The sequence below is a fragment of the Rhinolophus hipposideros genome (genome assembly GCF_964194185.1).
Source record: "Rhinolophus hipposideros genome assembly, chromosome: 3".
Classification (NCBI taxonomy): domain Eukaryota; kingdom Metazoa; phylum Chordata; class Mammalia; order Chiroptera; family Rhinolophidae; genus Rhinolophus; species Rhinolophus hipposideros.
Window position 1 is genome coordinate 12,851,088 of NC_138049.1, and position 66,002 is coordinate 12,917,089.

Genomic DNA, 66,002 nt, shown 5'->3' on the forward strand with positions numbered 1-66,002 from the left:
AAATTTAAGAACAAATATCATCGACTTTACAATGTCATCTGTCATTAATGCACCTTGACACACACACATACTATACACACATTCAATGTAAACAGGTTTTAACTGGATGATGTCCACCACTTCCGGATTAGAATACAGCACTTCAACAAGGAGAGGGAGAGGTTGTCTTTGGAGAAAATGGAAATAAGGATATCCAGTTAATGGATTTTTACCTTGCAGAACGCTGAAGTCTAGATGTGAGAGTGAAAGAGTTAGCAGGAATGTTTACTGAATGAGTTCTCATGTCTGCTGCCCCACTGAGTCCATTCTCCCTGGACCAGGGAAGAGCCTCTGAGACGGGGAAGAGAAGTTATTAGATGGGGAGAAAACCATCTGCCCCTAAGTCAGTGGGAGTTTATGGTAGGGCTGAAGGGATGATGCCAGAGCCCTACCCTATTAATCTTGGGGACTAAACAGTAAAGCCTACCTTGTCATATTTCTCATCTGATTTCCAACAGACAACAATAAACAGTCTTAGCCCTGGTAAAGGAGGAAGTAAATAAAACTGAAGGACAACATATCCCCCATGCCTTCCTTGGTAAGACCCTAAGTGCCCTCTAGGGAGTAAAGAATAGAAAGAACGTTCCTGTCTTTAACCAAGGGCCAGACCTTTCCCTGGGCCAGAGGAAACTGCACATCTCAGTGGATGACAGCATGGCCCAGAGCATCTCCTGAGGACCCACAGGCAGCCTCCCAGGTATCATGTTGTTATACACACTTTTAGAAGCTTAGATGCTGCTCTGAGGAAAAGAGGGGGACAGCAAATCCTGAACTGACAGAAACTAAACGTTATTGTGTTTACCCAGGAATGACTAAGAATATATTTTCTTTGGAATGGAGAATCCAAATAGAAATTGAGTTAAAGTTTTAAAACTAAAATTATTGTACATCATGCTATGTGGCTTATGAAAATTCGTTCTTGCTATTGCTCTACAAATGACCTTGAGTTACCTGTGATCATACTTTGCCTAGGAGGAGCCTTCGCAGGACGCTGTATTCTACTTAGTACCAGATTCAGTATATAAGTGACTATGAGATAGAGGCCTGGTAACTTGGAGACCATTTGAGAATGACATGCCCTATGTCTTCCTCCAATTACTCTGTCCTTCATCGTTCTAGCTGGTCCCCATTTGGCATCTGGTTTCCTCCTTAGGCTTTCTCAGCCCATTGCTTGGCCTTCAGGCTCTCAGCCTTTTTGTTTTGTTTGGACTCAGTCCTCTATGACCTGCCAGTACAAGTGAGTTTGACTTGCTCTCAGGACAGATCTGAACCCACAGATTGGAAACCCAGGAGACCTCCTCTAGTTGAATATCCCCCAGGTGCCTCTTTGGAGCTTCTCTCTTCTCTTCTTTACTCTGCTTGTTTCCCCCTAGATGCTGACCTCCAGATCCATCATGCCCTGTGGTCCCCTGGCTTCTGTTTGGATTTAGGCAATGGGAATAGTGTCAGGAAATTAAAGGGACCAGAGATTAAAGGAAAGACAGTTCTCATATTTATTCCCATGGACTATGGTTTGGAAGAGACTACATTCCTCCTCCAAGACCGAGATTCTGTAGTTGGCTTGTCAACTGCACCCTTAGAGGTGCCAACAGCTTTCTGCTGAGGCTAGTCCCTTGGTCTTTTACCACCTCATTTATTCTTTTTTTTCTTTTTTCTTGTTCCTCCTTCTTCCACCTTCCACCTCCCTCCCCCCCATTCTGGTTCAAGTCATTGTTTCTCAGTCTAATTGTGGAGAACACAGCTCCCTGGCCCATGCTGGTATTATGAGCCTTACACTCTCCCCGGCTGAGGCAGTCGGTCACCGGTCATCAGTCAGCAGCTCACAGAAGCTCTTGCCAGCTGCCAACCCCTCACGATGGCTGCCGGCCACTCATGGCAGCACACGGCAGTCCGCAGCAGCACAAAGCAGCCCATGGCAGCTCACGCCAAACTCCAGCTGTTCATGGCAGCCCAGCTCCAGGGAGAGCTGTTGTTCACAATGTTAGCTGTAGAGGGGGCAGTGCACTGGCCCATGTGGGAATCAAACTAGTGACCTCGGCATTAGGAGCACAAGGCTCAAATCACCTGAGCCACCGGGGCAGACCTGGTTCTTAACATTTTTATTAAACTCTTCTCCATTAACTTTTGGGGGAGATATTTGTGACCTGCTGAGTCCCTACCTGGAACACTCCCACTACTGCATGTGAACTCACATTTTTAAGAATATCTGGAGACATTTAATTTTAAGATTCAATAGCTTTAGAAGGGTTGCTCCTTTCTAAAGCTTTAATACTTTTATTTCAAGTTGGGAGATTCCTTAGAATAATCAATGTGGAAACTTGGAGGAAGGTCACTCTAACCTTGAGCAGGTCTGTCAGAGGGTGAGCAATTGGTATTTGAAGAATTTGGCTGAAACACAAATATACTGGAAGCCCATTCAGACCCTTGATGCCACTGAAGTCCCTCCAGGAAAAGAGGCTGGATTCACTGCTAACACCTGGCAGGCAGAAAGGTCAATGTGCGGCCAGAAGCCAAACATCAAATTCTGACAGAGGTCTTTGCAGGGAGTAGCAGAACAGACCTGGGGAAGGAGATATGAGGCAACCATGGCCTCCACCTCTCCTGGTCTCCCGGTGCCTCATTCTCAGAAAAGAAAACGTCACTGTCTAGGAAGCAGAAGCTGTGGCTATTTGATGAGCTCTGTTTTTTTCTTAATCATCTTTCTAATATCCTGTATCTGTACTTATTTTACTTCCTAGTCTCTTCCTAGACTGAGAGACTGATATCTTCTCTGACTCACAAAAGCCACATTTTTTTTAGCTGGAAATAATGTAAGGTAATTTAGTCCTACTTCTTCATTTTGAGGCATTATAATAACTAATTGTCCAACAAGACAAGTGACTTCCAATGAGTAGCAGAGCTGGGATTGGGACACTTTTTTCTCTCTTCAAGTTCACTGACATGTTGCTAGATTGTGAAGCCAGCAAATCTGCAACCCACAGAATGGAGAATATGATTTAAACCAAAGTGAAAATAAACAGAGAGGATGAGGTGTATACCTCACAACAGTGAATACCTGACTGTTGTGATCTTGTGGGATTCCCACAGACACTTGAGTATGTGTATTGATGGTATTAACAGACAGTGACATCCAATGATTTCCATTTGTTTGGACATAGTTCTTGCGCCAAATAATAACCAAATGAAACTGTATTGAGTCATATGAGAATTGCTTCCCAGGTCTACACTGGTCACTTTATGGCTCCAGGGCCTCTGGAAACAGCAGGTAGAGAGATAGAGAAAGCCAATCCCTGCCAGTTCTTTTATCATAACAGTTCTGAGCTTAAATATTAGATAGAAAGAAACTCTTTCATTTCACTTTTTATTTTATTTAGAAACACAGAGTTGAAAAGCTAAACAGTGTCTCTGCTCTCAGGTAGAGTAAAAAACAAATAAAAATATAGGCATTGAAAAAATGATTATAAGATGGGTTGACCCAAGAGGTACCACAGTGTATTATGAAAGCTGGAAGAGGTTTTTCTGAGGAAGGTATATCAAAGCTGAGATTTGTTGAATGAGTGAAACTTGGCTTAAAATATATATATACACATATATGTGTATATATATATATATACACACACATACATATAACATATATACATATATATTTTAGATAGATAGAGATATATAGATATATTTTTTCTCTACTGTTTATATATATATATATATATATATATATATATATATATATATATATATATATAAATATGTATGTGGAATTATATATATATGTATATGGAAGAATATCCCAGTTATAGCAAAAGAAGAAAGAAAGAAAGAAAGAAAGAAAGAAAGAAAGAAAGAAAGAAAGAAAGAAAGAAAGAAAGAAAGAAAGAAAGAAAGAAAGAAAGAAAGAAAGAGTTTGAGAAGACCTGGAGGTATGGCATAAGAGAGAAATTGATACAGGGCCTCATCCTAAGGGAAGGAAAGCCAGTAAGTAGGGGCATGAGGTGAGCTGGTATGTGTTTTTAAAGGATCACTGTGTCCTCCATATCCCATAACTATATATATGTATATACATATATATAGTTGACATAATTATAGTTGACATATGGGATCTGGAGTACAGCATAGGTAATAGAGACAATGGAATTGTAATAGATATATATGATGTCAGAGGGGCAATAGATTGTGAGGGGTGAAATATGTAACTATTACATTGTTTTGTACACCTGAAACTAATAAAAAAAGATCACTCTGGCTGCTATACAGAGTACAGGGTAAGTATCGCATGCAGAAGGACAATATATTAGTGTTAAAGACTAGCATTCCAGTTCCAGAGGATGTGAGAGCAGATTTTCTCCCTCAGGATGAGATCTTTGACATATACTTGATCCCCAGAATGCGAGGAAAATACAAGCAAACTTGATGCTGCCTCCCTCTGCACAGTAGGAGGAAAAGGGGAGACGATTCAGTCAGAAAGGGGATTCAGTTCAGGCCGAGTTCAGTGTGGGCTAAGGGGATAGTCACTGGGCTGAGTGAGTGGTGGGCGTGCTCCTGCACCCTCTGACCCCAGAAAGCTGGGTCCTTTGTCTCGTACAGAACTTTCCTTACCAGGTGCACAGACTGTGCCTAGGCCTGTGTGTGCTGGAGGGTTAGCCATTATCTGCTCCTTTTCTCAAAACCAGCTCAGTGGACCTCTTACTTTTTTCCAGGTGGCTAGGCATGAAGGGGGGAGGGGCAGCTCATTGACCTGAGGGTGACGGACACTCAGTGGTTGCAGTGGCCAGATTGACCTGAGGGTGACAGACACTCAGTGGTCGGACTGGCCGGCTGGTCAATGTCAGAGCCCTCTGGGCAAGAACAGCTCCCCAGTCCTCAAAGGCTCACATCTAAAAGGGCGTCACACATGTACGTGTGCTTCACAGCCATGGCACAGGTGCTTATGTTCAAACTGCTCTATTTCAGTCAAACTGCATTAGCAGCTTTGATAACTGATGCTTGTAGGATTTGAATATTATATTGAACAGTTTTCTAAAACACAGAGAGAAAATTTGAAGACAACAGTGTTTGGTGGTAGTGAGTCTGTGTGAATGGGAGTTGCCTAAAAGGGCCTAGGCCACTGGGTAGTTTTCCCAGTAATCCCTCTCAGAGCAACCAGTTAGCCGGTGGTGCAGGTGAAAATGTCATGGAGGCTTTTGTAAGGTGGTAGCACTGGGTAACGTAATGGGTAGCACCCAGTAACGTAATGGGTAGCACCCAGTAACGTAATTACTGGGTAGTAATGGGTAACGTAATGACTGGACATAGAGGAGGTGGAAGAGAAGTCCAGGAGTTTTCTCAGATTTCTAGCTTGTACTGGCTGGGTGCTGGTGGCCACCAGTAAAATATGGAACAAGGAGAAGGAACTGATTGGTTCTTGGTGAGTTTAGGTGGGGAGAATGTAGATTACAAATTTAGTCTTGGACATGCTGAGTTTAAGGAACTGTAAGTCACGTCGTGCAAATGGAGGGTAAATGCAAGGATATATGGAATGGGAGTTCAAAAGAAAAATATGAGCAGGAGATACATCAGATTCAGCAACTTGAGTGAGGTAAGGGAAACCATGGGGGTAGATTAGATTACTAAGAAGAAAGTGCAGAGAGAAGCAAGAGGAGAGATCTGAATAGAACCCTGAGGCACTCTGTGAATTATCACTAGGTGTAGGACAAGTGAAAATAAGACTGTTCATGATGTAGGATAAAAAACAAAGACTATGGGATTTAATGGAAGCTACTTTTTTCAAGGTGATCAATAATATTGAATATTTCCAAAAGTTCAAATTAGAAACTTTAGATAAAATTTTTGACACAGGGTTCTCAGCAAAAGCCATATAGGTGCAATACAGATAGAACAACCCAGATTCAAATGTATTGAGGTGTCAGAGGAAAGTAGGTAAAAGAATCCAGAATCTCTATTGAAAATTCTGGCTTCAATGAAGAGGGAGGAAGGAGAGAGTAAAGTAATTGGAACAGTAAGACTTTTCATGATGAAAGGGTCTTACATATATTTTAGAGATGATCAGGGAAAATAGCAGTGAAAAGAAAAATGCTGAAGATGTAAGAGGAGTAAATTAATCAATAGTTAAGTTTTCTGTACATCATTAAGGCCTATTTTCTACATGGCACCTGGAGAAAGGTAGGAAGTTGAGCAAATTACATCTTATGGTTTCTGTGGAAACTAGAAGGAAAAATGTTGCGCTGAAGAAAGGCAGAAGTATGGTATTTTTATTACCAACAAAACAATTTTGCAAGACAGAGGATTGAAAATACTTATTATCAAAAAATTATAAGGTCAGTAGAGCTACACAGTGGAATATATAAGAAATGTTGAGAACCTCAATGGATTCGTTTTTTCAGTCATTTGTCCTTTGATGAGTTAGTTTCCATTAATAAGAATGGAACTGAGAGTGTCAGATTATGAAATAAATATATTTTGAGTTGATTAATGCCTTTTGTCAAAATGAGAAATCCAGGAATTGGAACAGAATTCAAAGTGATGATGCTTTGTTATCTTTCGGAGAGGTTGAGTTTGAGTTATATATGTGGCCTCCCAATGCAGATATTTAAAGGGCAGTTAGTTGTGTAGGCCTAAGTCCAGGATAGTAATCTGGTCCAGAGAAACTGATTTGAGAATCATAAACATAGATGTTATAGTTGAAGTCAGGTAAGAAGATGGGCTTGCCCCGGAAGGGAGAGAGTTGCATGGGAAAAGGCCTAGAAGAAAAGTATCTCAGTGGGACTGGAAAACAATACATTAGCCCAGAAGTAGGAGAAGAGTAGAGCGGTAATGAGAAAGCAAAGGGGAGAAGTTAAAAGAGGGGAAGATTTCCAATCAGTGTTCTGGGGCATTAGAAACATCATGAGTGAACCATTCACTCTGGTTTTGACGAACGGGTTGTGTCTTTGACAAGAGCCATTTCAGTGGGGTAGTAGGAGCAGAAGTCAGATTGCAGTAGCTTATGGGAGTGAGGAAGTGGAGTAATTGAAAACAAAAGCTTTTCAAGGAGCTTGAATTTATCATGAAGGAATGACTTGTGACAATGGCTCACGGGAAAGAAAAGTAGAGTTTTTAATATGGGACAGTGTGAGCATTTTATTTTATTTTATTTTATTTATTTTTTTATAGTTTTATTTTATTTTATTTTATTTTTACATCCCTCACACCGTGAACCCCCCTCCCCCCATCCACCACCACCCCGACCTCACACCGAGCCATCACATTATACACATAAAATTATAGTTGGCATTCATTAATGTCCAGCCTCTGGTGTACAATGCCATGACCAGGCATCCACAGCATCCCTGAGGTGGTCTCCCAAACAGGACACATGTCCATCGGACACCCAACAAAATCCCCAAACACTATTGAATAAGTTCCCCAAAGTAATTCTCAAAAAACCCTGAGGCCATCCTGTGGTCACCAGCCGTCCCCCAATCCCTTCACCCTTCCCCCCATCCCTAACCCCCTCCCCTCCGTCCATCTAACAACTCTCGGTTTTTTGTGTCCCCAAAACTGTTTCTGATTAGTTCATACACATATTCTTTTCTTTAGATTTCGCATATAAGTGAGATCATATGGTACTTGTCTTTCTCTTTCTGACTTATTTCACTTAACATAATGTTCTCTAGATCCATCCATGTTGTTGCAAATGATAAGATTTCTTTTTTCTTTATGGCTGCGTAATACTCCATTGTATAAATGTACCACAGCTTCTTAATCCAGTCATCTACCGATGGGCATTTCAGTTGTTTCCATATCTTGGCTATTGTGTAAAGTGCTGCAATAAACATAGGAGTGCATACAGATTTTTGAATTGGAGTTTTGGATTTCTTCGGGTAGATGCCTAGGAGTGGAATTACTGGATCATAGGGTAGTTCTATCTTCAGATTCCTGAGATACCTCCATACTGTTTTCCATAGTGGCTGCACTAATCTGCAATCCCACCAACAGTGCATTAGCGTTCCCTTTTCTCCACATCCCAGCCAGCATGTGAGCATTTTAAAACAGCTATTGGAAATGTATAGCCCTAAACTCTGTGAGAGGAAATATAACGTTATTTCTATAAAATTTCAGTTAGCTCTAGGAGCCCTGTTTCTGCTGACAACGGATAGTCCAAACTTATCGATTCTAGTTAACAAACGTTTTTAGGTTTTTTCAAAAAAATCATTGGATCAATATTTACTTTGGGGGTTTGGGCCCTTCCGTTGCCTCTTTTCTCTGGAGGTGGTCTAAGATTCTGAGGGTCACGGGGGAAGTAGGGAGGTGGAGACTCATATGTGAGCTGTCCCCTGCCCTCACTGGCTCCACTGAAGGCAGCTGACCCTACTCTGCTCAGCAAGCCTGGAGACTTTCCAGATTAAGTAGGAATGCTGGCCTAATACAGTTAATGCAAAGGGCCAGGGCCCCAGAAGAAATAGTATTTACTCATTATGACCTCTAGTATGGTCAGTGAGCGACAGAACTCCCTGTAACTTCAGGAACAGAGTTTTGAGGAGCTAAATGAAAGAAATAAAATTGAAGAGAACCTATGAGAAATTTGCCATAACGATGATTAGTTAATGAAAGCAAAATTATAAGTTGATCGTACATGACAGTAACTTTGCCAAAATATGTTATGAAATAAATTAGATTTTCTACGTGTTTACTCTCAAGACATATAAATGAAAAAATAACCAATGAACAGTCTTTTCGTCTTTTTAGTCTACATTTTGGATAAGATATAAGTGGCTCATTATCTTTATTTTTTTTAAATGTTCTAGACCACTGAGAAGTACTATTTCAGGAATTTTTATGTCTAGTGTGTTAACTTCTTAATAATTTTTTTAAAACGTTAATTAAACTGTCAAGGATTGGGAAAGAATAGGAGAAAACTTAAACACAAAGATAGAAAACTAAAACAAGAACAGAAGAAAACTATAAAACAGAAAATCAAATGAAAATAATATAAAATAAGATGGCGGAAAGGGTAAAAGTATCTCAATTGAAATTGGTACATATTCCAGACATGGCTTTGCCTTTACTGACAATTAAGTTTCAGCCAGCTATACTACCCAGGGATGTACCGAGTGCTTTATCTATGAAAGGAATCAGGGAGCAGGGAATCCTTACCGCAATGTAGGTGTACAATAAAGCTTTATGGACAAAAATGTTTGGTACAGCTTTACTTGTAATAGTGAAAAACAAGGTACACTACTGTAGAATACTTTAATAAATCATACTATCTTAATCAATATAATATTATGTTGCCATTACTATTCTGTTTTAGAAAACTAGCTAGCAACAAAGAAAACCATTACTAATATAAAAGAGAAATACAAAATTGGAAATATAATTTTATTACTTTTGGGAAAGTATCCTATGTGCAGGAAACAAAAAGGCTGAAAGCAAACCCCAAAAAATGTTAGTAGGAGCTATATTTTTGGAGGAAGCCATTAATAATGTTTTATCTTTTTCTTCTTTTTCTCAATTTTTCAAATTTTTATTAATGAGTTTAACTTGATTTTAATTGAAATAACTTTTTTTCTCTAAGAGGTCAGGAAAAAAATGAAGTCTATTGATATTTGGTATTCTGTGATGCATTATTTAATCTCTATCAAGATAGAGTAAAAAATAAATCATAATTTTTTCTCTCACCATTAAAATGTTAATATGCACACATTAACCTGAAATTCTGAACACTCAACAAAATGGTAGCTGAGTTTGCTTATCCATTTGGGTTCGTTCTGTTTAGTTTTTTTTTAAAGTACATACTATGCAATAGGAAACACTGCCTTAAGGATTAATTTTCATAAACTCATTTGACCTAAGCAACCGTACGAGGTGTTATTTCCTCCATCTTCAACAAGAAAAAATAAATGCAGTATTGAGAAGTTAATTAATTGGTACGATATTATCTCATTAATGAGTGGAAGATCAAGTATTAGAAGTCCATTAATTACTAATGAAATCCTAAAAACTTCTAATGAAAATCCAGGAACTTGTCAAGGAATTTCAAATATTCATAGGAAAGATAACAAACTGTTTATAATTCCATGACAGTATGACTACTTCTATTTTTTGCATTTCCTATTGCAAGTGTATATTTTAATTTTTGAAATTATAACAGATTTTAAATGTGTTTATAAATTAGTATGTTGCTATCCCCTCTTGACACTTAGCCAGACATTTAACATGATTTTACAGAAATTTTATAATCATTTACAATATTTTTATAAAATTCCATTGTGTTGACATAGCTGTCTTTATCCTCCTTAATATAAGGCTCCTGGATATTTTTCTCCCCAATGTTTTCTTACATTCCATTACAATATAGATATATTAAATATCTTCATGAAGATAGATTTTTTGTTTTCCCTAAGTAATATCATTCAGATAAGTCCTAGAGTAAAATTGCTGTGTCAATTCTGGTGTAAATAGTACTAAAGCTAGCTACAGAAATTTGAATGAGTGAAGACGAATAAACCATTTAAGTGGACTCTCTTAATTATGCACAAATGAAACAATACTTCTACACTTAGACAGTAGCTGACTAAAAGGAGATGCCCAGTTATTATATTAGCTTCACTAGACTTCTCTCAGTTGTGAAACCTTAAATAAAACGTTCAATATACAAATGCTCTTAAATAAAATGTTCAATATACAAATGCTCTTGATAGAGCAGCAATTGTTTCCAGGAGAAAGTAATAAGGATAGACAGTCTTTCTTTCACATTAACTTGCTCTTTAATGATCAAACAGTATTTTGAGTGAAATAGATGCATTTCTCCTCTACCATATACAGACAGTGGAAAGGCAACATTCTTTTATAAGCAAACGGTGTGATTACATTATTGTACATAGAAAAAGCTTAGCTTAATGGCCAAAGTGTATGCTCTACAGCGACACTGCCTTGGTTTGAATCCCAGCTCCCCCATTTATGTACAGTGTAAGACCTTACATAAGTTATCCAATCTCTCTGGGCGAGATATATATATATATATATATATATATATATATATATATATATATATATATATATGTATGTATATATATGTATATATATATATACATATGTATGTATGTATATATATGTGTGTGTGTGTGTGTGTGTGTATATATATATATATATACACACACTTTAAGAAAGGAAAAAACTGTATTAAAATTATGCTTATGGTAACCACTTTGAGTACCTCTTGTAATTGCAGAAATCAGACCTGCTTGTATTCGTTTTTTGTCATCAGTATCCGTGTATATTGACTATTAACAATTTTAATAGTTTTTTCCTTTCTTGAAATCTGTATACATTTTTTGGCTCCCTCTGCATATAATACATTAAGAAAATATAAAGAATACACTTTATTAAAGCACATATATGCATTCTTAATTTGTACATTTACACGGTGGAAAGTTCGCAAACTTAGTTGTCCGACCTCATATACACACAAATACATACAAGATGCATAATAAAGTTGTATGCTTATGATCTAGCCAAGACCTTAAGAAACTTCTGGCCTAAACTCTCTATTGCCAGAAAGAATACTTTTATTTATAGCTAACAACCCCATTCAATAATATATTCTCATTCAGTTACAGAGACATACATTTTGCAAGCAATTTATCTTAATATATTGTTCCAGGAAATTGCATTGCTCAAAGCTAGGCAGTCTGTGAGTCATTTATTCAACTTTTCTTTTGTAATGTTCATGATAAGTTGTTTTTTTTTTATTATTATTACACCTGCTTTAAAAATATTCACATTTAACTTATTAACACACTACATAAAGTTTTGGGTTTTTAAAAATTAATTCATTTGGATTATACCCAACATTATTTTCCAAAAAAAAAAAAAATCTTTACCTTTCCCAGGAATTCTCCCTGGGCTTACCTCCCAGTATATATGAAGTAGGTTTCTTTACCAATTAGTTTTATTTTTTTTAATTAATTAATTTATTTATTAGTTTCAGGTGTACAAAATAAGGTAATACTTAGACGTTCATCATTTATATCCCTCATACTGTGAACCCCCCTCCCCCCATCCACTATCCCTCCGACCTCACACTGAACCATCACATTATATATATAAAATTATAGTTGGCATTCATTAATGTTTAGCTTCTGGTGTACTATGCCATGATCAGGTATCCACAGTATCCCTGAGGTGGTCTCCCAAATAGAACGCATGTCCATCGGATACCCAACAAAATCTTTACAACATTATAGAATACCTTCCCCAAATTAATTTTCAAAAAAACCCTGAGGCCATCTTGTGGTTACCAGCTGCTTCCAAATCCCTTCACCTTTCCCCTTATCCCGAACCCCCTCCCACACACCCATCTAACCACTCTCGGTTTTTTCTCTGCGTCCCTAAAACTGTCTCTGATTAGTTCATTCACATAGTCTTTTCTTTAGATTCCATATATAAGTGAGATCATATGGTACTTGTCTTTCTCTTTCTGACTTATTTCACTTAACATAATGTTCTCTAGATCCATCCATGTTGCTGCAAATGATAAGATTTCTTTCTTCTTTATGGCTGCGTAATACTCCATTGTATAAATGTACCACAGCTTCTTAATCCAGTCATCTACCGATGGGCATTTCGGTTGTTTCCATATCTTGGCTATTGTGTAAAGTGCTGCAATAAACATAGGAGTGCATACAGATTTTTGAATTGGAGTTTTGGATTTCTCCGGGTAGATGCCTAGGAGTGGAATTACTGGATCATAGGGTAGTTCCATTTTCAGATTCCTGAGATACCTCCATACTGTTTTCCATAGTGGCTGCACTAATCTGCAGTCCCACCAACAGTGCACTAGCGTTCCCTTTTCTCCACATCTGCGCCAGCATTTGTTGTTTGTTGATTTATTGATAATAGCCATTTTGACTTTTACCAATTAGTTTTAAACCAGTGCCTCAACTTTCATAAGAGGAGGTCAAGACTTCCCTGGTGAGCTATTCATACAGCATGTATTTTGTTTCTTTAGTGGACATAATTATTTCATTGTGAGAAGTAAGTCAAGGGAACAACCTCAAAACTGACCAGATATACTTTAGAAAAGCTCATTAAGAAAAAGCTATTCATAATGGACACACAGCCTCTTTGTTTCTATAAATTTGTGGTTCTCAATCTTTTCTGAAGCAAAGGTCCTTCTGATACGACTTACTAACCCTGTCCTCTGAAAAACCAATCCATACCCATGAAAGTCAAATTGTGTACACAGTGTGAAGGATTCCTAGAACTCTTCTTTCAAAGTTTATCTATCAAATCCATTTGGGTTCTTGAAACTAATTGGTAAGATTTGTTCAAGATATTCCACTACTAGCAGAACTAAAGGGAGAAATTGACACAATTATACTAGGGGACTTAAATACATCATTAACAGCTATGGATAGATCATCCAAACAGAAAATAAATAACGAAATAGCAGTCCTAAATGACACATTAGATGAAATGGACATAATTGACATATATAGAGCACTTCATCCTAAAACATCAGACTATACATTCTTTTCGAGTGTACATAGAACATTCTCAAGGATAGACCATATATTGAGACATAAACTCAGCATCAGCAAATTTAAGATTGAAATCATACCAAGCATATTCTCTGATCACAAGGCTTTGAAATTGGATAACAACTGCGAAAAGAAAGCAGGAAAAAACACAAATACATGGAGATTAAACAAAATACTATTAAAGAACGACTGGGTCAAAGAAGAAATTAGAGGAGAGATCAAAAGTTACACAGAAACAAATGACAATGAAAATACATCCTACCTAAATTTGGGGGATGCAGCAAAAGCAGTTTTAAGAGGGAAATTTGTATCATTACAGGCCTATGTCAAGAAACAAGAAAAATCCCAAATAAATAACCTCATGTTATACCTTAAAGAACTAGAAAAAGAAAACAAGTGAAACCCAAGGTCAGCAGAAGAAAGGAAATAACAAAAATCAGAGCAGAACTAAATGAAATAGAGAACAAAAAGACAATAGAAAAAATTAATGTGACAAAGAGCTGGTTCTTTGAAAAGATTAACAAAATCGACAAACACTTGGCTAGACTCACTAAGATAAAAAGAGCGAAGACACTAATTAACAAAATCAGAAATGAAAAAGGGGAAGTTATCACGGACACCACAGAAATACAAAGGATCATGCAAGAATACTATGAAGGACTACATGCCACCAAATTCAATAACCTAGAAGAAATGGACAAGTTCTTAGAAACATATAGCCTTCCAAGGCTGAACCATGAAGAACTGGAAAATCTAAACAGGCCGATCACCAGTAAAGAAATGGAATCAGTCATCCAAAACCTTCCCAAAAGCAAAAGTCCGGGACCAGATGGCTTCACTAGTGAACCCTACCAAACTTTCAAACAGGATCTAATACCAATCCTGCTCAAACTCTTCCAAAAAATTGAAGAAGACACAGTACTCATTTTATGAGGCCAACATTACCCTGATACCAAAACCTGGTAAGGACAACACAAAAAAAGAAAACTACAGACCAATATCTCTGATGAATACTGATGCAAAAATGCTAAACAAAATTCTAGCAAATCGAATACAACAAGGCATTAAAAAGATTATTCATCACGACCAAGTGGGGTTCATCCCTGGAGCACAAGGATGGTTCAACATCCGCAAATCCATCACATGAACAAAATAAAGGACAAAAATCATATAATTATATCAATTGATGCAGAAAAAGCATTTGACAAGATACAACATCCATTTATGATTAAAATACTTAAAATAGGTATACCTTAACATAATAAAGGCCATATATGACAGGTCCTCAACTAATCTCATAATTAATGGTGAAAAATTGAAGCCCTTTGCTCTACATTTCAGGAACACGACAGGGCTGTCCCCTATCACCTCTGCTTTTCAATATAGTGTTGGAAGTCCTTGCCAGAGCAATCAGGCAAGAGAAAGAAATAAAAGGCATCCAAATTGGGAATGAAGAAGTTAAATTATCTCTCTTTGCAGATGACATGATGCTATATATAGAAAATCCTAAAGACTCCACCAAAAAGCTATTAGAAACAATCAACGAATACAGTAAAGTTTCTGGCTACAAAATCAACATACAAAAGTCCATTGCATTCCTATATACTAACAATGAAATCTCAGAAAAAGAAATACAAAAAAAATTCCTTTTGCAGTTGCAGCAAAAAGAATAAAGTACCTAGGAATAAACTTAACCAAGGATGTGAAAGACCTATATGCTGAAAACTATAACACATTTTTAAAAGAAATTGAAGAAGACACAAAGAAATGGAATGACACTCCGTGCTCATGGATTGGAAGAATCAACGTAGTTAAAATGTTGCCCAAAGCAATATAAAACCATATTACCCAAAGCAATATACAGATTTAATGCAATCCCCATCAAAATCCCAATGGAATTTTTTAAAGAAATAGAACAAAAAATCATCAGATTTGTTTGGAACCACAAAAGACCCCGAATAGCCAAAGCAATATTAAAAAAAAAGAACAATACTGGAGGTATCACACTCCCTGACTTTAGCTTGTACTACAGGGCTACAATAATCAAAATAGCATGGTATTGGCAAAAAAACAGACACATAGACCAATGGAATAGAATTGAGAACCCAGAAATGAACCCATTTAAATATGGGCAGATAATTTTTGACAAAGAAGCTAAAACCATACAATGGAGAAAAGACAGCCTCTTCAATAAATGGTGCTGGGACAATTGGATAGCCACATGCAAAAGAATGAAACTGGACTGCTATCTGTCACTATGTACCAAAATTAATTCAAAATGGATCAAAGACTTAAGCATAAGACCTGAAACAATAAACTGCATAGAAGAAAACATAGGTACTAAACTTATGGACCTTGGGTTCAAAGAGCATTTTATGAATTTGACTCCAAACGCAATGGAAGTAAAAGCTAAAATAAACGAATGGGATTATATGAAACTTAAAAGTTTCTGCACAGCAAAAGAAACCACCAACAAAATAAAGAGGCAACCAACTGAATGGGAGAAGATTTTTTCAAACAATGCCTCCGATAAGCGGCTAATATCCAAAATATACAAGGAACTCATGAAACACAACAACAAAAATCAAACAACCCAATTGAAAAATGGACAGAGGACCTGAAGAGACATTTCTCCAAAGAGGACATACAAATGGCAAATAGACATATGAAAAAATGCTCAACATCACTAATCATCAGAGAAATGCAAATAAAAACCTCAATGAGATGTCACCTCACCCCAGTCAGAATGGCTGTCATCAACAAGACAAATAGTAACAAGTGTTGGAGAGGCTGTGGAGAAAAAGGAACCCTCATATACTGTTGGTGAAAATGCAGACTGGTGCAACCATTATGGAAGGCAGTGTGGAGGTTCCTCAAAAAATTACGAATAGAATTACCATATGACCCAGCAATCCCTCTCCTGGGTATCTACCCAAAAAATCTGAAAACATTTATCCATAAAGACACGTGTGCTCCAATGTTCATTGCAGCTTTGTTTACGGAGGCCAAGACGTGGAAACAACCAAAATGTCCTTCAATAGATGAATGGATAAAGAAGTTGTGGTATATATACACAATGGAATACTATTCGGCGGTAAGTAAAGATGATATAGGAACATTTGTGACAGCATGGATGGATCTTGAGAGTATAATGCTAAGCAAAATAAGTCAGACAGAAAAAGCAGAGAACCCTATGATTTCACTGACATGTGGTATATAAACCAAAAACAACAAAAGAACAAGACAAACAAATGAGAAACAAGAACTCATAGACAGAGACAATAGTTTAGTGGTTACCAGAGGGTAAGGGGGGAGGGGGGTGGGAGATGAGGGTAAGGGGGATCAAATATATGGTGATGGAATGAGAACTGACTCTGGGTGGTGAACACACAATGGGATTTATGGATGATGTAATACAGAATTGTGCACCTGAAATCTATGTAATTTCACGAACAATTGTCACCCCAATAAATTTTAAAAAAAGGTACTCCAAACATCTCCCAAGGTCACTGTGTTGCTGCTTATCTCGGTGATACTGTGGCATTTGCCCCAAAAGATTTATTTTCGTTGATTATTTTTTGATGATGACAACTGCCTAAGTTAAGACACATCCTCGTACAAACTCCTTGCTTAATTATCCTTAGTGTATTGTCGAGGGCTTTGTTCATTACATCATACAGGATCCTGTTTAGGATAAACTTCAAATCAGAAATTACTGTGCATCTCCTGGAAAAATGATTTGCCTTTATTTTATGAGCGCTCTGCATCATCTGTCTGTTCATATTCCTTTCTTCAAATTTACAGTTAGAAAGCTAAGAGACATGTGGCCCTTTGCTGATAAGTGTTTAGGATGTAAGACTGTCTGTGAGCGCTAACTTTATTACTGGTTCCGCTTTACTTCTTCTTGGCTGTAACTTTGACGTCTTATTGGTGTTATCTCTTTAGAAGCCCTTTCATAAATGCTGTATAACAATTCAAAGAAGGCAGAATGAAAAGATGGAATACAGGAATGCAAGGAAAAAAAGTTTTTTATTTTTTATTTTTTAAGGAGGGCACCACTCACAGTGGCCCATGTGGGGATCAAACCGGCAACCGTGGTGTCATTAGCACCACGATGTAACCAACTGAGCTAACCGGCCACCCTAAAACAATCTTTTTTAAATGTTATATTCCCTTGCATTCAATTTCTTTCACAGAAAGCAATATGTTAAATATTTAACTCTAACATATATTTTTAAGTTTAATAAATCTTTAAAAAATTTAAAGTAAAACTGAAAAAAGTAATAAAAATCATTTTGTTAATCCATGTGTTCCATTGGTGGCTACAAAATCTCAATTACCAAAGCTTTTTATTTTTTTTATTTTTGACTATAAAGCATTTAATTTGTTTTTTATTATTGAAACTTTCAAATATATGAAAGAGTTAGTAAAAATAGTATCTGAACACTCGTAAAGCCTTCACCTGGATTTTAAAATGGTCAATATTTTGCCATATTTGCTGCTCTCATTTTTCTTCTGTTAAAGTATATTAGAGTAAATAGTAGGTATAAAAGATGCAATGAATCCTTACCCTATGCGAAGTCAATATGAAAGGACATACAGACAAAATTCTTTGTAAACCAGAAAACAGAGAAATCCACATAACTAAATGATATATTCACAGTGACTATCACACATGACTTAGGGGATAAGCATGTATTTGTAGGAAGCAAAACAAAGCTTTCATGGGATAATTAGATGGACTTAGGTTGTTTCTGCAACTGTCATTTGGCAAATGAAAATACATCGTGTTCCGTATCACCCATTTTAGACACATATGATGATGCTATTACAAGCGTAGTCCCATCATTACTGAAGGCAACTGACACGACGCTGGTGGGTACCAATGGAACCGGCACAGTCGCTTTTTGTTAAATGATTCCCAAATATTTACAAATCCATCAGAACCACCTGTAGCAAATGTATTGTAGATGATATGAAGGGAAATGGCATTGGCTGGGTGAATATGCTCAAAATTATTTTCTTTGAGTCTATGACACTTGAAGGCATGCTTCGTCTTTTGTACCTGTGGGGTTGGGTCCAAGTATCCAACTGCCTCTCAACCTTCTGTAGAGCTTAATACATAACCCTGCTTGTTTGTAAATGCTCGTAGGCAGCCAGGCTGGGACTTCAGGCTGGACTCCTAGAGCTGCTGCTTGTAGCCCATGTTCCCTGAGTTCCACATGAAAGTTTCGGCCTGCCAGATGCTGAAAGCATCTACTATACCTTTTCAGGCTGAGAGAAGGTCCCAGCATCACAAGAAGTTCTGTGACCCCACAATTAACTATCTAATCCCAACTCCCAGTAACCATCATATTCAGTTCTGGACAACATTCACCACATCTGATGGCACATTATGAGTTCCCACAAGATTCTTGATCAGTGTTCAAATCATGCATTTCCGATTGATGATCTAATCCCCCACTCAAGGCACACATTGGGTTGTAGAACGCACTGTCCAAAACAGGGTCCTTTTGTTGGTTCTTGGGCCACATGGAGTTGGCTGGCACATTGTGGAGATGCCTGGATGTGTTCCAGAGGAGTCCTAAAGGAACTGGTGTTGTGGCTGAGCTTCACTGAGGAGATGCCATCCTCAGGTGGCTGGTTCAGCTGGAACATATTAGAACCAGTCATTTTGGCCGCCTCTCAAAAGCAGCTTTCTCACACTGGCTGCCTTCTTGCTTCCATCAGCAATTAAAATGTCACCTCTGTGTAGTTTAGTATGCATCTCTGAAAAGTAAACTTGTTTCTACAATTGGGGTGACAATTGTTAGTGAAATTACATAGATTTCAGGTGCACAATTCTGTATTACGTAATCTATAAATCCCATGGTGTCTTTACCACCCAGAGTCAGTTCTCCTTCCATCACCATATATTTGATCCCCCTTACCCTCATCTCCCACCCCCCACCCCCTTACCCTCTGGTAACCACTAAACTATTGTCTCTGTCTATGAGTTTTGTTTCTCATTTGTTTGTCTTGTTCTTTTGTTGTTTTTGGTTTATATACCACATGTCAGTGAAATCATAGGGTTCTCTGTTTTTGCTGTCTGACTTATTTTGCTTAGCATTATACTCTCAAGATCCATCCATGCTGTCACAAATGTTCTTATATCATCTTTCCTTACCGCCAAATAGTATTCCATTGTGTATATATACCACAACTTCTTTATCCATTCATCTATTGAAGGATGTTTTGGTTGTTTCCATGTCTTGGCCGCCGTAAACAAAGCTGCAATGAACATTGGAGCACACGTGTCTTTATGTATAAATGTTTTCAAATTTTTTGTTTAGATACTCTCCTAATATCACCGATTACCTAGTTTATCTTCAAATTTCCCAGTTTTCCTACCCGCAAAAAATGCCTTTTATAACTGTCAAAACTTCTTAACCTTAGAATGTGTGAGCTAAGCGTACTCAGAGTTCCTCTTCACCTCGAATTAGCCATTTTGTTTCCCTCTAGATGCCAACATGCATGGGTATAGCTAAATGGTTAGTAGAAATGAAATGATAGAATTGATCATACTGTGATCCCATTCAGTAGCAAGAGTTGACTGTACACTGTTTAAATCATTAATAAAAATTATCCTCTAGGATAATTTCAGCTTTCAATGTTACTATAAAATAAAGTGTCATTTATTATGAAATATCCAAAGGTTCCGTTAATTTAAAATAATATGCAGTAATTTTTTAAATATAAGCTGACTGTACCAAAAACTTAGTAATTTACAGTGTTTATAACTTTGAAATAAAGTAAAGCTTCTCTTCCCGTTTTTTCAACAATGCTAAACAGTGTTACTCTTTTAATATTTGATTATGTTCTCTGCTTTCCTTTTAAAAAACTGGATTCTGTGTTAATAATTTACACCAGGCTTTGTATAATTTTCTGTTCCTATTGAGCATAGTCTTAGTCTACCATGTGCTTTAGAAATATTAGAGATAAATTTCCTTTTAAAAATTTTCTTTCAGCAGCATTACCTCATAAGCATTGCCTAATTTTATAAAGCATCTGTATATCAGGGATCTGGCAAATGTTTTATTTTTAAAAACAAATTTCCAGTAAATTCAGTTTTCAGTTTACACTTATGAAGTCAAAATGTCAACATGACTCAAAAACAATACATTAAATTGCAAGTGAACTTTACAGATTTGATTTGGTAAAGATAGCACAAGATTCAATGAGACCGTGTGTCTACAGTGTGCCTGAGTGAGCAGTCAGAGGACGTTCAGAAAGATAACGTCAAAGGCCAGACCCACATCACTTATGCAAAGATCTTGCAGTGGAAATAACCTAATAGAATGAAACTTATTTTTTTCAAAAAAAAATGTCAAAGCATGTGGGGAATCTCACTGCAGTATCTTCTGCAATGAGAATTTCAGTGAGGAATAAACTGTGGAAAAACATGCACTTAGGAATAAGGCAGAGGAAAAATAAGTCACTACACACAGGTTCCGTCTTCTATTTCTACCCAGAATGAATACCACTTATGACTTTTCCCCTCTTGTCAGTTTCTGGTCAATGGAAGTTTCTGGACAAAGGTTAAAATTATGTCAAGCAACACATTTAATCTGGATGTTTCTTACACGTGAGCATCTCTCCACTCCAAGACCTTTTTGGAAGGGGTTTGAACAATAAATTCTACACTATCCAGAAGCAATAGATTTAATGAAGTAGAAGATTTATTCTGGGGAGTTGGACAGCTGAAAGCCTTGGAATATATGATCCAGATTTTGAAACTGAGATACAACGTGGCAGTCTTTTACCAACAGTTGGCATTCCACATTCAGTTCTCACAAGAGATGCCTGGTTGAGGAAGAGGAAGCCATTAAGATCAGTTCACTCCTTCCAAAAGATGATGCTGACTCCCACCTGCCATTTCAGGTCACAAGAAAAGCAGAACCAGGACAAATCACTGTGGTATTCTGGTGAAAGACTGATGGGTTTTGTTTCTAATTTTTAGGAACTATGCACTTTATGCCAGTAGATTTTTACAGCAAAATTATCTAAATACCAAGATGTCAATACACAGAGGCATTTCTGGAGTGATGGAACAAGGAACTCTGAAAATGATGTCCTTTATGAAAATAATGAAAACACTGGGATAAAAAAATGTAATATTTTCAGTACTCTGGAAATAAACCAAAGACTTGCAACAACCCAAGGAGCATTTATTTAAGAAAAACAACTGAATAAACAGTGGGCCATGTGGCATTTATCTTACCTATTCTCAGATCCTTCTTGGCAGTTCCACGGTAGCCTTGAAAATCATCAGCTTTGCAACCACAGTATCTGTGAAAACTAGCAGCCTGATAGTCACTGGAGAAGTCAAAGTGGGTTTTATTGGGCAAAAATACAGCGGGATAGTAATTAGAGTGACAAAAGCATATTTTATTCGGGGAGGGGAGTATTGAAATAGAGGAAAAGATACCTAGTATAAAAATGGGCTCAACTCTCAACAATAAGGAAAAGTAGGAATTTATAGCCAAGGAACAGAGTGGGCGTCAGTGGATGGAAAATTACTAACAGTAAACATCAGGGGTAAAGGAGGAATTCTGAGTAACCTGGCCTCGCATGATTCTTACCAAGGCAGGCCGGAGAGATCAGACATCACTTGAGGAGATGGTAGAGGACAAGAAATTTGGTTAGATATTAAGAGTGACTATGCCTGACCACTGCACAATACATCTGAAGCTGAACAATATTGTATGTCAACTATAATTTAACATATATATATATATATATATATATATATATATATATATATATATAGTCATGGGATATGGAGTACAGCCTAGGGAATAGAGTCAATGGAATTGTAATCGATGTATATGTCAGAAGGGCAATAGATTGGGGGAGGGTTATCATTTTGTGAGTGGTGTAAATGTCTAACTATTACATTGTTTCATACACCTAAAACTAATTTTTAAAAAAAGAGTGATCACACAGCAAGGGTGGAGGATTGTGGGTAAACTGACTTAGCAGGACTGTTGCTAAACTGGACAATACAAAGACGAACATGAAGGCTTAAAAGTCATGGCCTAGTTGGTAGGAGAGTTTAAGGGAGCAGAGCAGAGTTTGGTCAAGGAAAGAATCTTTGACACTTAAGAGCTTTTCAAAACACCCCATGCCCAGAGAATAGTAACAATTTGACCGGACTGGTAGCTTCCCGAAAGCTCCATTCACAGGGTGTGCCTTTATACTGCCTCATTCAGAGCTCACTCAACCCGAACCCCAGCTCTAACCCTGAGCCTAACCCTAACCCGCTAACCCTAACTCTAACCCTAACCTTAATCCTAATCCTATCCCTAACCACTGTCTGGCTCTTTGCATCAATTAGGGACAACTCTGAAGGGCCATCCTAGCTCTCTCCACAAGATTAGTTGAGGCCTGTATTGGAAATACCACTCATTTTAACCTCTTCTCAGCAATCCTGTTCCCTCACTCATTCACAGCTATTCACTCCTGAATCTCCCCAAATCTGTCAAAATTTCTGCCCACAAATCACTAGTTCAGAGTCTGTGTCCAAGGGACCCCAATTTAAAATAGAAGTATTGATAATGCCAGAGAGAGAAAGGGTATTTGAAGCTGTAAGATCATTAAAAAGGCAAAGGGAATGGAATTAAATGCACAAGTGGAATCTTGATGGAAAAAAGAGAATTTTTTTTTTCCATTTTGATAAGCAGGTTGGAGGGGATAGGGACAGGTGAGGGAACTTTGACTGAGAGTCATATTAAGACTGTGACAAATGGAAGAATTGTTTCACTGAGAAAGTTATGATATTAGGCAAACAAATATGGAAGTATGTGTTGGTCAACCAAGTCAAATATGTGTCCTCTACAAGTGGAATTCAGGAGCAGAAAAATAAATCATAAAGGGCTGAAAACTAGAGAGCTAGATAACTATGGGGAAAACAACGAAATTCGCTCTCTGTCCTCCCACTCCAATAATCTTTTCTATTTTTTTTTTCCCCTGATAATCTGCTTTCCTTTCTCTCTGCCCACTTTGTTTATTATCCTGGCCAAATTTATACTACCCATTTCACCTTTTATTTCTCCATGACCTCTGGTTCTAACTCCTGTTTTATAATTTATAATTCCTCTTTGATATCTGCTTGGCTGTAGGTCACCTACTTTTCTGTATGAGCATTTGCAGAATATGACCAATGTCAGAGTTTAGAGATTTGGGTTGATTTTTGCTTCAAGGACAGTAAGCATGTTAAATTTGCACTCAGCCCCCTCTGATTGTAAGTTTAAATCCCAACTAATCTCATCAATCAAAAAATGCCTGGGCAACGTCCAGTTCAAGAGTCCATTCTTAGTCCAATGAAGCTTTAAATTAGTTTGGGTTTGGAGATAGGGGGTTGTTTTGTATGCTGTCTACTCAGTGGGGACTTTGGTTTAATAATCCTAAGGCACCTGAGTAGTAAGTTATCATATGAAATTTTATAACAGCTAGAATTACTTTCCTAGGTTAAATACTTATAATCCTCAAATAATATTCTCATTTTACATTTACATGGCTAAAGTACATTTCAGAAAAATATATTTCCAAGGACATACTGGCCATTTTGTCTTTTTATTTTGAAAATTAGCTGGCCCTTTGTGCTTTTCCATTGAGATTTTAATCTTTCACAGGAAAACATTTAATCTACATGAAGGCTAACTTACTGACAAATATATAGCAAATATTACTAACACTTCATGATTTGTCTTTTAGTACTGTTCAATAGCATTCTTCCCACCCCAAGGTAATGTTTTACCATTTTTCTTTATTTTTTAAAAATAGCTTTACAGAGACTCCCACCTCTAGACACAATAGATAAAAGGGATAAGATTCACCCTCTGACCACAAACAAACTATAAAACTGAATGTACTGGGCAACAAAGGCAGCATGTGAATTTGATAACAGAAAGAAGGAAAACAAATGATGTAACCTCTACAATCACATCAGATTTCCTTTTGAAGACACTTCCCAGAGCAGGGGAGGAGCCCAAGCTGGGTGCAGGAGTCTAACAGAGTTGAGGAGAGAATTCAGAGATCAGGGGCCTGAGAGAGCTGCCCTTTGTGGCTACAAAGTTATTACACAGCAGGAACAAACTAGTTCAAAACTTTGTGACTTGGGGGTGAATAAATATTATAAAACATTAAAAATTGATTAAGTTGAATTCATCAAAATGGAGAAATTGTGTTCTTTGTAAAGTACATGAATAAAATGAAAAAGCAAGTCAAATTTGGGAGAAAACATTTTCCAATACACATATCTAATAAAGCACTTTTACATAGATGACATAAAGAACTCTCAAATTTCTATAATAAGATAGCAGTTTTTAAAAAGTGGTACAATATTTGAGAAGATACTTTACCAAAAAAATACTACACAAATGACCAATAAGTACAACAAACGTTGCAGAGAAATGTTGCACAATAAACGTTGCAGAGAATCAGAAAAATGTTAATTAAAACAAAAATGAGATAACACAATAAATTACCAGAATGGCTGAAAAGAAGAAGGAGAAGAAGAAGAAACGTATTGGTGAGAATATGGAATAAGTGGAATTCTCATATTGCTAGTGGAAATTTAAAATGGTACAGCTATTTTGGAACATAATTTAGCAATTTCTTATAGAGTTAAATGTAGACCTCTGATACAAGCCAACAGTGCTATTCTTAGATATTTATCCAAGAGAAATCAAAACATAGGCCTTGTATTCATTTCTTATGGTTGCTATAACAAATTCCCACAAACATGGTGGCTTGTTACAACAGAAATGTATTCTCTCACAGATGAGGAGGCCAAAAGTTGAAAATCTTATTACTGGGCCAAAAAAAGTGCTCACAGGGCTGCTTTTCCTCCAGAAGTTCTAGAATAAAATCCATTCCTTGCCTCGTCCAGGTTCTGGTGGCTGCTGGCTTTCCTTGGCTTGTGGTAGCATCATTCCAATATTCAAGGCCAGCATCTTCAAATCTTTTTCTGCTCTGTCTTCACATTCCTTTCTCTTTCCTGTGTGTGTGTGTGTGTGTGTGTGTGTGTGTGTGTGTTGTGTGTGAGAGAGAGAGAGAACCCTCTCTGCCTTTCCTTTTTTTAAAATTTGTTTCCAACTACAACTCACATATGTTAGTTTAGGTGTAAAGCATAGTGACCAGATATTTCTATACCTTACAAAGTGATCACCCCGATAAGTTTAGTACCCATCTGAAACCATACATAGTTATTAAAATATTGTTGATTGTATTTCCTATATTCCCTAAGCTGTACTTTACATCCCCGTGACTATTTTTATAACTGGCAATTTGTACTTCTTAATCCTTCTCACCCTTGCTCCCAACCCCTCTCATTTGCTGACCATCAATTTGTTCTCTGTACCTATGAGTTTGTTTCTGTTTTGCTTGTTTATTTATTTTCTTTTTGAGATTCTATGTATAAGTGAAATCACATGGTATTTGTCTTTTTGTCTGACTTACTTTATTTAACATAACACCCTCTAGGTTCATCTATATTGTTGCAAATGACAAGAGTTTATTCATTTTTATGACTGAGTAATAGTCCATTGTATGTATCAAAAATATACCACATATTGAAAATAGAAATACCGTAAGAACTAACAGTTACACTTCTGGGAATTTATCCAAAGAAATTTAAAACACTCATTTGAAAGATATGTGCACCCTTATATTCATTGCAGCATTATTTACAATACCACTCTGCCTGTTATAAGAACACTGGTGATGGCATTTAGAGCCCACCGAAATAAACCAAGATAATCTCCCAATTTCAAAATCCTTAACTTAATCACATGAGTTTCCTTTTACCATATAAGGTAATATTTATAGTTTCCAAGAATTGATATATTTTTGGATGCCATTTCTCAGCCTACTACAGCTCTGCAAAGATGCATAGAAATTTTAATCATAATAGCCAAAACTGGGAGTAAAATGTCCACCATAGATTAACAAACAAGTCATAGAATGTATTCAATGAGATTCAGCTATAAAAAGAAATGAATTATTGAAACATGCAGCAACATGAATGAATTTCAAAATACTGTTGTTGGGTGAAAGAAACCAGACACAAAATAGTACATATTGTATGATCCCATTTGTACAAAACGCCAGGAAAAATAAATCTTATCGATAATAATAGAAAGTACATCCAGGTTCGCTTGAAAATGGGGATTGACTGGGAATTAGTATAAGGGAACATTTTGTGATGATGGAAGTTGTTATATACCTTGGTTATGATGATTTTAACACGGCTGTATACATATGTCAAAACTGATCACACTTAAAATGCTATCTGTTTTATTGTAATTAATTAAATCTCAGTGAAGTTGATTTCAAATATAGATTTTACATAAACAAGTCTTGTTCATTTAAAAAAATTAAACTTCAAAATTTAAAAAAAAATCTGATCTCCCACTACCCGAATTCACTTACGATATTTATCCATTTTTATTGCATGCTTTTATTTCATTTTAATGTTTACATGTCTTATCCATTTTGAATTTATTTTAATATGAGTAAGAGATATTTTACCTATGGCCATCCAGTTTCTCCCCAAACATTTCTTGTATAATCAATTTTTCTCAATTATTAAAAATTCCACATTCATTATAACTGATTTTCCACATGTAACTACTTCTATTTCTGTATTGTTTATTCTGTTCAACCACTTTGTACACTTTCCTTTGATTTTTTGCATTATTTTAAAATTATTTTAGCTTTAATAATATTTTGATATCTAGTAGTCCAAGTCTTTTCTCATTACTCTTCTTTCTCAGAATTTTGAAGACTTTGTTTCTGCACTTTTGTTTCCATATGACTCTATATTCATCTAAATTAAAAGGCAAACACAGACATGTTTTTTAAAAAATATGACAGGGTTCTGACTAAAATAGCTTTAAACATATTATTTTATTTAGGTATAAAATGTCTTAAAATACCGAAGCTTCGTTTCCATAGATAACGCACAACTTCCACATATATCCAATATTCTTTTGTATCCCTCATGATGTCTGCAGTTTGTTTTATAAAGATATTTCTAGTGCTTTGTTACTTGCTACCTAAGGCTCAAAGTAACATATATCTTCATTGGGATTATGCTTTTTAATACTGTAAAGTAATACACTTTATCCTAGTTCACATATTTCATCTTGAATTCAACTTTTTTTGATATTGATAGTAGGAATACTCTAAAATACCTTTGCCTCGCCTTTTACTTTCAACTTTTCTGAATCACTTCATTTTAAGCAAGATTTACAATTGGATTAATATTGAAATTTTTTTGTCCACTAGAAGCGTGCTATTTGTGTGTGTTTATCTCACTTGTGTTTATTTTTTTCAAAAATGAAATTTATTTTATTTTAATTCTGACATCTTATGCTTTTGGTTTTTACTTTTCATTGGTATTTCCTTTGTTCTCTATCATGCACTACACAATCTGCTCTTTATTTGTTTACATACTTTTTTTCCCTAAGATAGATACTCTATATTTAATTTTAGTAGCAGTTGCTAATATGATTTCTCACAATATGATTATACCCATATTTCTCAATTTATCAGCTTCAGAAATAAAGCAGTATGTGTTATATACCTGCTTAGTTATAAACCTTTGTGGTGAATTCTAATCTAACTCAGTTTGGTTTACATAAAAATGGGAATTTACTAGAAAGCTATTATAGTATCTATCCAGTAGGATCCAAGAATGATTTCACTGCTCATGCCATAGAAAGGAGAGGGATATAAGTAGCTTTTAGGAGCTCCCAGGACTACAAATTTCAAAACTATTGGCAGTTTCATGTTGTTTTGTTTTGTCTTGTTTTGCTTTGTTTTGTGCTTCTCTTTGTGTATCAGTTTAATTTCTTTCTTACCATATGGGAGAAAATAGATTTTCAATTTATTTCTTATAGTTTTAGCCACCTGAGAGATATTGGCTTGTCACCAGATTTGCCTAATCAGATAACCTTTTCCTGGACCAACGGATGAGGTTAAATTTGATGCAGTGATTGTTCCTGCCATGATTACATGGGTAGGTAGTTAGGGGAGGTCGTGTGGTTTTCAGAATGGCAGGGTTTTTGGCAGACAATACAGTGTGTCCTATACTCTCAAGATAGGAAAACTATCTCTCTTTTGCTCCCATCACCCAGTAACTTACGAGTTGTGGGAATTTCTGGCTTTATTTTTCCCCTAGTACCTTATCAACATTCTTTTTTATGTTAAATAAAAAAAAGAAAAGATGCATAACGTGTAGAGAGAAGCAAACAGAAGAGACAGAGAGAAAGATGCTTCGTATTTGAATCCACGATTGCAGTCTATTTTGTTTGCTTCTTAAGCCTGGCTCCCTCCCTTTTGGAGTTTTCTGCAGATACACCTATGACCATCTGACATCTGAAAGGGTCACTGTGGAAAGCTAATACAGGGGAAGCTCTACCCAAATCTGTGATACCCAATTACAGTGTGGTTGAATCCACCTTATTTTTGCAGTGTCTTCATCTACCATCAAAACCTTGCCAGATAGTTTAACAAACAGAAAACACAGTGCTTTGTGATGCTAATAAATCAGCCTCTACTTGCCCAAAAATTAGATACTTCTGTAGACAGATCACCAGCTTTTTCCTTGTGGTTTTCATATGTTGCTAGGGCTCTTTTTCTTAATTTAAGAAAATTTATTTCTGTTTCAAGACATGAATGTGTTAGGAAAAGTCCCAAATAAACCAATAGGACTTCCCAGCGATATCACTCCATCTATAAGGTAATCCACATCAAAGAAAGATGTTTTATAGAAGAACTAATTGCATATACATATATTTCTCTGAAGGTGTAAAGACAGTTTGTCTTCAGACTTCAACAGCCTCTGATAGAAAACTTGTTAAAGGAAAAAATGGCACTTCTGGGCAAAGTAACTTTTGAGCTCTGTCAAATCTGTCGATTAGTGACTCTTTGAAGCAGGGTGGGCTTAACCTTTCCAACAGTCCGCTCATGTCTCCAGTGCTTATCTTTCCAGATTTAGTATTTACATCACCTATTGGAGTTATCTCCATTTATCTGATTTGCGGCAATATCATATGTGTCACTGAGCTGGAAAGTGCGTGCTGTCTTGGTATCCCTTGTGAATCTTAGCAGATGTCTACTTATATCTTGTTCCTATTCTTTGTGGATTTTTTTTTTTTTAAGAATGCAAGAAAAGGTTTATTAAAAGTTAGGCAATGAGGATGCCCATGGAAGCCTGGGGATTCTTAATAGGAGCTTTCAGCTTCCCTTACTTTCACTGCACATAGCATTTTCCTTTCTATTTCAGATTTTTATGTCCATTTTCACTAGTGAATTTCCTAATTTCCCTCTCGTAATGATTTTCCCGTTGATCATATGAGTTCTTTATGCAAAGATCGTTAACTCTTTGTCATGCATTTTGTCAGTATTCTCTCTCTTTCAACAAACATCTTAGGCTACTCCACAATACCCTGAAAACCTTTACTCTGGGATTCCCATGACTACCTAGCTATTTGGTTTCTGTTACTTACTAGCTGCCAGCCCGAGTTCCTCCTATCTTATTGCAGCCAATAATACAATTTAAGTTCCAGTCATCCCACAGTCGGCTTTTAGCTAAGCTGGGGCTAACCTAAAAACCTTGATTTTTTTCTATGGACCCTCTTTATTCATGGAGTTCCCGTATGCTGGAAATCCCACAATTCTTAAAAGTCTCTATTTCTGCATTTGGTATTTAGGAGTCTCAAAGTGAAGGTTACAACTTGCAAGGACTCCTGGCTGCAGTGACACACACTAGCCCTGGAGTACTAGCTCCTGTTGGTCAGGCACTCTGGAATTAAGGTCTATCCTTTCCACAACACACCTTACAAGAGCCACCATGGATGCAAGTGGGCTTACATGACTGCTCTCTATTTGACTTAGACCATCAAAGAGGGCAGAAATATGTTCTTTATTCATGGCTTTACCTCTTGGAATCACTCTAAAGCTATGGCTACAATTCTCAGAGCTCTTCATTAACTGTAGAGTCTGAACCACAGAGTCAGAAACAGCAAGCATTTTACTACCACAAAGCTGAGACTGCTTACTTTCCAAATCAGATTAGGCAAATGTCTTTTGCCTTCCTGTATTTTATCTGCATAGGGGCACACCTACAGTTTGTGAGGCTCTGGGTAAATATTTTTTTGCAGGGCCTATCTTGTTTTAACACATTGCTTTAAAATGTTGTACGAAGTTCTTGGGTACATGTGAGGGACAGTGATTTTTCCACGAATATTTTAAATAAGTTGAAAAGAAGTTCTCGAGTGGTTGTTTATCCAATTAATGCACATGAAGATTCTTCATTCTCAGTGACCCCAAATCAGCACATTAGCACTATTCTAATTGTCCAAAATGTGATCCCATGAAAGAAATATGCCCGAATCAACAGAAGGTGTCTGATTACCCTCCTGTAATGCCACCCCACCATGAAAACCCAAGAAGCCCCATAAATAAGAGCTGTGGAGCTCCTTGGACATCTGGTCAACCCCACACAAGGGATAGAGGATCAAAGAGCACCCTAGAGGGAAGAAACATGGACCAGGACCTACTGGGTTCTGGTCCAGGCACAGGGTACCCGAGCCAGATGGCTAGTCCTATACACTAAGTTGTGATTTAGAAAATTTCAAGGAAGGTAATCCAAAGTGTGGGACCTCTGGCAACCTAGAGCAGGGATCCACTTGCTTGGGTCAGGGCAGAACTATCCCAGTATATACACGCTAAGGGTCTATTTCTCATCACCTGCTCCATGAATTGGTTTGCAGGTTAATTTCTTTCAAGTTGTAGAGTCATAAAAATATACAAGTAACCGTAAGTAATGGGAGTTCATTAAAAGGCTGCTACGACTTCATAAGTTATATAAATGTCTGACCACCATGCTTTATACCTGAAATTAATATAATATTGAATGTCAACTATAATTGAAAAATTATTTTTTTTTAATTTTCAAAAACGTGCTGCAGCGTTTCTGCCCCAGATCTCTGCTGTTTTAGTATTACTTTCCCCCTTGTGGCTGCTGGCAATTCTCCTATACTCTTTCCTCATCCCAACCTACATCAGCCCAAACCAGGTAAAATCTAATTTGGTCAGTTGCTCACCATCTGATATGGAATGTTCTGGTCCCGTCATGCCTGGCTAGTAGAACAGTATTGGTCTCCCAAAAAGGCCATCGCCATTTTCCTCAATAGAAACTGCGCATCAATCAAGTATTAGGAAACTTCACGATCTGTCCAGTGCAAAGTTCTTGATATGTTTTATCAGACTATCTTCCAAAAGGGCAGCCCCAATTTACCTTGCCCCCAGAAACGTGTGAGAGCACTCCTTTCTTAGTATATTTGTCAATGATGAAGAGACTCATTCTTTTATGAATGATCAGCTAAGGTGGTGGACAGAAATGCTAGGGTATTGATTGTTTAAATGTACTTGTGTGATTTCTCAGTAATAATACTAGTTACCTCATCATATACTTTTTCATCGGTTAAATTTTCTATTTGTGAATTATTTGTTTTGTTCCTTTACTCCTTTGTCAACTCAGAACTGAGTGCTTTCATGTCTATTTCTGTGCACTAATCATAACTTAAAGATAGTGGCCATTTGTTTCTACGGTGCAACTTTTTTTATCCCCTCCTCTCTCTCCCCCTCATCTTCTTTTTCTTCTCCCACTCCCTTCCTCTCCCTCTATTTTCTCCTTCCTGTTTTTTTTTTCTCTCATTTTAAAACTATGGATTAGTTTATTTTTTGATGAACATGATTTCAGAATTTTTCAAATAATCAAAACTATTAATATTTGTCTTTGTAATTTTTCCATCCTTTTGGCTCTAGAAAAAATAGAGTTCCTAACATTTAAAATGTCTCTAGTTTTAATATTTCCTTGACTTAAAATGTTTATTTTAACACATAGATCAGAGGGAGCAAAATGGGTAAAGGGGGTCAAAAAGTACAAATATCCAGTTATAAAATAAATAAGCCCTGGAGGTGTAATTACAACATAGTGATTATAGTTAAAAATTCTATATTGTATATTAGAAAGTTACTAAGAGAATAGATCTTAAAAGTTCTCATCATAAAGGAAATTTGTAACTATGTAATGTGATGAATACCAACTAGACTTATGGTGATCATTTTAAAATATGTACATACATCAAATCATTATGTTGTACACCTGAAATTAATATAATGTTATATGTCAAATATATCTCAATAAAAAAGTTTATTCTCCAAAACAGTTAATTAAATAATCCTAGAATTATTTGTTCATATAGTGAAGTAAGAATCTAAATTAAACGTTTTTAATAAATAAGTTATTTTACATCTGTATTAATTCAATGAAAAATCCTGTTCCATTTATTTGTGATGTCACCCTTTTTATTTCATACATTTTTATATAAAATAATGTTTGTGTCTCAGAAATAGAGAATGGAATAGATTGTATTAAAATGCCAAAGTAAAATGGAAGATATTCACAGATTATTCAACAAATAACCTATGTCACAAAAGTGACATCAGTTGAATTTTATTTCATAATCAAGGAAACATTTCAAATAAAAAATATAACTAAAATAGTCTCTAGTTTTTGCTTTAATTTCACATTTTATATGTTGCACAATATTTACAAGAGGGAGGAGACAATAATTCTGCCAGATGACTAAATTCACCAGAAGATTTCTGCTTTTGTTTTCTAATTTGTGAGATAGAAATTAGTTTTGATTCCCAATATAAAATCTAGATAAAACCCATAAACTTTGCTTACTTCCCATGATAAACGTTAAGGATTTCATACAAGCAAAAGATAGTTTTGTTACTAAGTTAATGATCTCCTGAAATCTTAAAAACAACTTAAAACAAATTGGTTATTCTGTGAGCCTTTATGTCTTTCTCTTTTCTTTTTTTCTTTCTTCCTTCCTTTCTTCCTTCCTTCCTTCCTTCCTTCCTTCCTTCCTTCCTTCCTTCCTTCCTTCCTTCCTTCCTTCCTTCTTTCCTTCCTTCCTTCTTTCTTTCTTTTTTTTCTTTCTTCCTTTCTTTCTTTCTTCCCGGTATATTGTATTAGACAGCATCTATCTATAGACATTATTAAGAATAATTACAATAATTATCCTTGAGGGATAATAAAAAATATAAGTAAATAAAAATAAGGAAAGAAAATGTTCTACAAAATCTCTGTTATATAAAAATTATTACATTCTTGAGCCATATTTAGACAGCATTAGCTGGGACCACTGCATTGCAGAAACTAAAATGAGAGTACATTTTTTTTTTCCACTGAAAATCCTAATCTTCAGAAAAACAAAGAGCAACATAAGCTAAATATTTACCATGTCAGAAATAAACCGCAGGACTTTTGAGTCATTATCCAGTGAACTTGTGTCCTTAAATAAAAAAAAAAAAAAGGATCCTTAGACATTTGGGTCACTGAAGCTCTTTGGTACCCACATTTGGGGAATGTACCTTTCATTAAAAGGATGGCCATTTGTGGAAGTGGACTCCTTATACAACTGCACCAAGGACCATATAGCATGGTTTAATCATTGTACAAAGATACGTCACAGAATCTGAGGTGGAAAATCATAGAGATACAAATGAGGGATGATGCCTAATAAATCAATCCAGGAAAGAATATTCTTCATGGTTGTAACATCTATTTCGATGACAAACTTTGTCCCCACTGACCCTTATTTATTTGTCTATGAATTTAAAGAATAAGGTCCCTAGGTAAAGTGCTTTCCCAGTTGCTAGATTTAAATCTAAAAAGTAGAATTTACCCCTTAAGAAAAATGCAAGTTCAGTGTTAAAGTTTGTTTTTAGGTCAAATGAGTTGGATTTGCAGTTGTTGCTTTTCTAACAACATAACAACAGTGAAGAAAAGTAAAATTATCATGTTAGTAAATCCAAGGATTCTGCCTCAGTGATGTGGATAACTGTTCTTAGGAAAAGCACAAAAATCTGTGTTAAATTTGAAGTATCCTGTAATGTAGCTTCCTTTCCTTTATTCCCATACTTCTCAAAAATGAATGGAATCAAGAAACTTCAGAATCTTCTATTTTCTGTCATTTTGTGCCCACATAAGCCATTAAAAATCCAAATTGTAAAATGGTTCACTTTTCATTCTAAAGAAGGTGAAATCAAAATTCCTTTGGATAGAAAAAAAAATTTTAAGTTACACTGATTTTTTTCCCTTTATAATCACATTGGATAATGAATGAAGATTATAAACTGCAAATACCTTGTCTTTATTTTAATCTAAAATATATAGGCTGTATCACTGCTGATTCTTAGATTAGAATCACTACCTTTAATAATCCTTACATTGGATACAAAATATATAAATATATCACTATTTGGGAAAATATTACTTTTTTTGTGTGACAAGGAAAAATGTGATCAAAGAAAATATGTTGTACATCGTAATGTCCAACTTGCATAGCCTTTTTCACCTTGGGAACTCATCAGTCATGTGTCCTCAAAATTCTGTTTAGTCTATTTAGAATATCCCTTCAAAAACAGACAAAAAAAAGAAACAAATTAAAAATGAAAGCACCCTACTCAGGAATCTGGGAATGCCTTCATGATCAACTCATAGGGAGGTGGGGGTGGTGGTGAAAAGCCAGCTCGAAGACTGTTACTGGACCAGTGGAAATCAGGCCGACTCAGGCTATGAGTAGTGTCGATGGTGGAAGAGGTACTGGAAGAAGGAAGAGTCATCAGCTGACTGTCAGTTTCCACAGGAAGTGGTGGAGTTTGCAGAAATGGGTGGAAAGTTGAAGCTCTGAAGCTTGATTTTCTTGGAAAAGAATTTCCTTGTTCCAGGGAAGCTTGTCGCTGGAAAGTGAGACTGGCCAGGCTCAGATTGCTTCGACGTTCACAGCCACTGTGACGGTAAAATCCAGTCCTATTTAGGCCGTGAGTGTAAGAAGACCTAGATGGCCGACTTGAACTCCACTGTGAGATGCGCGCACTGGCTCTTCTTCGAGACAGACATACAAACAGAGCCCAAATAAATCCTCCAATGACAAGCCCAATTGCCATGGACACTGTGAAGGATATTATAAGCTCATCTGAAACAAACAAACAAACAAAAAACACAAATAGGTAATCTGATTTGTAAATAGGAATTCAACTAAAAACACAGGGCAGAGTAAAAAAAGGAACTATGACATGAAATACATGATTAATTTAAATAGTTTTTAAGTTAGGGAAATAGAAGATGGCACTAGGTGGATATGAATAAATGGAAAGTGTTATGTTTCCATTTATTTAAACAAAAAGACATAAAATAGTATTTTAAGCTGTAGCACTCCGTGTTGCTTACATTATTGTATTATTTTTAGGAAATCAGTAATAAAAATAGTTTCAGTTTTTTAAAAAAGGCCACTATGTGACTTATAAAATTTTTATAAGATTGCAAATGTAGTCCAGAAATTATTTTGATATGAGTTACTGCAGTAACTAATGTGCCAAAAATGATAAAGAATTTCGTAATCATTTTGACTGTGTATTTTCCTTTGTCTATGCTCACCAAACTAACTGATGTCTCCCACCTGCAGGCTTCATGATGTCTCACTTCCTGTGCTCATTCTGAGACAGGAAGTGCTGGGACAGAACCACCTGGTGGGCTGACTGATTTACGTTAGATTTCCTGAAATTTACCCCTGTCACATATTTCTGACTCATTGATGACATGGCCTATGCAGACTACTGGCCTCTTTCTTGGTCCCCAAGTTTTAGTTCATGCTGCGGTCATGCTCTTGTTTTGATACTAAAATTCCTGTCCTCTGAATTTCCACGGAATCTCTGCTCTACAGTAGTATCCTTCAATTCACCAAACTTATATTTGTTCAGATTTCCTGTTCTGGTGAGCGAGATCTATTTTGAGTATTTGGATAGAGATCCATTTTGAGTATTTGGATAGAGACTCAAGATCCATTTTGAGTATTGCCTTTTGGGTAGAGACTCCTAAATTTCATTAACAAAAATTGGTTACTGTTAAATAGAGGGGTAAGCTATCTTATCTGATTATCTAAGGATTCTGTATTGAGAGAGTCATGACTGGAAATTAGCTAATTGGAGTTTTGAAATGGGGTAAAAAACAAACAAAACAAGGAGGCGCTGAACATGCTTTGAAGTTCCTCCCATGAAGAGGTAGAATCTGTTTCCCTACCCTGTGAATCTGGGCTGGCTTCATGACTTACTTTGACCAATGGGATGATATGGAAATGATTCTGAGTAAGTGCAAGTCTGAGCCTCCAGAGGCCTTTCAGCATCCACCACTCTACTCTTGGGAATCCTGCAACTGTTAGCATATGTACAAGCCTAAGCAGGCGTGTTGGTTGGTGAGAGACATATGGCTCAGTTACTCCTATTGCCCTGTCCAAGAGTCTGGTAACTTTCAAACATGAAAGGGATCATCTCGATAATTCAGATGCTACTCAACACCAAAACTGAGTGTGACACATGAGCGAAAATCAACAGAAAACCCATTAAGCTGAGCCTGGCCCAAACTGCCAACCCACAGTGAACTAAATTAAATAAATGATCATTTTAAGTCACTGTGTTTTGAGATGGATTATTACACAACGAGAGCTAACTGATTCAGGATTCCCAACTCATCTCTATCTCTAACATGTTGTGTGATTTTTAGGTAATTTGTTTAGTCTCATTGATTTTTATTATTTTCAACGGAGTTATTTTATGATTGCATTGGTTTGTGTTTTTTTCCAGTTTATTGTTGTAATCTATGACAATATATAGAAAATCTATAAACCAGAAAAAATAAAACAAGCCAATGTTAATAGATACGTAACAATAATTATTGCTTCTTAATTTTAGAATATATTTAGTGTATTCCCACGGTTTATTTTCACATTTATCTTTTATTGAAAGACTATATTTTTTGGGTTTTGCTTTCATAGTTATCCCTACAGATGTTTATGTCAAGGTCTTCTAAAACAATTTTTTATATCAAATCTAAACAGTACATTTTCATAATAGGAAGATGACTGCTGAATTACAAGATGATTTAGGAAAAATTTGTTAGACCCAGTATTGTTCTTACAAAATGTGTCTCACAAAAATAATATTGAGTCATGTCCATAACATTCAATCTCTTGAGATAAGGATTTCATTGAGTTAGGCTCTATCTGGCAAAAGCAAATAAAGTCAAAACCTGATATTAGCCTTTTTAGTAATACAGTAAAATTCCAGATTAATTTCTAACTATCAGTGCCTCAAATATTTGGAAACTAAAAGAGAAGTTACAGGAATTCAGGATTGCCAAGGCATTGGCAGCAATGTAAATCAGAATTTCTTGACATTTCCTCCAAAAAAGAATAGAGAACAACAAAGTTAACAAATAAAACTATACAAAATTCTTGCCTTCAACATAATTAGAAGACAAAGAACAGGCAACTTCAAGTTACCTAAAAAATTAACAGATTAAACACAGATACAGATACCAATACATTTTCTCCCATGCTTCTACCACAAGCTTTCATGAAGAGGGAAGGCAATTCTGGAAAAACTGAAACTAGTGAAAAGGTAGTCTGATTCCTGAGCACACTTACTATAGGAAAGGAACTTTCAAGTACATATGGGAAACAATGAGGAGGCAATCTTAGAAAGCAATCCCTCCCCGAGGAAGAAGAGGGTAAAGAATCTAGTACCAAAAGATCACATCTCTCATATGATTCCATTTACATGAAATGTCCAGAACAGACAGAACTATGGAGATAGAAAGTAAATCAGTGATTGTCTAGGGCTAAGGAGGGGGTAGGAGGGAATAGGACTCACTGCTATGGGAACCAGATTTCTTTTTGAAGGACAGAATGTTCTCAGATTAGATTGTACTGAAGGTCACGCAACTCTGTGACGATAATAAAGACCATTTCATTGTACCTTTTAAGTGGGTGAATTATAGGATATGTGGATTATATCTCAATAAAGCTATTTAAAAACAAGAAAGAAAAAAAAGGAGAGGTGTTTTTTGGAAGTCACACAATGAAGGAGAAAAGAGGGACAAGCAAGGGGGAAATTTAGGATCCTTCAAGACAAAAGAAAATTAAAAACAATCAAATAACTCTCAATCCCTCGTCCACGTCCACACTCTAAAAATAAAAATAAACCAGTACAAACACCATACTTTGTTATACTGAGAAAAGGAGAAATCTAGAATGACTCCCAGGATTCTGGTGTGAGCAGCCAAGATTTGATAGCCTGTTATGAACAAAAATACTTGGGAAAATTGTGGTAAAGCAATATTATGTATTCTACAGTTATACTTCCCTGAAACAACAGCCTCCCCAGGAGAATTTTGAATATCAATCACTTCAGATATCGATACAATCAGAGATGCGGGGTTTCGGCTAAAACAAACTCAAAAATGACTTGGCTCAAGCTTCTTATTTTCTTGATATTGAATGAATCTAAGGTTTGTGTGGTAAAACTAACACTTTATTTATTTTGATAATTGAAGAATGACCACTAGCACTGGTCAGGGGACTATTGCTTTCACTCATGTAGGACATAAACCGAGAAGACAAATATTCAGGTTCCCAAAGTATATGTCATTGCTTTTGTGGATAAGCTTATGTAACCACTAGGGCCTGACTAAGGATCCTAAATGTCTCAGGATATAAGCAGGTATAGTAAATGTGACCAAAGAAATACATTCACTTTATTTCAACTAAGTGGAGATTAAAACTAGGATCTCGAAGCAGATTCAGTTACCCAATAAAAGTATTTGAAGGTTCCAGGAGCTCCTGTACATGGTCTCAAAGTATCTATCTCCCCTTTAAACCTTTCTATCTATTTTCTTCTTTCTTTCTAGAAGAAAATCTAACATTTTCTTCTGACAAATGTTCCCAATGGTTTATTTATAGTAAAAAATAACATCAGGTTCAAATTCAAGAAAATAATTAGAAACTTAAAAAGTATAGGATCAAAAGAAAATAAGTTCTTGTCTATTAAAGTGATTGAGAAAATTAACAAAGACAACCAAAATACATGGAGTCAGACATACATTTATGTGCCAGATGACTGTTTGATTTCCAAAATATTGTTCTGATATAAGAAAACAAGGGTCATTTCCAAACTCCAGTAGACGAGTTGTTAAAGAATATGTTCCACCACCAAAATATTCTTAAACAACAAATTTCAGTTTTATGAGTAAAAATATTATCTTTTGTGACATTAAAACTAGAATAATATTCCCAGGAGAGTAAATAAATCAATTTTAAATGATAATTCTCTATGGCCTGATAATATCTCTATCTGACACTGTAAATCCAGTGTCTGTGCCCAACATTTAGGGAAGTAGCAGGCAGAATAGAAAATTATGACTCAAAATATATGATTATTATAAATAAAAGACTATATATGATTATACAGATGTCCAAAAAGGATTAAATTATAAATTTTAAATGTATGTGGGAATTATGAGAATAATATATACTCATTAATAATAAATTTTGAATGAATGTACAATAAGGTAAGACAGAGTTACAGATGTTACAAAATGACAGAAAAAATATTACACTGCCTTGGATATGGATTTGCTTAATCTTTGTTGTTCAATTGAGTGCACATGCCATGAAAATGATATCCCTATCCATAAATTCAGTTAAATATCTATTTTAGAAATAATTGCACTAATTCTTATGTCCTTGTTATATGTGCAGAATTTTTTAATAGTTACAAATTATAATAACAGAAGAATCTCTAGGACTTCCTGAAATATATGGTAAAAAGCTTATCTATCTTGTTAAGCTCCCTTTAATACAAACTGCAAAAATAAGTGTGGAAATGCAGAAAAGCAACAAGAAAGAAATGTCAAGATTCACAGTTATAACAGCCTGTTCCAGAGTAGTCTTCCATAGGATTCTTTTTTGTTTAAAGAGAATGATTTTTCTGACCCAAACTGTAGAATCCAAAAAAAAAAAACAAAAAAAAAAACAAAACAAAGCAAAAAACATGTAAGAAACACAACGTCTATTGGCTATACAGCTTTAAATTTTCACATGTGTAATTCAATTCTGGTCAACTTCTGACAATAAATTTCAGGAGACCTTTTTAAAAACCTACTATAAAAGAAAATGTACCTGAAAAAATACAATTGTTCAGATATTCTTTTTTTGAGGACAGTTTGTTTTATTTCTCAACAATCTAGGGAAAGAAAAACGAGCCATAAGTTTATTTCATATAATTACAGTATAATGCAACTAATGAGCAGAAACAATTGCTTTTTAAAAATGCAGCTATTCCTCAGAAGGCAAAAGAAATAAACTCTAAAATCTAAAGTATGGCATATAAATTAGGCATTGTTATCCTAACTTGTAAAATGTATCGATACAACTCACAAGGGTCTGGCCCCTAAGTCCCCAATGAGTGATGACGATTATTATAATGCTCGCACAACTTACCCATGTCCGTTTGGTCTACCTTGGCCTAAGGACAACAGTCACTGTACTACCTTCCAATTCTGAGATTCTAATATTCAATCTGGGTTTTAGTAAAGCTACTCAACACCTCAAATTCTTCCTATTAGTATTAAAATTTAGTAGAGGTCGCCATCTAGTGGCCTTCAGTTGAATTGTTTCAATATCTGAAAAGTGATTTTTTGACAACAGAACGTTCACAAAATCCTTTGTAATTTTAAGAATCATAAACTTAGCTATGACCCAAGCAGGCTATGCTGTCCCTGGTGCCCTACAATATAAAGGAGAATGGTTCTGGCAATAAGAGGTCGGCAAAAGGTTTTTAGAGAGAATAATATTTAGGGCAAAGAAAACTTCATTGATTCCAAGAATTTAAACAAAGAGTAAGTATTTTCTATGTGTAATTCATCTGCCAGAAAATCCAATGTGTTCTGTTTTTACAATACCTGTATATCCAGAATTCTTACTGACTACTCTGCCACCACCCTGGTCCAAGCGACATCATGTTTGACCTGGAATATGGCCACGGTCTTCTCTCTGGTCTTCCTGTTTCTATCCTTGCAGGAAGATAGGATAGGAATCTATCCTATTCTCCCCGAATACACTCTGTTCTCAATATAATAGCCAGACTGAACCTTTGAAAATGTAATCTCAAATTGCATCACTTTTCTGTTCTAAACCCTCCATTTCTTGAATAAAAGCAAATTCCTAAAGATGGCCTTAAAGTTCCAACATGAGCTGTTACTATTTATCTGTGGTCATCTCCACTGTCCTGCTGCTCAGTGAACTCTATCCACACTGCCTTCTTTGCCGATCCTTAAACACTCCCGACGTGCTCCTGACTTAGGGCCATGCACTGACTGTAACTTATTCCTGAAGTTCTTTCCCCAGTCATCTGTATGGATAATTTCAGGTTTTTGATCCTATGTCATCCGCCATGTGAAATGCACCTAAAGCCACGTTTAGAGGAAAATGTATAGCTTTAACTTAAATGTAAGATCTGAAACCATAAAATATCTAGAAGAAAATATAGGAAGAAACTTCATGGACATTACCAGGAGTAAGATTTTCACTGACATATCCCCTCGCGTGAGGGAAGTAAGAGAAAAAATAAACATGTGGGATTACATCAAACTAAAAAGTTTTTTCACAGCAAAGGAAACCATCAATAAAACAAAAAGGGATCCTACTGTATGGGAAAAGATATTTGCCAATGATATATCTGATAAGGGATTAATATCACAAATCTATAAAAAACTTACTCAACTCAACTCCAAAAAAACAAACAACCCAATTAAAAAATGGGCAGAGGACTTGAGGAGACATTTTTCTAAAAAGGACATACAGAAGGCAAGAAGACATATGAAGAAATGCTCAACCTCACTAACCATCAGAGAAATGCAAATAAAAACCACAATGAGATACCACCTCACTCCAGTCAAAATGGCTATCATCAATAAATCAACAAACAACAAATGCTGGCGTGGATGTGGAGAAAAGGGAACGCTAGTGCACTGTTGGTGGGATTGCAGATTAGTGCAGCCACTATGGAAAACAGTATGGAGGTATCTCAGGAATCTGAAAATGGAACTACCCTATGATCCAGTAATTCCACTCCTAGGCATCTACCCGGAGAAATCCAAAACTCCAATTCAAAAATCTGTATGCACTCCTATGTTTATTGCAGCACTTTACATAATAGCCAAGATATGGAAACAACCGAAATGCCCATCGGTAGATGACTGGCTTAAGAAGCTGTGGTACATTTATACAATGGAGTATTACGCAGCCATAAAGAAGAAAGAAATCTTATCATTTGCAGCAACATGGATGGATCTAGAGAACATTATGTTAAGTGAAATAAGTCAGAAAGAGAAAGACAAGTACCATATGATCTCACTTATATATGGAATCTAAAGAAAAGACTATGTGAATAAACTAATCAGAAACAGTTTTGGGGACACAAAGGAAAAACCAAGAGTTGTTAGATGGGTGTGGGGGGGGGTTGGGGATAAGGGGAAAGGTGAAGGGATTTGGACGCAGCTGGTAACCACAAGATGGCCTCAGGGTTTTTTTGAAAATTAATTTGGGGAAGGTATTCAATAATGTTGTAAAGATTTTGTTGGGTATCCGACGGACATGCGTCCTATTTGGGAGACCACCTCAGGGATACTGTGGATACCTGATCATGGCATTGTACACCAGAAGCTAAACATTAATGAATGCCAACTATAATTTTATATATATAATGTGATGGTTCAGTGTGAGGTCGGAGGGATAGTGGATGGGGGGAGGGGGGTTCACAGTGTGAGGGATATAAATGATGAACGTCTAAGTATTACCTTGTCTTGTACACCTGAAACTAATAAATAAATAAAAAAAAAGAAAATGTATAGCTTTAGATGTATGCATTTAAAAAGAAGAAAGTATGAAAAATCAGTGATTTAAGATTCCGTATCAAGAAGCTTGCAAAAGACAACTAAATAAAACATAAATAGAATACAGTAAATAAGAGAACACAGAATTCAATGACAGATAAAAAGCAACACACAAAAATGAAAGAAAAAGTGAGAACCAAATGTGGTTTCCAAAAATAATAATAAAAATTGATAAACTACTGATTGGAATGACCATAAAGGGAAGAAAGAAAGGGGGTTGGGGGAGGGAAAGCAAAAGAGAGAGAGAAAATGAATTACCAACCAATATCAAGAACAAAGAAGATAACACTAAAACAGATTATATAGGCATTGGAAACATGAAAATAAAATTCCAAGTAAGCTTTTGCGGACTACACTAATACATTAAAATACTCTGTGTACAAGTAGTAAATAATTGGGAAATATAATTACGATATCACAATAGCATCATTAGTCATAGACTAAATATACACTGAATTCTTTAAATGCTTTTGTGTATTTGAATTTTGTCATAGTAATATATTGGAAAAAACATATGAGAGAGTATTATGAATAACTTTAAGACAATATATTTGGAAATTTAATTCAAATTGGCAAATTCCTAGGAAACACAAATTACCTTAAATTATAGAAGAATCAATAGAATATTTCAGTAGTCCACTATTGTTAAAGAAATTGACTCTGTCATTTGAAACCTTCCTATTAAAAATACTACTGATAATTACACTGTTGAATTTTTTCAAACATTTAGAAATAAACAATGACAATCTTACACAAACTTTTCCTGATAATAGAAAAACAGGGAACCCTTCCTACCCTGTTTTAGGAGACCTGCATGACATTGACATCAAAACCTGACAGGGCTGTTACAAGACAAGACTATTACAGGCAAATTTGTCTCATGAACGTAGATGCAGAAGTTTAAAGTCAGGGACTTATTAAACAAGATAGCTTTCTAAACTCCCCCCACACCTACTGAGTCATAATCTCTGAACATGGAGTCCAGTGAGAAATGAAATTTCAAGATTCTCTCTACATAATTCAGAGGCAGCACTTTTAAAGGCAAGCCTTTGCAGATACTTACTTTTCAAACTTTCCAGTAACTGAAATAAGAGAAATAGTAGGCTGTTAACATGCAATAATGCATAGATGTCCAAGATGTTTCAAATACAAGTTAAAGATATGCATTTGAAATACGCAGTATTTGCTTGGTGCTCTGGAAGAAGGAATACAGAGACCATCATTGTGATGTATGTCCAGCCCATAAGCTCGCTCCCTCCTGACTCCTCTAGGAAAACCCTACCCCCATCTGCTAGGGTATCTCTAGGAGCCATTGTTATTCTGGAGGAAGACAAATCAGATTGTGAGACTTTGTAACAAAGGTTTTCTCTCCTTGACAGCACCTGACTCTCCAACAAATCAATTCACAATTATTTTGGAGAGGATTAGTGTTGTTAGAAAAAGTTGATGTTTAGAATTACTAACTGGATTACTAACTGGATTATTGTTAAATGTATACAATAGATGATAATCTTGAAAACTGATTGTTTACTGCAATTAGGAGGCATTTTGAAAGAGACAAGAGTGTTTTATTTGTTCTGTTTGTTATTGTTTCAAAATGCTAAGAGCCTAAAGGACTCAACAAGATATCTTTTTACCTGAAACAGTATTGGGAAGAATAAATGGCTGCCTATAAGTCATGTCTTAGTTAACTCAGGCTTCTATAACAAAATACCATAAACTGGGTGGCTTAAACAACAACTTTCTCACAGTTCTGGAGCCTAGAAAGTTCAAGACCAAGATGTCAGCTTCGTCAGGTTCTGGAAAGAGCCTACTTTCTGGCTTGCAGATGACCACCTTCCCACTATGTCATCACATGGCCTTTCCTCTGTCCATGTGTGGAGAGGGAGAGGGGGCAACGTCTGTCCCTCTTCCTAGAAGGCCACTAATCCCATCAATGAGTGTCCCACACTCCCTCATGACCTAATCTAACCCTAATTACCTCCCAAAGGCCCCATCTCGAAACAGTCACATTGCAGGTTAGAGCTTCAACATGTGAATGGGGAGTGGGAAACAGACATCCAGTCCATAACTCATCAGTGTCAGAGGACAAGTTTTGGAAAAACAAGGAGAAAAGCTAAAAGTATGTGACCAGTAAAGTTTTTGGAGAAGAAATCATCATTCCATCCCTGTCTGTGATGAGCTACAGATCAATTTAGGGAATCCCAGAGAAACTGGTACTTGTTGGCAGCTTCTTTGAGTCCAGATGAGGAAGATAGCAAGCCCCCTGAGAAACCCTGGGTGCCTGAAGAGCAGAGTAGGAGTGGGGGTGGGGGTGGATGCTAGTACATCCAGGTCTAAGGCACCTGACACACTTCAGGAAGCTCCAACGTTAGGAAGCTCCCTCAGCTCCAGGTTATAAGAGAGCAGTCATCATTTTCTGAGGCAGATGGAAGAGCTAGTAGACCACAGGGGCCTTAAAGAAAGCAAAAACCATGCTATTAGCAAAATCTGCATAGATCACATACCCTGATTTTTTTACGAGCCTTCAGCGATGGAAGCAAGGAGGGAAAAGGGCAATGCCCCCACAGCGATGAGAAACATTAGTATATGTCAGCAGGGGCCAGAACTTGACCGAGAACCAAAGGTCCTCTCCTTCCAGTACCCTGATAGTACATGACCGCTCCCCCCACTCCATTTCCTTTCCAACCTTAGAGAAAAAGTCTTAGGGAAGAGGAAAGTGGGGAGACCTAATTTCATGAAATTGAGAACTATTGTGTTAAACGAGGTCGAACTTTTACACTGCCGATCAAAACTTTACACAAATCTTTCTCAAGCCATTCCCTTCTCTACAAACATGGCTTGTGTGTATTTGTGCAGATTTGCTGATCACATTTCTCCTGAACTCCCTGAAACGCTCATTTTGCCTTATTTATATCCTAACACCTAACACATTGCCTATCGTATAATGGTTAGCCAGTCCGTGCATCTGAGTAAACAAATGAACTGAATAGATAAACACATGAGCGAATGAGTTAGTGAGTGAATGAAGGGAAAATGAATGACTAAAATGTCTTTCCCGATTTGAATCTTCTCTGACCTTCTAGGAACAGGTTAAAGCCCTCATTCTTTTTTTCAAAGAAGGATTTAGGGACCATTTCTGGCCTAGTTTTTAAAATCCATAAGATATTATCAATCATTAACATTTTACCATATGTTGTCTTGTGTTATTCCATAACAATACAGGCATTTGTTTGCATATATATGGACACATAATCTCCTCCAAAAGGGTGATCTTCTTGAGGACAGACATTGTAGTTGGAGAGGATTCATCGAGATGAACACGCAAGTTGCTGAACCAATAATGCTAGCCAAACACACACACAATGCTAACGAAAAGGGAAAACCCACGTGGTAAGGCAGGAAGTATAGCCACAGCTACCATATGTCTTCTTTAGGACTCTAAGGACCAACAGGGTAATCAAGTGTAATGATACTTCTCTATTTCATCACTGCAGGGCACAGCAAACTCACAGGTTATGTTTCCTGCTGCTTTCATGGGGAATGTTCACAGTGAAGGGAAATGCAGGAAAGACTGCAAAGGACGCAAGGCAGTCTTCAGCTGTGTTGTCACTCCCAAGCCGATGTTGCTGCCCACCCTTGCCCAAATTACTTTAATGCTGGCACATTTAGAATGTTTTCATGGGGGGTTACTATGAAAATACTGGCCATCATGATTGGTAATGACCTCCTATCACTACCTTAATTTTTAGCATTCAGTAAAGTAAACCAGGAGAATTATATTTGGAGAACAACATTTTATGCAGCTTAAGTATGTTAAGTTTGGGAAAATGATACGATTCAACATACAAGTTTTGTTTTTCTAAGCTGGTCTTTAATTCTCTGAATCCAAAGTGCCAAGCAGACAATTGATTTTGGAAGCAATAGACAAGGTATTGCACTACACTTCACAAGATTTTCAAAATAATATGTTTGTGGAGTCAGTGATCAAAATAGATATCAATTTAGATACAAATAAAAATAAAAAGATGGACATTTACATTTTAGAAAATTTTACATTTTTGCATTTTACACTGAATATTTTTTACTTCAGAAGAAATAATGTGATCTTTCAGATGTTTTTCCCAATCATTAAACATCGTATCTGTTCAGCATATTTGCACTGGTTTTGTCAATGCTTATCAATATAATACTCCCCTTCCAGGGTTTCATTATTTTTATCTATTTTTCCGTTGTAGTCACATACTAAGACAAAGAAACACTAGGAACTATCTTTGGAATGATAACTTTGAATTCTTTCTCAAGAACAGATTTCTATATTAAAAATAAACCTATCATTTTAGGATTGGTAACTGGACTCCAATTAAGTGTTTGCTCTCACTGGATCAAGTTTATTTCGTGATTATCATCCCTGTTTTGGTGGATAATGATTTCCTTAAGTGAACCTGAAATTTAGCTTTTAATGGTCTGAAAAAATAGATTTGGCTTTTATAGATCAAGTTTTGCAATAAGAGTCACTTTACTTTTGAATACCTTTACATAGCTACTTATTTTTGTAATGATGAGTTTAGGGTAAACGCATACTAGCTGTTTTTCAGCATGTGTTTAGCACATTCACTTTCTCTGTAAATGAGGAAACTAAGAAGCGTTGTAACCAGTATGTATAATTAGACATCTACAAGTCAAAAGCTCACTATCTGTTGGTGTCTCCCTAGATTCATTTATTACCAAACCATTCTTTTAGATATGCAAGCATAATTTATTTTCTTCTTAATTTTGTTATATAATTAGATTAGGATGTTTACTAATATCTCTCCTTTTCAAACACGAAGCAAACATAAATGGTTGATGGTAAAAAGAATTAATTCTTTTCATACAAATTTCTGTGATGGTGGATAAAACAGTCCATCAGGGCTGCTTTCTTTTCACCTCACTGTTCCCAAATGTCCCCTTGAATCACATCAGAAAGTCTGAAATAGTTCTCTAAGAGGATGAAAAACTTGTTCTGGACTAATAAATATGAATACTGATCTCTTCAAAAGCTCCGTTTCTGGATGTAACACAAATTGCCATTTATTTTTAAAATTTCCCTGAACCCCAGAGTACATGTCAATGTCCTTCTTCCTTGTACCTCTAGCATTGAACAACTGGTAATTTGGACCTCCATCCTGCTGCCAATGCTTGGCTAGTAGCTGTGTCTGAAGTCAGTCAAGAAGTCCTTTTGTGTTCTTTCTTTTTCGGCCTGTGATAGGCTTTCTTTGGATTGTTATATGTGATATTGTCTCCACTCAACTTTCTCTATTCCAGTTTTTTCCTCTAATTTCGTGATATGATTCCTTATTTCATCTATGTTATCACACTCGTTACATGTAGATTTGTCATTTAGATTCACTTGGGAAATTAAAGAGTATAACATTGACAATGTAAGTTCAAATAACCTCTATAGAAATTATTGGTTTCATTAAATCAAATACATCATCTATAACCTTAAAACAAACAAAACTTAATTTTCCAACAAAATTCACATTAACATATACCAAAAAGCAATTACTTTCACCTTATTATTTCCTCATTTTTATTCTTATTATTTTCTAATTATATTTTGTAACACCAGCCCAAATCTGTATTTGTTGCCCAGATTCTTCTTAAGTGTCTTCATAGCCCACTTTAAAGACATTTTATGTGAATATATTTGTTATAATCAATCTATAAAAACAGTTTACAGTAAACAAAATGTCTCAGAGATATCCAATCTTTCAGTAAATAATGCAGTGCATATCTCTGCATCCTCATTTTACATTAAAAGCAGTTAAAGAAAATATCTTACCCCAAAAGTTTTCTGGCAATGAACTCCCTGAACTCGCTGTGTTATTAGCCATAATATCCACAAGAAATAGAAGAGAGAGAAGAAAAAAAGAAAGAAAGAAAGAAAAGCCAGTATATCCAAAAGAAGCACTTTGTTTCTATGTCTTTGTGGTTCAGCAGAAGAATACTAATTTTCACACAACCCCTCATATACTTGTGTTTGCATAAAAGGAAACAAGTGTATCATGTTTCCTGCTTTTATACTCAAATTAGCAACTGTTTTTCTTATCTTGGAATTCCACATGGTTCCTGAGACACAGAACAATTTCCTTCTCGTCATTTCCTCAGCTAAATTACAGAATACACTCCTCTTGGCCACGTCCAAATGGCTTTTGGGATAAGGGACTTTTTTCTCTTGTCCTTTCCCCATCTCCTACTGACATACATAGAAATATTCCAAACTCTCAGCTACAGCATTTTGGGTTAAATTTGTGTAGGATAGAGAACTAGACTGCTTTCTAACGTTTGAAAATTCTATTTATATAGCAAGTTACAGAGCGGAAAAGCTCTTCAGAAATCCATCTTCTGTTCAAGTACAATTAACTTTAATACCTATTCTTTATAAATCTCAGTTACTCATTAAAATTCTTAACATGGCTCTTACTCTATGTGGCACATTAGTTTAGAAATGTTATTTCCTTCATGTTATAAATATTTATCTAAAATATAATTTATATTAATTTTTTAAAATTCAAATTGTTATTTAAACATGAAAATTAGAGTTTTGACAGTGAGGGAACCCATTTAAAATCACATAGGGGAAACATAAAGGCAGACATTTGATTCTACAGAATTTTAAATGCTGTAGCAGGGAGTACAATGGTCACAGGAATTTTTTCCTTATGGAGCAGTCTAAGAGCTGTGCTGACTTTGGTACTGTACATGAAAGTATGACAACAATTTTACTAAGCAAAGAGCAGAGAGCAAGGTAGAAAAGACAACATAAACAAAAGACAGGAATTATAATTATTCCCCCTGAGGATATTCCAGCCATGACAATAGGGTATGGAAAGTGTGGCTATAGGAAAGAATTCCATGAGACTTTTCACGAGATGTAGGTTAGTTAAAATTTCAAGTTTTTTTTTTTTTTTTCTGCAAGATTTATTAGGTTAGACTCAATCTTCTGAGCATTGGGAAGTTATTGGAAGTAGGAGTAACTGTGCCAAAATACCCTTAATAACTACACTAAACTGTATTCAGAAATCTGGTTTCCTCAATCTGAATAACTCTAGCATTAACTCTTGTATAACTTGCATTCACTCTAACTGTCATTAGAATTTAATTTAGTGTGAAGCAGTAATCATCTTTGTCAAGTAGCATACTCCTGAGTAGCTGTCAGAAAATCTGAAAAAATTAATATGAATTTTTTTACAATGTTAATTTTTGCAGTCCTAATTCTCTAAAAAACTAGGTTGTTTCTGCTCATTTTCTTAGCATTGCTAGATTTACATTAACTGTAAGTGTACTGGAAATTAAAATATAGATGACCTCAAGGAGAGTAATAGAATATTACAGAAAACATAGACATCATTGAGCAAATATGAAGACTTACCTCTATAATATTCTTGCTAAGGTTTGTTTTCCATATAATCAAGTAAATAAAATACTCATATTACTGCTTAAGGAAAGATAAAAAATGGGGACTCACATTTTAGTAGTTACCTTTAGTTTTTAATATTTCTGGACAAAATTTATAGAAGTAGAAAATTTAAAAACCATCTTATTTCTGAAAAAAAATATAATGTGGATAAAAGTATATCGAAATACTTCTAAATTCTTCTAGAAACGTGGAATACAATTCTTCAATTACTACAGGTATTTTAAAATACTCATTGGGTTGTGTTATAAGCTACCCGATTCAATAAATGCTACTTTCACAAACGGATACATTTTATTTAAAAAATTATGTGTATTGCATTTGCCTTAAAATAACAAACTAAATGAGTAGAATAGATGAGTCTGTCTTTGTCAAAACTGGCTTCTGTGCAGAAACACAGCTCGTTCCATCTCCGGGCTGGGATAAAGGCTGAGACTTCCTTTCTTTGTTTCATATTTAATCATCTAGATTTTCTCCCAACATATTTTAACTTTTGCAGATGGTCAGAACCCAATCAAAACCCCGAAGAAAAATTGTTTCCTATCAATTTATGATCCAAGAATAGTTTTCTTTTCTGTTAGCAGTTTGTTGATAGCATTAGTTCTTATCTGTGTGCGTAATTTGCTTGGTAAGGATTCGCACTGTTCTTTGGCAGAGATCCATGTAAATGAGTTTATGTCTATGTGATTTTCGAGTCTCATGACTTATAATGCCAAAACAGGAAATGAATTTTTATCTTTACAGAAATGTTAGGTCTGCTTTTCTACTGTTCATTATTTCACAAGTTGGGTCTTTAGATGTGGCTTCTCCTGTAGTCATAAAATATGGTTCGAGGTTTGTTCTTCCTTCCGGTCGTCACAGGACTCACTCCCTCCCTTCGTCCAGGTCTTTACCTTATCACCAGACATTCCATAATCGCCCTGTCTAAAGTGTTCCCACTGAACCACTCTCTCTCTTCTGACCCTGCATTATCAGTTTCTTCAGAGCACTTATCACTCCCTGACATTATGCTATACATGTTTTTGCTTATTTTTTCTTTTTCTTTTCTTTTTTTGTTTTTGGTCTCTTTCATGAAAAGTTAAGTCCCATGAGGAGAGGAACTTTATTCATCAACAAGCTCTTAATAAATATTTGTTCAGTAAGGAATAAAATAATTCCAAGGAACCTGAAGATGAAAGTATATAAAACACTCCAACTCAGGTTAATAAAACATGTCACTTACCACTTAAAAACAAAAGTTAAAAGTCTCTATTAATAGGCATTCAGTATTTTTAAAGTTTGAGTTATAACTTGATATAATCAAAGAATACAGAAGAACACACTTAAGAGAAGATAGACATTTGAGTTTAAACTTTTTTTTAACTTTATCTTTTAAAACTAGCAAGGATTTTATTCTTCTTCATATTAAATTGATCCAAACAATTTTCTTAAACTGAGAATAACCTCAGAACATATAAGAATTGCCCACAAAAAATAAAATCTTAAATCTTTTTTAATTTTTTTAAAAAATCCAGTTTTTAAAAATTAACTTGGAGGATAAAGTAAAATGTAAACATTTTAACATATGCCTCTCTTCTTCTTTTTTTACATGGTGTGGGAGTTGGTCTTCTTTTTTCTTTCTCCCTAAATTCATTCCGTGTGGTAGAAGGATGACAAAACTAAGAAAGACCAAAAATAGAAGTCAGGTGATGTTGCTAGGACTTAGATTTTACAAATTGTAGTGCAGATAACCATCATTTCCTGGGGTTTGGGGGTAGTAGTTTTTCTAAGTATTAATAAATAAGCGTCTGAATGTCTGAGTGTCTGAGTGTCTGTGGTGAGTGACAGTCAGACTAGAAGGACATCACTGGCAGGTGAACAGTGAGAGGCAGAGCCCTGCACTTGGCGTGGTAGAAGAGAGGCAAGAGGGAAGCAGCCAAGAGCAGGTCAGAGAGAACCATCCTAAGAAGGACTTAGCACGCTGTTGTTGGTTCTGAGATGTAGGTGCCATGTGCAAGGGGACACCTCAGCTGACAGCCAGCAAGGCAGTGGGGAGCTCCGCCCCGCATCCACCAGGAACTGAATTCAGCCAACAACCTAAATGAGCTTGGAAGCAGATTCTTTCGAGAACCTCTCTTTGTAAAGGGTGCATGTCTGTTGACATCTTGATTTCAGTCTGAGGAGACCTGGAGCAGAGACATTGGTTGAACCACATTGTGACTAGGCTTCTGACCCATGGAAATAGATTATTTCCAAAGGAACTCAGTTCCTCTAAAAACTGAGCTGACATGGTAACAATAGAAACCAGAAGACAGTGGAATCGTTGTCTTCAAAGTTCTGAGAGAAAAAAATAAACTGTCTACCTATACGCAGCTGAGTACACAGTGAACCTATAATTTCAAAGATATAAGTGAAATACAAACCTTTTCTGGAAAACAAATGTTGAGTGATTTTATTATCCTAAGTTAATTACTAAAGAATTAAGGTCAGAGGAAGGAAAATTATTCTAGAGAGAACATGCAATGTAAAAAAAAAAAAAAGGTCCATCCAAATGTTTATATCATGAAAATGATTACAAGTTCTAAATTGTTGCAATAAAAAAAATCAAGACAAAAACTAAAGCCTGTAGGAAAATACAGTTTATAAGTAAAAAGTACATAATGAGCTAAAGTATTCAGGTAACTTACTTGTTCAGAAAGAATATAAAGACACAATTAAATACAGAAAGAAGAAAAGAATGAAACTTCCTTAGCCTGAAATATAGTATGAATTAAAAAACAAATTCATCAAATGTAATAATCATTGAAGAAATATTAAAACATTCCCTTGATAATTTCTTTAAAACATTCTTTTTTAAGAACAAAACTGTGGACCACTCTCACCATTTGTATTCAACATTGCACTGCACAGCCTTGCTAGTACAATGGGAAAAATAAATAAATATACAATGTAGATGGATTGGAAAGATAAAAATGAAACTGTAATTTGTTGTAGATTATACGATTATCTACATTGTCACAAACAATATGAAATGTACAAAGGAAAGAAGTCATTACTGGCAACAAAATATAGCAAGTAAAAAATATAACCAAAAAATGTACAAGATTCAGGTGGAAAATAATTTCGTTGAAGGACATGAAAAGAAACTTTTAAAATGTAGTGATATGTTCATGAATGGGGGCAGGGCGTTCAATACTGGAAAGATATCAACTCTCTTCAACATACATTTTTGGTAATTCAAAAAACTATCCTAACTGTATTTTTTAAGAAATTTGGCAAGTTGATTCTAATATATATACATGAAAAATCGAAGGGCCAAAAAAGCCAGCACACTTAAAGAAAACAAACAAACAAACAACTAGTCTAGGATACTTATAGATATTGTGACTTATTAGAATGTTGTAGTATTCAGGACAGCATAGTTTTGATTCCAGGGTAAATGAGCAGACAAATGATGCAAAATAAATAATCCAGAAATGGATCCAGGACATATCTACCATCTGTGAAAGATGGTCTGTTCAGAAAACCATGCTATTGTTTAACTGACTATTCACATGGGAAAAATGGGTTCCTAATATGCATCATGCAAAAATAATATCTCCTGACTGATACTTTTAGAAAACAAAATGGGGAAGAACTTGTTAAACAAAATACACCAAAAAAACACAAACTGAAAAGAAAAGATTGAATATATTAGAATAAAGAACTGATGTCTATCAAAAAACTTCAGGAAGAAAATAAAACTACAAGCCACAAACTGACATAGAAATTTAATTGTGTTTGCATATTGATTTTATGTCTAGTAAATTTTTGTAAATGTCTTATTATTTCTAGTAATTTGTCAACAGATTCTTGTGAATTTTGTATGTAAACAATTACTCCATTAGCAAATTATTATAGTTTTAATTTTATATTTCCAAAGGCATTGTAATACATAACGGAATGCCATATGTCAGGTGAAAGACACAGTAATTCTTTTCTTACCTTGGAAGACACAAGTCTCACTGTAGGAAGATTGAGGAAATTGCTACTATATACACCTGCCACAATATTACAGGTTGTATGCCTCAATAAAGCATATTTGGACTCTGCTTTATTTGATAGATTCTGGATCAAAGACCAGCTCAACTCTGGAAACCAGGGGAGGGATCATGATTTTTTAGTGGCAGTTACAATCCAAGAGATTAAACTGTTAAACTATGAAGATCAAGAAGAGTGATAATTTTACTGAATAAAACACCAATGATCTAAAAATCAGCAGTTTTCTTATATATCAAAAAACCAATAGAAAGTGTTACAGGATATAGTCATCTTAATGAAAAAATCTATAAAATTCTTAAGCATATGCTTAATAAGAATTGTACACTATCTATTACAGAAATTGTATAATTGAATTTGTTTATAAAAGAAAATAAATATAGGGACAGAAACACCATGCTCCTGGAATAGGAAGACCAAATAACATAAATCTATCAGTTTCTTCCAACATATTCTTGGTATACTAAATACTGATGCACAATATCTATTTTAAAAGATCTTATTAACAACATTTATTTATTGGATTTGATCAGCCCCTTCTAAAATTCTTATGGAAGAGTAAATGTGCAAAAATGTATAAATGAATATATACTTAGAAACATAAAGTTGTCTTTAAAGATCCATTTTACAGAAATATATCCACAGTTCACTGGCCTTTATTTCATTTCTATCTTCTGGCTATAATCATAATTTTAAAGGTCCTTTATATTGTTGATGGCCATAGATTTATAAATCTCATTTTGTGTTTTTTACATTCCTACAAATAAATACAATAGTCCCATATATTTTTTCTGTTTTACACATTTCTCTTAAAATATATATTTCCATTCCACTTGTAATGCAAATGAGTCTCCTACCACTTTTCTACATGTTTTCTTTTTCCTGACTCAACTTCAGCTCTATTTTCATAAAACTGTTTCTCATCCTTTTTCTAAATTTTATTGCAATTTTAGTCAAGTGTGAAATTACCTGATTGAATATTCTTTAAATGCCTCCTAATATTGAGTTTTTCTTCTTAGATTATGATGCATGTTGTGTACCTCCCTCATAGTTTTAAATTCTTATACCATCTCTCTAGGCATAAAACAGATGTTTAATAATTACGAGTATTATACTTACCTAGCATGCTTAATAGTTGATATGATGAATGACTTACTAATTAACTGTTTTAATCATTAGATATCAATTAATTTAATAAAATTCAATTTTTATTAAAAAATGATACTAGTAATTCACTATTATGCATTATCATAATGTAACAAAATAGTTCATTAATATTTAATAATGCATGATGTTTGTTGATGATTCTTAGGTATATTGATTATATCCTTATTCATAATTTGAAAGCTATTGAGTGAAATATTAGAGCAAACTTTGAAAACGTATTAAACTTCGGAACAAAAACTTTATTGAAAATAATTTTTTTCACAATGTGCTTTGTATACTCCATACTTCCATAAATGGGTTCCATCAGCTAAAAATTGTTTATACGACCGGTTTCTCTAAGTAATTACATATCTTTCACAGAGCCAGAGCCAAGGAAATAGTGGGTTGGGCTGATAATTCTAAGGATACCCTTGCATTTTACTACTTTCCTGCTTTTTGGAGGGGTTGGTTTTAGGTTCAGGATTGTGTTGGCCATACTCATCCATGTGTGATACTCTTCATCATGACTCTATGCTTTCTAGTGTACTTTTCTTTCTTTGCACCTCTGTTATTATTTCACCTTTATTTATTCCCTCTCATCTTCATTCAACACTCCTATTTCCTTCCCTCCAACAACCGTTCTATGTGCTACCTAGGTATCATTTATTTGAATGGATCCTTATAAAACATACAGTGTTTGAGTGTATAGATTTTAATAAGATGCATTTTGCTTTAGACCTTATTCTATTTTTTTACCTTTTTACTCATAACATTATGTTTTTACGTCCTACCCATTTTGCTGTATGCAGCAAAACTGGAAACAACTGAAATGTACTTCAGCAGATAAACAGTCAAACCATAGAATCTCCATCTCATAGAATACTATCCAGGAAAAAAAAAAAAAGAGCAAATCATTGCTACATAGAAAACCTTGGATGAATATTGACGAAACTATACTGAGTGAAAAAAAGCTAATCCTGAAAGGTTACATGCTATCTGATTCCACTTACAAAGCAACCTTAAGATGACAAAAATCACTCATATATAGAGAGATAATAAATTAGTAGTTGTCAGAGGTTAACAATGGAGGTTGGGGGTGGGATGGAAGTAGGTGTGGTTATATAAGCGTAACAGAAGGCATTTTTGTGGTGATGGAACTGTTCTGTATCTTGACTGTGGTGGTGGATAAATGAACCTATGTATGTGATAAAATAGCAAAGAAATAAACACACACACACACACACACACACACACACACAAACGAATGCATGTAAAACTGGGAAAACGTAAATAAGATCAATGGATTGTATCAGTGTCAGTGTCCTGGCTGTGATGTTGTGCTGTAGTTTTACAAGAGGTTCTATTAGAAGATTCTAGATGAAGGGTACAAACAGCTACATTATTTCTTACAACTGCTTGTGAATCTACAATTCTTTCAAAATTAAAAGCTTAAAAATAAGGAGGGGAGTGCATATAGTCACAACAAACAGGAATACACGATTGGATTGAGGAAAAGAAATTTTAACACATCCTGAAAGATTGAAATGAATTATAGAAGCAGTGACTAACAAAATGGGGGAAAAGACAAAGCAGAAGGACTCTAGGAAATGAGTCTCTGTCTTGACAAACCTCAGAGAATCTTGGGACATGAAAATGCCTCATTTGAGTAAAAGTATTAGACATGTAGAGATAAAAATAAGAAAATCAATGATAAGTAAGTACACTTTGCAGTCCACTGCTCATTCCCACCACAAGTCTCCAACCTGAGAAGAATACCTGACACCAGATAATCAGGTATTCTCCACACCACTTCCACAACTCCACTCCTCCATCGCCACTCTCCATTCCTCCCTCCGCCCACAAGTGGTTTCCTTTCTAAAAAGTTTCTGCAAACTTTCTGGGGAAAGGTAGAACACCTAGTCTGGGAGTCCATGTTCCAGAGCAAAGCTTGCAAATTCTAGCATTTACAGGATTTCACAGAGGAACAGCTATCTCCCCCTCTACCCCTAGTAAAGCAAAGGATTTATCTGTAAAATGGGGATTCTAATATCTTGCATGTATGATTATGGTAAAGACTAAATAAGAGAATGGATAATTTTACAATATGTGATAGGGTATCCAAGGTTGGTTAATAAAAATACAACAATAATAAATACAACAATAATCACAGTTTTTAATGTGTCAAATTAATTAAACAAGGAGGGCATTAGAATGAGGTGACTTTAATGCCATAATAACCTATGTAAACAAATAAAAATCTAAGCTTATAAATGCCTCAAGATTATGAAATCAAAACCTTAAGACAACCAATCACAAACAACAAACTAGGCTTTTCCAAATAAGCCAAATGCATAAACTACAGGCAATCAGATAATTTTCTTGCTTTGTTTCTACCTCTTCTTCTCTTCTCTTCTCTTTCCTCTAGCTCCTATTGGTGGGGCAAGGCACTCCTAACCACTTCCGGTTTAGCGCTGCCCAATTTGAATTAATTTTTACTCAAATCCTCTTAAAAGTTATAATACACCCCAGTTTGTCTTTTAACAAATACATCTAAGGGGAATTGGTGTCAGAAATGTCCAAACCTGTAGAGAATTTTATAAATTTATTTGAGCCAAAACTGATGACAATTTCCAGGAAGCAAGATCTCAAATGCTCCAGAAAAGAACAGTTGTGAAGTTTCTTTATGATTTGAAATGAAGGAGGGAATTTAAGGAAGATTAGATGAAAGTGGAAGAAAGAAATGTGGGGATTGGATTACAGGATAGTTAACAAAATTCTGTGCTCTCTTGAGGTTGGTTCCACCTTTGAAGGGTATTACTTCTGGAATTTCAAAGATGTGTTAAGGTACCATATTTCCCCGAAAATAAGACCTAACCGGAAAATAAGCCCTATCATGATTTTTCAGGATGACATCTCCTGAACATAAGCCCTAATGCATCATTTGGAGCAAAAATTAATATAAACACAGTCTTATTTGGGGGGAAATACTGTAGACACACAAGAACAATGGACATGACTTGCTTGAGGTAAAGATAAACCTTTTCCTAGAGAAGTTATATTCCTGGGACATGACTTCTCACCTAGATCTTCCCAGTTAGGAATTTATGGTGAGGTCGCCTTGTGAAGTTACTTTTCGTAGAGCCCCTTTTTCATGCACAGGAGAAAAGTGAAAAATGGAGAGGAGGACTGAAGATTACAGGTGGAGCTGGGGAAGGGTGTAGCTCTAGTCTTTTCTTCTCAAGGAGGCACCTGGTGGTCTTCCTCTTCTGCCTTGATTCAGGTTTCACTTGGCCATAAAACACTTCATGGTCTCATTCCCCACTAGAACTCATAGAAGATCACCTGCCCAAATTCTTTCTGTTCTTATCTGTTATGACATCAAAAAAGTTGTTAAAATTAGAGTCAGTCAACTCATTCCATCTCTCATACGCATATTTGAAACATGGAAATGACTGCAGAGTGAGGCGGGTACGCATTCTCTTTGCTTGTCCCCTTCCATAACCTCCTCCTCCCAGGACCCAGGCCCTCGTCTAGACTTTCTTGGCAACATTCTGGCAGGAAAGGAGTCACATTGCAACCTTGGCCAAGTCATTTCACTACAATGAACTTATTTCCTAACCTGTGAAATGAAAGCCAACCATTTGACCTAAAGCCAGTATAGCAAAACTCTGTTAGCCTGAAAATCTGATATTACACTGTAGTCAGTTGCCGAATGCCAGAAGGATTGTATGGTATAACAATGCTATGGGAAAGCATGGGCACTGCCATTTTGTCTTTCAAATCACTTCTACTTTGATAGAATAGAAAGTGCATTTTCTCTCACCTGCCATGTGTTGAAGGCATTGTACGCCCTTATTTGTTTGCCTAGTGACTTCCTTCTTTTATTCCTGCCACTCTTACATCTGTCTTTCCGTCTCTGAACTTAAATGTCTTCACGTGTAATTGAGGTAATAATAATACTCATGCCATAGAACTGAGAAGTGGTTCATTTAGACCCTGAGGTCAGTACATGGTAACTATAATTAGTGCCTGATCTATGCAAAACCCTATTATTAATGTTTAATAAAATGAACTTGTATTAGGAAATCTCTAAGAGCTATTCTAGGTATTATTTTAGCTAGTTTTATGGGGATTATTTCCTAATTATAGGGAGCTCTCATAATGAGTTCTCATTTTCTTTTTTTTTTAATGTCAGGCTATTAATCTGAGGAGATAAAGATAAAATGAAATAGTAGTAGTGCACTTAAATAAGGACTAAAATGGTATATTAAATATGCAGATACATATATTTTAGTAGAAATTATACTTAAATAAAATAACTAAAAAAGTAAAAGACCCATCGGAAAAAAATGGAAACAGAAAAAAGAAGAAAATATTTTCAGTGAATATTAAATCTTGGACATTATTTCTTACATTAGAACAGTGACATGATTTTACACTTACGAAAAATTTAAAATAAATTTTTCCTTGAAGAATGTACTTCAATAATAAAGGAGAAAGATAGTTTCATTTTCCTATAGCTGGAAAACAAAAATTTCTTTCACATCTACATGTCTCAAAGGAACTTATGACACATGGAAGCTCGTGGCTAACCAGCTCAAATAAATTCTCCAGTTTCAAAATATTCTCAGTAGTGTTCTGTACCAAATGCATGTTTTGATTATAAGTACAATGATGTCAAAATTTTAAAATGGTATTATTATGTCAAGATAAATATAATACTCTAAATAACTTTTTTTCTTCTGACTTTTTCTTTCATCAGCCTTTTCCCCTATGTGTTACAGATCATTACAATTTTGAGAACAGAAAACAAGCTAGCTCTGGAGTAGTTGTTTTTAATTCTTATTAAAGACTCATTTCCTCTTACGTGGTCTACACCCTAAGAGAAGAATTTCAGGGGAGGAGATAGAGAATTGTCCTTGAAAATCTATGTATAATCAGCAGAGTTGTATTCCACTGGGAGTGATTTTTTTTTTTTTTAATCATGCGTTTACACTAGTGGATAACAAATGCCCATCCATCCAAAGGGCTCAATGTCAATCACTTTCATCTTGTAACTGAGATCGTGTTATATTCTCTAATGTAGAAAATTTGCTTGGAACAACTCTGTTTATTATCATAAACTGACTTGGCCCTTATCAAAATAATTTTAGGTGTATCATATGTAGGCAATAAGTATACTCCAAAAAAGATAATGATAATCTCTTTTTAATGAAAAAAGAGAGTTGATTATTAAAGGAACTTTAAAGGACTATTTTTGGTAAAATGGTGATTCATTTTTACAATATAAAAAACTAAAATAATAAGTGATAGTTTAAAAACAAGGCATATATGTACGATGTGGGTCCATGTTATATCTTTACATAATTATGTTTTCATTTATTCCAAACAAATTTCATTTTATGTTCTACTTTGTTAAACAAATATATATTGTGAAGAATGTCTTTTTAAAAATTTATGTAACAACTTACCTCTCATACATTAAAAGTTTAGGCACATATATTACATGACATAGGGGTGATACTCCACAGTGTAGAAGATATGACCTCAGCCTCTTTGCACCTTAAATACTAAATGCATGAGAACAAAGCATACAGAGAGCATAAGTGATACTAAGGAGCAAAAAAAAGTAAACTGTGAATTAGCAGTGTTAAAGCAAACATTTACATTACGCACTGAAGCTAATTAAGTCCCAAATAAAGAAAAAGTGTTAACTTTTGTTGTTGTTTTTGTCTTTTATGTAAATTTTATTAAATTTATTGAGATGACATTGGCTAGTAAGATTATATAGGTTTCAAGTGTACAAGTTTATAATACATAATTTATACATTGCATTGTGTGTTCACCATCCAGCGTCAGTTCTCCTTCCATTACCATATACTATTTGACCCCCTTTACCTTCTTCTACCTCTACTTTCCCTCTTACCCTCTAGTACTCACTAAACTGTTGTCTGTGTCTATAAGTTTTTGTTTCTTTGTCTTGTTTGTTGATTGCTTTCAGATTTATACCCCCCATAAGTGAAGTCATATGGTTCCAACATTTTCTGACTTATTTCACTCAGCACGATAATCTCAAGATCCATCCATGTTGTTCCAAATGGCAGTATTTCATCTCTTCTTATGGTTAAGTAATATTCCATTGTGTATATATACCACATCTTCTTTATCCATTCATCTATCAAAGGACACTTTAGTTGTTCCCATGTCTTGGCCACTATGAATAATGCTGCAGTGAACATTGGGATACATATATCTTTACAGATAAATATTTTCAGATTTGGGGAGTAGATACCAAGAAGAGAGATTTCTGGGTCCCTCTAAGAATAGAATGTGGTAATTCTATTCTTAATTTTTTTAGGAATCTCCATATTATTTTCCATAGTGGCTATATCAGTTTACATTCCCACCCGCAGTGTATGAGAGTTCCTTTTATCTCCACAGCCTCGCTAACATTTGTTATTACTTGACATGTTGATAATAGCCATCTAACAGGTGTGAAGTGGTATCTCATTGTGGTTTTGATTTCTAATTCCCTAATAGCTATTGAAGTTGAGCAATTTTTCTCATATCTGTTGGCCATTTGTATGTCTTCTTGGGAGAAGTGTCCATTCAGGACCTCTGACCATTTTTTAATTGGATTCTTTGTGGGGTCTTTTTGTTTGTTTGCTATTGAGTTGTATGAGATTTTTATATATTTTGGAGATTAGCCCCTTATCAAAGGTGTTGTTTGCAAATATCTTCTCCCATTCGGTTGGTTGCCTCTTAATTTGTTGATGATATCTTTTGCCATGCAGAAGCTTTTCAGTCTGATATAGTCCCATTCAGTTATTTTTGCTTTTACTTCCCTTGCCTTTGAGGTCAAACTCATAAAATCTTTATGGACCTGGAACAAAAGGTCTATAAGTTTAGTACTTATGCTTTCTTCTATGCAATTTATAGTTTCAGGTTTTATGTTTAGCTCTCTGACCCATTTGAGTTAGTTTTGGTATATGGTGACAGATAGCAGTGTAGTTTCATTCTTCTGCACACGGTTTCCAATTTTCACAGCACCATTTATTGAAGAGATTTTTTTCCTCCAATGTATGCTTCAGGCTTTTTTGTTGAAAGTGATCTGCCCATGTATATGTGGGTTTATTTCTTGGTTCTAGTTGTGTTCCATTGGACTATGTGTGTCTGTTTTTCTACCAATACCATGTTATTTTTGATTATTGTCATTTTGTAGTATAATTCGAAGTCAAGGACTTTGTACCTCCAGCCTTGTTCTTTTTTCTCAGATTTGCTTTGGCTATTTGGAGTCTTTTGTGATTCCATCCAAATTGGGTGATTCTTTTTGTTCTATTTCTTGAAAAAATACCATAGGGACTTTGATGGGGATTGCATTAAGTCTGCATAATGTTTGGGGTATTATGGCCATTTTAACAATATTGATTCTTCCAATCCATGAACAGGGAATATCTTTACATTTCTTTGTGTCACAACGGTGACAAGGACGAGCTCTGTCTTTTTTCTGACTTTAGAGGAAACGCTTTCAGTTTTTCACCATTAAGTATGATATTAGTTGAGGGTTTGTCATATATGGCCTTTATTATGTTGAGGTACTTTCCTTCTATATCCATTTTATTAAGTGTTTTAATCATAAATAGATGTTGTATCTTTTCAAACGCTTTTCTGCATCTATTGATTTTTACATGAGTTTTATCCTTTATTTGATTTATATGGTGTATCACATTGTTTGATTTGTATATGTTGAACCATCTGTATGCTTCTGGAATGAACCCCATTTGATTGTAATGTATAGCCTTTTTAATGCATTGTTGTATTTGATTGGCTAGTATTTTGTTCAAGATTTTTACATCGTATTTATCAGAGGTATTGATCTACAGTTTTATTTTTTTGTGTTATCCTTACCAGGTTTTGGTATCAGGGTGATTTTGGCCTCATAAAATAAGTTATGAAGTATTGCCTCTTCTTCAATTTTTTGGAAGAGTTTCAGTAGGACAGGTATTAGATCCTCTTTGAGTGTTTGGTAGAATTCACTAGTGAAGCCATCTGGTCCTTTTGCTTTTGGGGAGGTTTTGGATAATTGATTCAATCTTTTTCCTTACTGTTGATCTGTCTATTTAGGTTTTCCAGTTCTTTCTGGTTCAGGCTAGGAATATATATAGGCCATAAATATAAATATATATATATATATATATATATATATATATATATATATATCCATTAACAAATGTATACACATTTTAAGAAAGGAAAAAATATTAAAATTGTAATACTCAATTGTAATACTCAATATATACTGATAACAAAAGATAAATACAAGTCATGTTTGACTTCTGCAATTACAAGAGGTGCTCAAAGTGGTTACCATCAGCATCCAGACACTTCTGATTATGGCGAACTACTGCTTGAACAACGTTGACCAAAGTGTCCACTTGTCTACATTTTTTTCGCAATCCCTTAGTATATGTCCATTTCTTGGTATATATTTGTCCATTTCTTCTAGGTTATTGAATTTGGTGGCACATAGTCCTTCACAGTATTATTTTATGATCCTTTGTATTTCTATGGTATCTGTGATAACTTCTCATTCATTTCTGATTTTGTTTATTTGTGTCTTTTCTCTTTTTTTCCTTAGTGAGTCTTGCCAGGGATTTGTCAATTTTATTCATCTTTTCAAAGAATCAGCTCTTTGTTGCATTAACTTTATTCTATTGTCTTTATATTCCTATGTTTTTTTTAATTATGCTACAATTTTCATTATTTTCTGCCTTCAGTTGACTTTGGGTTTCATTTCTTCCTCTCTGTCTAGTTCTTTAAGATGTAATGTTAGGTTGTTTATTTGGGATTTTTCTTGTTTCTTGACATAGGCCTGTAATGACATAAAGTTCCCTCTTAATACTGCTTTCACAGTACCACAATAATTTTGATACAATGCATTTTTATTTTCATTTGTTTCTATGTATGTTTTGATGTGCCTTTTATTTCTTTTTTGACCCAGTCGTTCTTCAGTAGTGTGTTTTTAAGTCTCCACATGTTTGTTTTTTTCCTCTCTGTTTTTGTAGTTGATCTCCAATTTCGAAACATTGTGGCTGGAGAAAGTGTTGTTTTTAACATACTTTGAAAAGAAGCTAAGCAAGAACAAAGATATATAATGATGCCATAATGTTTTTCTCAGAAATTAACATTTAGAAGTAATTTCCACTAACACTCATTACCATGATTATAATCAAAGATGCAAATAATTTATTTTGCCTTTCTCACAGCAAGTTTAAGGTCACCCAATAGAACAGAAGACCTTAAAGCTGGTAAGTGATGCTGTAAACTGGGTCAATAGGAAACAATTACATAAAAGCTTGTACATTATCTAGCCACACTTATCCTATATGATAGCCACATTTGATATTTAAAATTAAATTTATATTAATTAAGGTTAAATTAAATTAACAATTCATTTTGTCAGTCACACTAGCCACATTTCACATGCTCAAGCTACATGTGGCTGGTGGCTGCCTCATTGGGCACCACAGATGTAGATTCCGTCATCACAGAAAGCTTTATTGGACAGCGCTGTCTTATAACCGCCAAATATGGAAAAGACTTCTATGAAACTATAGATTGTTTTCACGTCTTTGGAATTATTCAAATTATATAAAGTAGTGATGAGATAGTAGAACTATGCTCCTATAGTATTAAAAGGTTATACAATCTCCTGAGAAAAACACAAAATTTTCCTCACATAATTCTGGGTTCTAATTCTGCCTCTGAGTGACCTTGGACAAATTACTTCTAGTGTTTGAGTCTTAGTACCTTGACTTGAAAAATAGGGTAACATAATGCTTACCTTATAAGTAGTTTATAAATATTAGAAATAATGTATGGAAAGTGCTTTCTACAGTGC

General features: G+C 35.3%; 1 protein-coding gene and 1 pseudogene across 4 annotated transcripts; both read right to left on the reverse strand.

Moving 5' to 3' along the window:
- Positions 1-18,299: 18,299 nt before the first annotated feature.
- On the reverse strand, positions 18,300-19,229 carry LOC308491015 (mitotic checkpoint protein BUB3-like; annotated as a pseudogene). The gene has a single exon. The product of its transcript is annotated as a mitotic checkpoint protein BUB3-like (transcript).
- A 6,817-nt stretch (positions 19,230-26,046) lies between these two features.
- Positions 26,047-49,507, reverse strand: MYCT1 (MYC target 1). Of its 3 annotated transcripts, none has more exons than XR_013992695.1 (4): positions 49,304-49,479; positions 35,154-35,665; positions 33,926-33,979; positions 26,047-27,426 (listed from the first exon to the last, which is right to left on the reverse strand). XR_013992695.1 is itself a non-coding variant. In XM_081039710.1 (3 exons), exons 1-2 carry the CDS (start codon positions 49,353-49,355, stop codon positions 35,154-35,156), a joined length of 564 nt encoding a protein of 187 aa, XP_080895836.1. In that variant the 5' UTR covers positions 49,356-49,507; the 3' UTR covers positions 33,643-33,979. The 3 variants fall into 3 exon arrangements, 1 of the variants encoding a protein (XP_080895836.1); XR_013992696.1 differs by lacking the exon at positions 26,047-27,426 and adding an exon at positions 32,484-33,671 and having other exon boundaries at positions 49,304-49,486; XM_081039710.1 differs by lacking the exon at positions 26,047-27,426 and having other exon boundaries at positions 33,643-33,979; positions 49,304-49,507.
- Between the last annotated feature and the right edge of the window lie 16,495 nt (positions 49,508-66,002).

What these genes read in the sequence shown, in the direction of transcription:
- MYCT1 (XM_081039710.1), bottom strand. Translation starts at nt 49,355, where the DNA reads ATGGCTAATAACACAGCGAGTTCAGGGAGTTCATTGCCAGAAAACTTT. An exon ending in ATTGCCAGAAAACTTTTGGG is followed by an intron (nt 35,666 to 49,303) that starts GTAAGATATTTT and finishes TGTTTGTTTCAG; the next exon opens with ATGAGCTTATAATATCCTTC.